Here is a 72089-nt window from a genome sequence, read left to right on the forward strand (position 1 = left end):
GCTGACAACAACTGTGCGGGTGGCTAAACAGAGAGCTAAACAGTCCACAGATACGAGCGACCACAACACACACACACACACACACACACACACACACACACACACACACACACACACACACACACACAGGCACGCGGGAAGGTATTTTGACTGGGGGTGCTGAGGTGCTGTCTATATACGCTACAGGGAAAAAATTTGCCAGGGAAAAAATTATAACGATTTCTCTCCCTCCCTCCCTCTCGCTGATTGCTCGTTCGCTCACACGCACACAGTGGCATAACGACGGGCCCCAATGCACGGGCAATAATAGTTAAGCACGCACGCACCCACACACTACAAAGACGTAACGTTAAATATTTTACCAACAATGTGTTGGAATTTACAGTAATTTCCACTCAGCTCACAGTGTCCCACAATGTCCACAAACATGATGTTGACCATTATTACAGACAGCACTCCATGTCGATTGTTATTGCCTCTTAACGGAAGCCCTTCGCTGCCGAAGAATCGGATGGATCTGAATATCAGTTCTAATACGTTTCTGGCCGTCTGTTGCTCTTTCTCAACAACGTCCGACAGTAGAGCATTAATGGGAGTGTTGTTAAGCTCAGCATCTTCTTCCAACTCCACTTCAATTGTTCTGGCTGATTTAGCATTTTTGCTAAAGAACTCAGAGATTCCCTAGCAAGATATGACCATGTGATCACTAACATTAAAACTAACAAACACATTTTTACATTTATTACAAAAAACACATTTATTTGTATTCCCAAAAGCAACAATAGTTATTATATTGTTTTAAATTATTGTTTGAATAATATTTTTATTTTTTAAATTCAGGCAGGAGGAGCTCCTTCTGCCTGCCGCTAGGGGGTGCTGCAGCACCCTCAGCACCCCCCTTCCCGCGTCCCTGCACACACACTGTATGGAAAGTTTGAGCGGCAGTGACGGCCGCGCGCTGCACTTAGTATTTATTCTTGATTATTTTGAACGTCTCGCTCAGCCCGTCAGTGACGGTGCAGTGTGTGTGTGTTAGCCCGTCAGTGACTGTCTATACCTTAGGTTACTAAATCTAAATCTAAGTGTCTTTGTAGGACAACCTACTCTGTATACTTTTACACCTAGATTTCAGGATGAGAAGTGGCAAACAAGCAACTTCAATATTGATAATCAATCAATAGTAGTGCGTTTGTCGGCTAGCTAGTCCACAGCAATGTCTCACGAATAGAAAATATGATAGCGGAGCTACAAGCTCAACAAAAAAACACAATCATCCCCCAGCAGCTTATACAAAACCTGGATGGGCTGGGAGTGAACACCTTGCTGTGCAATTGGCTGTTGGACTTCCTGACCGACTCTGTGAACCATAGACATTATGGTATTTCATGCAGTTGAAAATCAATCAATCAGTGGTGTTATGATACAGTTGACAGATGACATTTATATAGGCTACTTCATTATTGTCTAATTGTGTATAATGAGTAAACATGTAGCCTACTAACTGTTTATATTTTTTTGCTTTATGTCCTGTTTCATTGCAGACAGTCAGCAGGTGAAAAAAAGAGAGCTTTAGCAAAGGCTAGGCTGACAAAATTCAGAGCCAAAATGTACACTGACCCAGAACTACAGGAAGAGTACAGAAGGTTACAGCAAGATACATTAGCATACAGTAGCCTATGCCCTTGTAGTCAAGTCAATATGGTCTATTATGCTATTTTATTTGTGTTGTGAATTTCCCCAAAATGAGATTGAGATTATTGGTTCCTACCCCGTTAATTACATTGCATACCTTTTTTTGTTTCACTAGGGAGCGCTATTACGGTGACACGCATGGTCCAGCTCAGAACGCGTTTTACTCTGAGCTGGTGACACGGTCTTTTTCTGCTCTCTCCATCGTTATTTGAGATTTTGGGGTTGAATATTTTTGTGACACACACTGTAACAGAATATAATGTGGATGTTTATGTGTTTGCTAAGCTGTGTAGAATAAATTGTCTTCTTATATTTTGTTTTGATTAAGAGTGAGGAGTGAGACTGGCTACTAGGTTGTATGCTAGCAGCTAGCCACCGTGTGAACGTGAGGGGAGAGGCGCGCGCTGGTCTTGAGAATGTACATTGTGCCAGTTGTAATGGCGATGTTGCCTCGTGATACAGTATATCGTGAGCTTAGAATGATAAGGTTCTATCTCCATTTAGGGTAGTTCAAAGATATTGAGCACCAAAGTTTTTACATTCCATTATGTTCTATGAGATGGAACCTTTGTATTTGATTAATTACTAACTGAAAAATGTCAACATTTTAAAGATAACACCACACAGGCATTAATAAACACCTAATGGATCAGATTATGTAGAAAACTAAATGTTGACAAAAATTGAGATAGAACCTTAATAATTCTAACGTCACAATATGTTGGTGTTCATCATTGTATTTATTTTTACAGTATGTGGATGGTGGAAGAGAACTGATGTGACACCTGTTTCTGATGTGTCTATGTTAAAGGGAATAAATCCACTGCTCATCCAACTGGTGTTTCTTCGTGAAAAAGACACAACGCAGAATACTAACCCAGCAGAAAGTAACCTGCTACACCCTCATACAGTGTAGGAAGTCAATACCCTACAGTGTTAGGAAGTCTACACACATTAATACTTTTTACAGTCGCCAAAAGCAAAGCCATATGCAAGCTGTGCGCAGTGGAGGTTACATTTTGTGGAAACACCACACATCTACGGAAACCACTTATTGAGGCATCACCCTGACGTGAAACATGGAAAAGCGGATCCGAAACAAGCCTCAGACATCAGAGCAGTCATACGTCATCTCCCTGTCATCAGGGATTTGGAGTTCTTAATTTCAGGGATTACGTCGCTACGACGGATTTCCGTCAATTTATTCCAAGTTGTGACGGATTTATTCCAAATTGTGACGGATTTTACCTGGTGTAATATGATTTGTAGAGGCATACAATCTATTTTGATGTTGGTATTAGGTATATAAATGATATATAATAGCCTATATAGCCTACATATAGGCCTTTATTGGCTACAACTATGCGACAGTAACAGAGCGGGGTGCACTGACGCTGAACCCCTCATAGTGATAAATAGGTGGACAATGCGTGGTGCTGAAATAGCCGACATGCGGTGTGTGGTTTGAAAAAAGTAACGCCAGCTCAGTAAATCATTCAAACTTAATGTTTACTTATAGGCTATGTGAATGTGACTGCACCACACATGTGAACAGTAACAAAGCAAATGCAGTTTAATTTTATGAAAAACATTGACAACAAAATCGGCGCAAAAAAAAAGAAAGCTGAATCCGCTTAGCCTATATGCTCCTGAAACGACAGAGCAAACACGCTACATTACTAGGGATAATAATTACAATGAGCCATTCATTAAAAATAGAAAAAATTATATTAGGCTATTAAATCTCACTTAATGAGAAAACTGGCATCTCCCATCGGTCACTATTTGTTGGCTATCTGGTGATATGGACGTCTTTGAGTGTCTAGAAAAGCGCTATAAGTCTAATGTATTATTATTATTTATTATTATTATGGACGTCACTTTAATCCGGCAGTTCTCAAGGTTTTTATGCATCAATCGATTCCTCTAGTCCGTCTTTATCGCATTCATTGACGAAAGGACGACTCGCATGTATAGGTGGAAGGGAACATTCATTGTGAGCACGTAAAATGTGAGTCTCACAACGGCTTTGCATTGATGAAACCAGGTAGGATGAACGCATAGTTCGCTGTCCATTCCTCTTTAAATGCCCTGTTTTCACCGTCAACTTTCCTCTTTAGACCTTTGGAGAGTGACATTATGTGTCTCTTGCTAGCTAGCAGGTTAAATGTTTAGCTAACTTCACCCGGCACGCAAACAACCAATCCAATAATAATGTGACCTTGTAAGTCTGGGAGGAGGGGGGAATAATTATCACAATAAAACTATGTTAAATAATTATTAGAATAAGTTAGGCTGCTCTACATCGTCAGTCCACACATTTATTATTCAAAACTATGGAAAAGGGTGAAACTACGTTTCAACGTTGTTGAGAATCACAACACAAACTCGCTAGTCAAGCCAAAATACTGCAGCGAAATGGATTGGACTGCTACCTAGTTAACTAGAACACTACTTTACATTGTTAGCAGGCTCACAAAACAAGCTGTGTTAGTTGACTAGCGATGTGTCATTGATTTTATACAACGCGGAAATGTGTTCACATTTTCCGAAAGAAAAGTCAAAGCATTAGAACATAGAACGGAAAATCGCACGCGCCTTTGCGCACGGAAAGCCACCGGCCCCGATTTGGCCTGAATTTCTTTTTCCGTTAGGCGATTTTTTTTTTTGCTTTAATCCCTGTCATTTGATTTGCCGTGTAAATCCCCAGACTGCCCAAATCCGATGGCCAGTCAGGCAAACAATTATATAGTGTCGTTGCCGATCAATGATCGACGTCGTTATATGGAGAACATTTATGAAATAGGCAATGAATGTGTATCCTTTCAGTCTGCCTCCATCCATGTGGATGAACCACCCGACCTAAAGGCCTGAGGTGTTGTAGGAGGTATGAATATGATTTAGGGGGTATTTAGTATAACAGGCTAATGGGTTTATTGTGAGTTTACTTTGATTGTTTGTTTATTGCCTAGATCACCGTATTGAGAAGTCATATGGTTATGGGGGGTGATATTGCAAGGTAATTTAATCACCTGCGCACCTTGCATGGCGGTAGTGGAGAGAGAGGGGAACGATGTATTTTTGTTGACCGCATTATACGCATATTCTATACGCATAGTTTGTTATTTTTCTGGTTTTGATCGCTTATGGATTATTTTTGTACGTCGCCAAGTTTGATTGTTCTATTCAATAAATGCTCTAAAACGTACTTTTCATCTCAGCGGATTGTTTGGCGCGTCATACAATTACTAGCGACTTTTTTTATTAGCGACTTTTTACTTTTGGCTCTATCTATCTATCTCGCTACAGGTGTCATATAACCCTAACCAATATCCTGTCATATAAAAGTACCTTATTGAATCTCCAGGTAATGTATTTCTGACATCCATCACTTTTGCTGTCGTTAAGATACTTTATTTTTCTGTTTTGGTAGTCTGTCCAATGTGACAATTGCCCTCCTCCACCGGCCCTAGTTTTGGATCTAGCTTGCTGTTCATTATTTTCATGATAAAACGTCATAACATCTTCATATACACCATACAGGATAAATACTGATTAACAGTAGGCTACTTTGGCAAATGCCCATTGAACAGATTTATTTATTATCCTATCTTAAGAAAACTAATGTAACACTCATCTGGGGATTTACACGGCAAATCAACTGAAGAACTACAAATGCCTGATGACAGGGAGATGACGTATGACTGCTCTGATGAATCAACCCTTATTTCATTCATTTTCTCTATATAATGACGTCGATCATTGATCGGCAATGACACTATATAATAGTTTGCCTAACTGGACATCGGATTTGTGCTCCTAATATCTAAAAAGCACTACGGTTTTCTTATTTTATCTGATTAAAGTAGCAAAGAACAGAAATTCCCATTGACCGCCAGTCAAACTTCTACTCTTCTATCACCCAAAAAGGGGCGTGGACATTACGGGAGGGGAAAGTACCCGGATGCGTTGCTCTGATGAATACCTCCATTGAGAAGTTGGTGGAGCTCACACAGGAACACCTCTCAAACTTCTCCAGGCACATTTACAATATCAAGCACCAGTTTGAAAGACTGAGGAGTTTGAGAGAAACCCTGACCCAGAATGACGTAGTTATTCACGTAGACCACATGTGTCAAAGTCAAGGCCCGCGGACCAGATCAGGCCCGTGAATGAGTTCTCTCTCGCCCGCGGGATGATATTTAATTACTATTAAAACCGGCCCGCATTATTCTGTGCCCGCAGCACCATAATACTACAAGTCCCAAGATGCACTGCGAGTGCATTGGCGCGTACCGAGTACCCGCGAGCGAGCGCGACCCCGCGTCTTCTCTTCACGTCAGTACTAGTCATGAGCAGTAGCAGCACAGTCACAGTGGAGGTCTGAACATCGCCGTCAATTCCTGAGTGTTCCCGAGTACACAGTTTGCTGACAAACCGCCGATTTCAGGCGGAGATTTTCCGACTTTGAAGCCCAAAAAAGCAGGCTTCAACTGCTCAGCAATCCATTTGCAGTTGACGTGCAAAGTGCATCAGCAAATCTCCAAATGGAGCTGTAATGACACACTGAAGGCAAAATGGCGTCCGTGGCGCTGCTGAGTTTGCTCGTTTCATCCCCGACACAATGCCTGAGCTGCGCACCCAAGTTGCTCGCACGCTGTCTATGTTTGGCAGCACATACGTGTGTGAACTACTGTTTTCGTTGATGAAACTAAACAAAATATCACATAGCATCTTGGGCATGTGCATCTTACTGATGAACACCTGAACTCAATCCTGAGGATTTCCTCAGCTCAGAGCCTGACCCCAAACATTAATGAACTTGTACTCAAGATGAGACATCAAGTATCGGGCTCAGCCTCAGACAAGTGAGCAGAAAGGACTTGGACTTGATATTTCTTTGAAGGGAATTATTATTTTTTTCTCCAGTTGAATGGACCCAGGGAAATGTTGCCTAAGAAATTAATGCAACTGTTTTGCACGTTTGCACTAACTTTTCTAATTTTATTATAAAAGACAGTCATTGGTGAGGATCAGAGCAGCAAACTGATTTGTTTTTTAATGCATGCTGTTTCATTTTTGCATTTATCTTGCCATTGAGCTTTGAATGAAAATTACATTTTGCTGTTTACCTGTTAAAAAAAAGAAGAGAAAAAAAACGTTTTCAATTTATTACTGAAAGAGCCTTGAGAAAATATTGCAACTGATTTTATTTATGTTTTACTTAATTTAATTTAATGATTAATGTTAAGTGCAATATAGGCTGTGTTATTGGTATTGGTTCAATATGTGCAATAATTGCGAGTTTTAATAAACATTGAACCAGCCCGGCCCTCCACTTGTAACAATTTTTTATTTTGGCCCCCTGTGTATTTGAATTTGACATGACTGACGTAGACTATAGTGAGAACTATTCTTGTAAATATAGCAGAGATTAAAGAAACTCACTTTGGAGGTGGCAACCAGCAGGTAACCCTCCATACTGGACTGGTGTCATCTATCACAGTGGGGGCAGGGTGGAGTCATTTGCATCGCTTTCAGCCTGTCTTCAACACGACGCCACAGCCACATGGGCTCACCTTTACCCATGACCATGAGGCTTTGCGGCTGCTGCACCTAAACTTTGGAACAGCCTCCCCCTCCACGTACGGGCCGCTCAGACCCTGGAGATTTTTAAATCCCTCCTTAAAACACACCTGGCTCAAAACAAAGGGTGGCCGTGCTTTTACTGTTGGAGCTCCAACATTATGGAATCGCCTCCCCCTCACTGTCAGGTTAGCTGGGTCTGTACCACTTTTTAAAAAACGTTTAAAAACCCACTTATATAGGATGGCATTTTTATACGTTGTTTTCTCTTTTTACTTCTGATATTTGCATTGATTTTATCATTCGTTCATTTTATCATTTGTTTTATTGCTTGTGTGAAATGCTTGTTTACTTTTTTATGAATTACACTGGCTGTTTATTGCTGTGTTATGCAATATTCTACCAAATGTACTGTGAAGCACTTTGTGACTGCTGTCTTAATAAGTGCTATACAAATAAATAAAAGTAAAGTAAAGTACGGGATGTCTCTTTCTGGCACCATCATGAGGGACTGCGTTCCATATTGCTTTTGCAATTTGGGGTTTGTTCACTGGGAGAAACACTGTTTTTGAGCAGAGCGCAGGTGGATACCCACAGAGTTCATACTTGGAAGTCTTCAGATAATTTGTTCAGTTTGACTGTGGATTTGTAATCCATGGTGACTGCATGTGCTTTCCTCTTGAAGGTATATTCTGTCACCTTTTTCCCTACCATGTCCTTTAAATGAAGGCTGTTCATAATCGTGGTGTAATCTTTCCAAAGTTAGAACTTACGTGGAGTTTTTCGAAATGTAGAAAGTCCTCCACATTCTCTTTGCAGACCGAAGCTATAAACGCCTCTCGCTTCGACATTGTTATCAAATGCCGTGAGATAGATAGCTATGTTGTGAGATTTAAGACCCTTCTACCAACCTCTTTTGAATGGTCCACATTCACCGTATTATGGGCTGTCACACCAGTAATTAGGTGTTGAAGGTGTTCATACCCGGCAACAGATTTTGTGACTCCAACAATCAAGTATCATCAAGTATTTTGATGTCTGCCTATGTCTGTTTATTTAGTGTCTGCGTTGTCTCTTTCCTGTGTTGATGCAGAACGGTCCTTGTGCTGTTCACTAGTTTCATAGTTTACCCCTGTCACTTCTTTTGTTGCATTGTTGATTTCAGATGTTGCAGGGTTGGAAAGAACCCACATCCACTAGAACCAAACGTTGTGTTTCATACTTCGCATGAGGGCTTGTTCTATTACAAGGTCGGGGGATAGTCCAGCCTAGTATTAATTATTAATTATCAAGGTGCTGATCCCAATTTCCAGTTTTCTCCAATCTGATGAATGCACGGACTAGGTCAATCATCTCCATGTACTGTGGCCAGAGTGCTGCTGTCCGGTCATCTACCAAGGTTGTCTTCTCTGCCTCCAAGCGCTGAGCTATGATCTGGAGTAATTCACTTGCTTTGTCCCGGTTATGGTGGCAGCCATAACACTGTCATACAGATCTGAGGCTTCTGCTAGTTCCTCTGGTACTTTGCCATGGTCTGTGGATTCTCCATCTGGCTGATCAGAAACTGGTTAATCTGGAGCTGTTTTACTTGTGTGTCCTCGCTGTCATCAGCAACGGCACCATCTTCAGTCAACTCTGACACATCCTCTGAGTCTACTCTACACCATCATTTTATAGCCTACATACTTTTTTAGATGAGATTTTAGATTAGATTCAGACAACGAAATGCAGTAAAAAGTGTGTCTGAAGAGGGATTTGAACCATCGTCTTAAAATGATGATTTAATACTATGGCAGCGGTCAAAACCACTATGTCATCGTGACAATATGACTATATGTAGCCTGCTACTGATATCACCACAGTAGTAAATATTCATTCATTAAAATATGAACATTTAACAATAACTGGGGCTAGTATGACCTACGCATTTAATCGGTCAGCAATTTCTTGCCAAACCATTTCCCTCGACTTGTTAATTGCGGCAGTATTGCACTATTTTACATCTTATTTTTCGTCTTCTGTGAACACTGATGACATAAGCCTGATCCTCGTTCGAGGAATCACCTGAGGCTTGAATCCCATTCACGAGTTGCCTGTACGCGGTTTTTATTTTAATCGCTGATATACTAATCAACGTACGTGGAATACCCCCCTGCATTGTTTACTAAGCTGTGTGTATGTACAAGTTTGTATGTTTATTGCCGACACACCGACAGTGAGTTACATGGCATAGCCAAATGTGTTAGTTTGTTAACTATGTAGTAGGTTACATTCCATAGCCAAACATGTTAGTTTGTTAACTATGTAATCACATTCCATAGCCAAACGTGTTAGTTTGTTAACTAGTGTACTGAGTTACATGCTAAGCTGTGTCAGTGTTTACTAGGCTAGCCACACAGGTGTTGGCTTGTTAGCTATCTAGCTTTGTTAGAAGCTTGTTTGTTTGTTTTTTGTTAGTGTGGTTTTGTTTGTTGTGTACGAACGTACACAAGTTATTGTGTGTGTGTCAGGGTTTCCGTTAGAAAAAATTGGTGTCGGTCAACGTGTCCGGGAAGATTTCAATTTACCGGACAAACGTGAGATATTCCGGTCATCATGTTAAAATATAATATAGCTGTTTGTCGCGGTGATTACTGTTGTGTAGCCTATATATGCCGTTTAATGTCTATTTCTCATCCGATACGATTAGATGCGAGCTATATAATAAATATAATAATATAGGCTTTCATGATTCGCATGCGCGCTATGCCATATGTCCAGCGCTGAACGCGCGCCACACTGGGAACTGAACAGACTGCATCGATCAATGAACGGACTCCACATTACGTTAACTGAAGTCTGTTAAATTGTTTGGGTTTAATGTGAGTTTTCTATTTTCTCTTTCCAGTTTTACCCTTTTTTATCAATAAAACAACGTCATTTCTATAACCAGGTCTCGCTGGTTGGGAAGGCATTTAGTTTAGCTGCCTGTCAAATCATACTTAATCGGACTCGGGAGTATGACAATGAGGAGAACATAACTGTTTATTGAGAAACAATTGATAGGCAGGCTGGGATACGTATATAAAGAAATACCACAATGTCTAGATTTATAACATTTTATTGAAAAGTGCAAGAGGTTACATGTAGGCTTCTGGCGTGACACATAGGCTAGCCTAATTTCCGTTCATATGCCTTTTATCAGATAAAATAAAATAAATTTTGAAAACTTTGAAAATAAATAGGCTGTTAGTGAGGTTATGGGAAAGGACTGTATAAGGTGAATAGTTCAATGAGAGTATGCTCCATTCGCCCCCGGGGCGTCGATCAGGACACACATGACAGGAGATTGACTTTGTGTTCAGGTTTCTTTAGTGGGTTCAGGCAGGGTACAGTTCAGGCATGGGTAGGATGATTGCAAACACTACAATGGGTGTATGTGTGGTTCTTGCAAAACCCGTCGTTGACTCATAATTACAGATTCATAAAAATGAAATAACAATTACAACAACATCTGACAACGGAGTTTCATAAAATAACAGTAGTGTTACTGTTGCCTTACTGTTGATGTCACACCGCTGGCTAACTGACTGGAGTTGTAACATGAGAAACTTGTGGTACTTTCAACTTCTTCTCCGATCTGAATCAATGCGGTCCTGAATGCACTGCGCACTTAAGGTGGCAGGTGATATTACGCACAGCTTAGCTCTTAAGGTGGAAATGATAACCAAATATAATAATCATGAACTTAGAATATTGGAACCTTTCTTTTATTTATTTTTATTTTTATTTTTTCCAAAGATTTGTTGATGTTTATTTATTGTAATTGGCAGGAAGAAGTACTAAAAGCATTAGCACTGGCTTTGAGGTTGGAAGGGTTTGAGACTGGCAATCTCAAAAGTGTTTGGTCCCCCTGGTGGATGTGTGAGAGTATGGCACCGGTAGAGAGGAATACATTAAGGGCCAATCCCGATTCCTTTTTCTACCCCTATGGCTCATTTTCGAGTGTGACTCGATTGGAAGCCAAGGCCTTCGAAAGGGATGGTCTGCCGTCTGTAAAGAGTGTTTGTTATGTGTAACAATGCTCTTTATTGACGCAGGTTTATTATGCCTGATAATCCGAATGTTGGTGTGGGTAAATGTTCTTGCTTTGCGTAGGTACGCAAGCCGTTTACGCCAGTTATACGCAAAGCTTTATAAATGAGGCTGGTCCCATAGGCTACATGAAGTCAACAATCAGCTCAGGAACACAAAATTGAGAAATATGTAGAGAAAGATAGCCAGTTTAATGTATACATCTTCCACTGTATCCAACATATCCAAAATATAATGCTTAATATGTCCGGGAGCCATGGGGTTGAACCAGCTTTTCTGCTGTTTCTTGTTGCATCAGCCATGACTGCAGCATCCTCACTCAAATGAGAGGACGTGACAGAGTTAGGACGTGACAGAGTTAGGACGTGACAGAGACAGCCACTGAGACAGCCACTGAGACAGCCACCGAGACAGCCACTGACACGGCAACTGACACAGCCACTGACACAGCCGCTGACACAGCCACTGAGACAGCCACTGAGACAGCCACTGACACAGCCACTGAGACAGCCACTGACTCAGCCACTGAGACAGCCACTGACAGCCACTGAGCTTTTTTTTTCGGAATATTATTCCGGCGTTTCATGACCAGGTTCTCCTCCACACGCCTCAAAGCTTCCTGGGTCATAAACAACGATACCTTCCTCCTGAGGAGAGCTGCTGCTTGATGATAGGCTGGCTGAAGGGAACCTCCCTGATGACCTGGTTGGTGGAGGGAACCTCCCTGATGACCTGGTTGGTGGAGGGAACCTCCCTGATTGGCTGGTTGGTGGAGGGAACCTCCCTGATGACATGGTTGGTGGAGGGAACCTCCCTGATGATCTGGTTGGTGGACGGGACCTCCTTGATTGGCTGGTTGGTGGAGGGTACCTCCCTGATGACATGGTTGGTGGAGGGAACCTCCCTGATTGGCTGGTTGGTGGAGGGAACCTCCTTGATGACATGTTTGGTGGAGGGAACCTCCCTGATGATCTGGTTGGTGGACGGGACCTCCCTGATTGGCTGGTTGGTGGAGGGAACCTCCCTGATGACATGGTTGGTGGAGGGAACCTCCCTGATTGGCTGGTTGGTGGAGGGAACCTCCTTGATGACATGGTTGGTGGAGGGTACCTCCCTGGTTGGCTGGTTCATGGAGGGAATCTCCCTGATTGTGAGACAGTTTGACCTCCAGACACTTCCTCCTCAGGCTCATGTCCAGCCTGGGCTCTTGCTTCTCCTGCAAAGCCCTCTGGGAAGGGTTGGTGTCACCAGTACTAGCCGGCTGGGGCAGGATGACCGTTCTCAGGTTAGGCTTTGTGTTCAGGTTGGGGTTAACCTGTGGTCTGCTCTTGTCCCTCAGCCGGCTGTCCCACAGAGAGAACACAGAGCCGGTCACATGGCCCATGACCCTGCTGTCTCCCGTGGCCAGCGAGGGCACCAGAAGAGGCGTCAGGTCTCCCACGTACCTGGTGACCCGCTGGGGGAAGCCCCAGAGACGATGGCTGAGTTTGCCTCGGACGTGCGACTCCAACTTCTCTCTGGTCTCCTGAGAGATGAAGGGGACGGAGGCGGCCCGCAGGAACATCATGATGGGCTTGCCCTCCGTTGCCGTGGTGACAGGCTGGCACGGAGAGTTGGCCCGTGGGCAGGAGGCACTCGTGCCGGACTCCAGGGGGCGTCTGGGGTGGCACTGGGCCTCCGGGGGTCCACGCCTCCACTGCACGACCAGCCGGCCCGGTCTGGGGGTAGGGCTCTGGTTGAGAGTGGCGTGGGTAGTACTCTGCTCGGGGCTCTGGTTGAGAGTGGCGTGGGGGTTAGTGGTCAGGTCTTGTTTGTGCTGGTTGTGATGGAGGTCCGGGTCAGAGTCTTGAAAATCCAGAGACAGCAGGGGGTCACGGGTCGTGTTCGTAGAGGAACTGTGACAGGCACTGGAGTCTTGCTGGCAGGCTGAACTTTTTGACTGGAAGAAGTCTGGCACGCCTGGACACCTGTCCCCCCCCCCCCTCTTCTGTTCCTATGGCGACACGTTCTACAGGGCCTCTGAGAGCAGCAGCTGGACGACTGAGCCGAGGAGGAGGGCCAATTGGAGCAGGAGGCGGAGTCAGAGGAGGAGTCAGAGCCCAGGTGAGTATCCAGCTTAAACTCCAGGATGTCCAGCATCTTCTCCAATCGCTTTTTTTTAATTTGGTCTGTGAACAACAGCTTTCTGCAGGAGGACAACAAACAGGGCTCTCATTCTGGCTAACACAGCAGGCATTTAGGCTGTTCATGTTATCATCAAACCACTTTAGTTTAACAAAGAATTATGACAAATCATAATTAATGACACTTACATTTTTTGGTCAATTGTTGGTGTCGAGATTTCCTCCTGTTCAAATACAAAATGGGAATGTAATGTAAGTATTAGCCTTTTAAATACACGCAAGCCCTAGCACACAGCCTTAAGACACAGCCCTGACACACAGCATTAAAACACACAGCCCTGACACACAACCCTAATCATATCACACAGCACTAGCCCAACGGTGCTTTACGCTCATTAATATTAATATTGACGCGCAGTTTACCTCGCTTGCCGGGAGCGCGCCGGTGCCACCTTTCCTCCGGTTAATCATCCAGCTCAGGAGCCAGAGCAAGGAGAGGATACACACCATGAGCTGCAATCCAATGACCGCATCGAAACCTTGAAGCTCCGAGCTGGGAACCAACCTTGGAACCGAGCTTGGATCCAAGCTTGCAGACGACTGCAAGGGCACGCGGAAGCGCACGAATTTGGTTGAAGTGGCTGACATGTTAACGGTCCGGTAACATCGCCATGGCTATAGATAAGTAAGCGCAGTCTGTCGCAATACGTGTACTCTCTGATAGATACAGCGTGTCTGAATGTTGTTGATGATTGTTATGGGCTATATATCAATGTATGATGACGTTATGTTATTATACGTCATGGCGTCACCAGGACAACAAAATGTATTGTTGATTGTTGCATCATTGTTTGCCCAAAAGCACTTCATTACGTGTCTTGCATATCTCTTTTCAAAGGTGCTTTTCCCTGGGGCGATGGGGGAGGTGGGGGTGGAGGGGAGGAGGAGGAGGAGGAGGCGGTGTGGAGCAGCCTGGCCGGGTGGAAGAGAAGGAGGAGGAGTGGGGTGGTGGTGGGGGTTCCTCCAGGAGGATGGTGTACTGGCTGTGGCTGGAGGAGAGCCAGGGGTTGTTCTGGTCCTTGTGAGCGTGGGCACAGAAGTCCATGCAGGCGGTGACCCCAGAGAAGGGCCTGGTGGTGCTTTTCCCTGGGGCGATGGGGGAGGTGGGGGTGGAGGGGAGGAGGAGGAGGAGGAGGCGGTGTGGAGCAGCCTGGCCGGGTGGAAGAGAAGGAGGAGGAGTGGGGTGGGGAGGTGGGGGTGGAGGGGAGGAGGAGGAGGAGGAGGAGGCGGTGTGGAGCAGCCACAGACCCGGAGGCTTCTGCTGCTGCTGCGGTAGCCCCACCAGGGGGGCCTCCGTCTCCGTGCGCCGACCCAGGGAGAGAGAGGGCGAACGGGCCAAGCTGTCCTGGGGGGCACCCTGAGGGGAGGTGGCGGAGGAGGAGGTGGAGGGGGAGAAGTAGGGCTCGTCCCCGGCCCCGGGCCCCCCGCTACCCCAGACGCCGCCCACCGCCATATTGGTTATGAAATCAAACATACTGTATTTACATATGGTTTTCCCATTTCAGGCATGCAAGTTGTTTTTTGATGCATAAATTGTCGTTGATTGTCTGCCCCAATTATTTCAGGGGATCATCCGAGTGCCTGCACCCTGCCAGTATGCCTACAAGCTTGCTTTCCTGGTGGGACAGAGCATCCACAGAGAGCCCAACATGAACCTGGATGACTTCCTCTACTACCTGTGAGAGGGGAGCAGCTACCTGAAGAGCACTTTGGAGTGAACTTGCCTGCCCTGGCAGTGGTGGTGGTGGGGGTGGTGGTGCTTTTCCCTGGGGCGATGGGGGAGGTGGGGGTGGAGGGGAGGAGGAGGAGGAGGAGGCGGTGTGGAGCAGCCTGGCCGGGTGGAAGAGAAGGAGGAGGAGTGGGGTGGTGGTGGGGGTTCCTCCAGGAGGATGGTGTACTGGCTGTGGCTGGAGGAGAGTGACCCGCCCAGACCCGGAGGCTTCTGCTGCTGCTGCGGTAGCCCCACCAGGGGGGCCTCCGTCTCCGTGCGCCGACCCAGGGAGAGAGAGGACGCACGGGCCAAGCTGTCCTGGTCCATAGTGTAGGCCTATGTCTTCACTGGTCCATAGTGTAGGCCTATGTCTCCTACTGAATCACTGGTCCATAGTGTAGGCCTATGTCTTGGTCTCACCATCACTTCCTAACGATTGTCGGAAGAGAAAAAAAACACACAAGTTAAATGCCAAATGACAATGACATGATTGACACCAACCAGTCTTCAATCATGTCTTCATCTACTCTCCACCAGTCCTGTAGCTCCCTCTACTGGCCAGACGCTGCATGCTCCCCACAGGGGGCCCAAGTGTTTACACAATTTAGTCTGGCAGTATTGTTGTTATGTTAATAGGACCACAGTTATAGTCTGGCAGTATTGTTGTTAATAGGACCACCGTTATAGTCTGGTAGTATTGTTGTTAATAGGACCACAGTTATAGTCTGGTAGTATTGTTGTGAACAGGTCTACACAGTATAAATCCTGATTTTATGACATTATAATTGTACTGTGACCGTCATATTTTTTCTCCGCCAACTTGGAATGGATCTCTTATCCTTTAAAACCATAAGAAGAGACATGCACCATGCATGTCCATATGCAATTTTGGACCAATCAGACTTACAGGTGATTTTTAAGTTAATTTTTATAAGTTTGGCCAGATTTTGCACCTTCAGAAAAATCCATCATGGCGGACCTTATCGGTTCTTGAGGCAAATATGTTCCCCATGAGGAAAGACACATACGTACCAAGTTTCATACATCCGGGGTGGAAATGCCAGCATTCTGAAGTTAATTATTTACTTTTGGTTATTATAGCGCCACCTATGGTTTAATCATGGTCATTCTTTCTGCCATAGTTACTGATGCTCTCTAGTTGTGGCATGCAAATTTATAGCATTTCCGGTCAGGGACTTTTTGAGCTATTTGACCAAAGCGGGGAAAAAGAATAATAAGGAGTATACCACCAATAACAATACTGTTCCTACGTAGTAGTAGTAGTAGGAACACTAATTAAGACAAGTATCCCAGTTCTAGTGGCAGCCGTCATGTGAAAAAGATAGGATACTACATGAAAACCATTGTCTTTTTCAACATATTTAAACATATGGACATTTGATTTTCATTTGAACAATATTGATGGATGGAGGTAATATAACTAATCAAATGAAACAGAAATTATTATTTTCTTAAATATTTAATCTATTTGTAAAATGGAATTAATGGAAATGCAATTTTCTTGTGAGCAAAAACAAGACCCCCCCCACATGTATTGCTACTTTGTGTATTGCTACTCTGTGTGTAAATGATTAGAACATTGTTAGAGAGGATTTTGGAGGAGCCTGTCTTATTTAAACCTCAGACATTTAGTTTGGTTTGCTCTTGATTGTTGAAGTGAGTGGTGTCACCATGGAGAGAGAAATCGAGCTCTCTGAGGCCTGCAGAAAGAGGGTTGTAGATGTGTATGAGTCTGGGAAGGGATTTTATAAAATAAAAATAAAATGAAATGAAAAATGAAAAAAAAGCTCAAAAAAGCGTATCAATTAATCGATAATTGATCGTTAATTCTTGCGATTATCGAAAAAGAAATGTTGATTGTTTGCCCAGCCCTAGTTGTGGAGTACCCTAGTGGTAAATGTCTCCACAACCCCCTGCCCTCGAATGGTTAATTGCTTTTCTACAAAAGCTACCACATATTATAAAAAATACACAGATGTAACATTATTAAAAAATACACAGTTGTAAGTTGTAACATTAAATTCATTTATTTACAATCATTAATCATTTCTTGACTTACTTGACTTAGGTCCTTTTTCTTCGGGTGTGAAGAGTAGGGCCTCCAACGAGTTGACGCCGCCGGTCTCTGTCCCTCGCCACAGCGGCCGCAGCCTCCCGGGGTCTCAGACCCGGCATGTCCCGCTACCTCTCGACGGTTCTCCTCCAGGTTTCTTTGGGGCGTCCCCCTTGTTCTTCGTCCATCAGGGGTCCATCTGAGGGCTGTGCGTTGATGGTCATCCGGGCTTTTCCTCAACACGTGGCCGATGTACTTCCATCTTCTCTTTCTGACCTGCGTGCTTACTTACCATCTCTATACCAGCACGTTCTCTCACTTCTTCGTTTGACGAAGACTGACTGCTGTTCCACAACTTCTATCATTTCAGAATACATATATCCTTCCGCCACAGAATATAGTCCCATAAAACAACATTAACGATTGCATTGTAGGCTTGGCCACATTCACTTGGCTTTGAGCCAACTTGTTCGTGATTGGTGCCTTGGAATGACACTCCAGATTTGTCGACCGCTATTGGCTAAACAGTGGGCGGAGTCAGCACAGGTGTTCTTAATCAGATTGATTGGGAGGCGCATTGATACTGGAAATGCGGTCGGAGCTGAACTGAAGGGAGTTGGGGGTGTTTACCACTGTTGCTAGCCAATCAGAATCCAGTATCCAAACATGAATTCTATATTGTATCACAGGGTGCTTGAGGAAAATGTGAGACCATGCAAAACTGAAGCTAAAGCAGATGTGGACCATGCAACATGACAATGACCCAAAACATGCCAGTAAATCCACCAACGAACGGCTCAAAAGAAAGAAATGGAGAGTTCTGGAAAGGCCAAGTGAAAGCCCGGATCTGAATCCTATTGAGATGCTGTGGGGTGATTTGAAACGGGCTGTGCATGCAAGACAAGACACCCCTCAAACACCACACATCTGGAATAATTCTGCACGGAGGAATGGGAAAAACTGTGTCAGAGATTTAATTGAGGTTATTTCAGCCCAAAAGTGCAATACCAGCTATGAGGGCAAGTTAGTTTTCTTTTTTTTTTTGAACACATTTCACTTACTTTCAGAATGTCCTTTTGGCCATTTATTTGTTATTTATAGCTCATGGACCTCAATATATCCTGTGTATCAACAGCCAGTCCAGGTGCGTCCCAATGATCTAAAGCAGCAGCGTCCTCCTCTCTCTATCTACATATCCTAAATACAAAGGTTCCATCTCACAAAACATAATGGAATGTAACAACTTTGACGCTCAATATCTCTGAACGACCCTAAACGGAGATAGAACCTTATAATTCTAAGCTCACGATACTGACCTGGAAACACAGGACAGAAGAAGACAAGAGGGAGGACGACTTTCAGCTGATGGTTTTAATCTGTTCAGGTCTATAAGGTCAGTGCAGAAGAACAGTAGGAGACAAAGAGAGAAGGAAAGGCAGCACTCAAGTTGAGGGGGGGGTGGCATGGCCCCCCTGAAATAAAAACAGTCAAAATCATCCCCCTTCTAAAACTGCCCTCCCCCATTTCCATCCCTTATGTCATTTTATCAATGAACGTGGCATTACTGCTATTTCAACATCAAGTCACTGACACTGTGGGGATGCTAAAATTGTCCCCATATGATCAAATCCACCATCCCCCCTGATTGTCTTTTCCAACTTGAGTACTGAGTAAAGGAATGGAGCTTCTAGATCATTCCAGCCAGCCAAGGAGGCAGGAAGAGGCCGACGGTCCCCAGGATGCACACCAGGATGAACACACAGAGGAAGATGCGGTCGATCACCATGGCGACATACTTCCACTCCTGCTTGACCTGTAAGGCAATGGACACAACAATACATCCGTGTCTCAGTCCAGTCAGAGAATAAGACAATGTTGATTATTAGTTCTGTTATTATGATCATAATGTTTCCTTATTATGTGAACTGGGTTTAACTCTGTTGTAGTGTGTTGTTGTGTAGTGGTCATGTGACCTTGAAAAAGGTAGCCACATCATGAACTCACTGGCATCATTTATGGTATTTGTGTGTGTGTGTGTGTGTGTGTGTGTGTGTGTGTGTGTGTGTGAGTGTGTGTGTGTGTGTGTGTGTGACATAGATGGTCAATCATTAAATACACATTTTATACAGACAGTAAAAATTATTGGGCTCTATATTATTTTCAGCCGGCATATAACGGAAGCAGGACGCAGGTGTATTGTTTAGTTTGCGTCGGCAAGTAACAGGTGAAATTACCACAGTGCTATGCTAGGGGGCGCTGTCTCGCATGCACTCAGATGGGCTGAATAGCGGTCAGGTGCACTGAACAATTCTGGCCTTAACATTAAAAGCACTAATATTACAGACACGCCCCCCCCCTAACACCAGCTCCCACGTTCGCACTAGAACTTGTTTTTTTTACGTAGAACAGCACAGAACCCATAAGGTTGTGAAATAATTTATTTCTCTTCCAAAGCATGTAGTGTCGGTGCAACACAAAACATTACACCATACTGTATTCTTATTCAGTCACTCATCCACCTAATGTAAAAAGGGTAGGCGCATTAATATAGTTTTTTGTTTGGTACTTTTGAGTTTTCTGTTAAGATGCGTAAGTGAAATTTTGTTTATAAAAGTTGCAATGTTTTGATTATGTACTCATGGGGAAAAACCATACATGTAAAAAGGGTAGGCGCAATAAGCCATGGCTTCAGCCTACACCTTTTTGGTCCTGGTGTTACGCATTGTGACTGTGTACATTTGTTATGTTTTTAATGTTTTTAATGTTTAATATCTGTATTATGAATTGACCAAAATAAACATTCTCAATCAATCAATCAATCAATCAAAACCTACAGAGAAGTCCATGTCCTCGGCTCGGAGGTGGTCAGCGATGTACTGCACCCCCTCCACAGCCTTCCACAGGGAGGGGGACAGGGAGAGGAGACCCTGGGCGTCCCCGGAGTTGCTGGAGCCTCCAGCCTTGGTGACGTCTGCCCGGTATGGACCCCCGCCTCCACCTGTGTGAAGCCGACACAGGACAGGACAGCTCTGCCTCCTCTCCTCCCCCAGGGGGTGGGGCTGGTTCTGGGAGAGAGGCTGTGGCTTACTGAGGCTTTTACCATTCAAGCTCTGCGATGAAATACAATGAAAATAGAATAGAATAGAATAGAATGAGCATTTTCGATGTTTGGGGGGACAAGCTGATATTTGTCTTCTGCCTTTGCTGACCCTCCAACACATACGCACACACACTCATACACACACACACACACACACACACACACACAGCACAGGGGTCCTGAACCAGCATCCATGCGTTACCTTGGAGGCCTCCTCGTGCAGGCTGCAGTACTGGATGCTGCGAGAGCGACCGCGGACAGAGCTCTGGGGCCTCTCTCTCTCTCTCTCTCCCAGGCCATACTGCACACTGAGGGAACAGAGCTTCGGCCTGGCCTGGCAGTGGTGGTGGTGGTGGTGGTGGTGGTGCTTCTCCCTGGGCCGATGGAGGTGGAGGGGAGGAGGAGGAGGAGGAGGCGGTGTGGAGCAGCCTGGCCGGGTGGAAGAGAAGGAGGAGGAGGAGGAGGAGTGGGGTGGTGGTGGGGTTTCCTCCCGGAGGATGGTGTACTGGCTGTGTCTGGAGGAGAGTGACCCGCCCAGACCCAGAGGCTTCTGCTGCTGCGGTAGCCCCCCCACCAGGGGGGCCTCCGTCTCCGTGCGCCGACCCAGGGAGAGAGAGGACGAACGGGCCAAGCTGTCCTGGGGGGCACCCTGAGGGGAGGTGGCGGAGGAGGAGGTGGAGGGGGAGAAGTAGGGCTCGTCCCCGGCCCCGTCCCCGGGCCCAGAACACACACCACCGCCCCAGACGCCGTCCCGTCCCCCGCCGCCGCCGCGTCCGACCCTGGTGCGCATCATCTCCATGAGCTTCCCGCCGTTGACCTCTTTGACCACGGCCGGAGGAGGACGCCGTATGCACAGGACGCCGGGCACGACGTCCAGGAAGACAGTGCGCACCCAGCGCGGCATGGTGTGCGTGCGCGGTGAGCGGTGGTGCACGTTGAGCACGAAGATGGTGATGATGATGGAGAGGGTGACGAAGATCATGGTGAAGAGGAGGTACTCGCCGATCAGCGGGATGACCAGCGAGGTGGAGGGGATGATCTCGGTGATGAGGAGGAGGAAGACGGTCAGGGAGAGGAGGACGGAGATGCACAGGGTGATCTTCTCCCCGCAGTCGGAGGGCAGGTAGAAGACCAGGACGGTCAGGCAGGAGATGAGGAGGCAGGGGACGATGAGGTTGATGGTGTAGAAGAGAGGGAGCCTCCGGATGAGGAAGGAGTAGGTGATGTCGGAGTAGACCTCGTGGCAACACTCGTACTTTTTGATGTTGTAGTTGGCCACGGCGCTGACGAGCACCCACTCTCCGCTCTCCCAGTAGTTCATCTGCAGGTCCGGAAAGAGGGCGGGGAGAGGGAGAGAGAGGAAGGGAGGGAGGGAAAGAGAGAGAGAGAACAAAAGAGAAAGAAAGCAAGAGAGAGAGAGAGATGAGAAATGAGAAAGGCATTCCGTTCATATTTACCCATAACAGACGATGTGTCCTCAACGTCACAGCCTGGTGTAGGCCCACTCACCTGGTCCACAGTGCTGGTCACTCACCTGGTCCACGATGCAGGCCCACTCACCTGGAACATGTTGCCTGGCCACTCACCTGGTCCACAGTGCAGGCCCACTCTCCTGGTACACATTGACTGGCCACTCACCTGGTCCACATTGCTGGCCATGCTGACCAGGTCGATCTTGGCTCTGTCGTAGGTCCACGAGCCGAACTTCATGGTGCAGTTCTGCTGGTCGAAGGGGAAGAAGGTGACGTCGATGCTGCAGGAGGACTTGTGGATAGCCGGGGGGACCCACTTGATCCAGCCGTCGTGGAAGAGGTGGGCCTTGGTCAGGTGGGTGACAGTGAAGTCACCGTCGGCACTGAAGAGGAGAGAGAGGGGAGGAGCCAAACGAATCACACATTGTGACGTTAGAATTATAAGGTTCTATCTCCATTTTTGTCAAAATTGAGTTATTTTACATTATCTGATCCATTAGGTGTTTATTAATGCCTGTGTGGTGTTATTTTTAAAATGTTGACATTTTTGAGTTAGTAATTCATAAAATACAAAGGTACCATCTCACAGAACATAATGGAATGTAAAAACTTTGACGCTCAATATCTCTGAACTACCCTAAACGGAGATAGAACCTTATAATTCTAAGCTCACGACATGTACTGTACATTCAAGCTACAAGCACGATTCGATTGGAGTGAGATTGTATGCAGATGGAGAGGTAGAGTATCTTAACTCCATGGTTAGTATGTGGATGGAATGTATATGTACAGCATTCTGTATTTAGGGTATTTGGATGGAGTTAATGTCTATTAGGGGAAGCTGGTTGAGGCATCAGCTACCTCCACCAGCCTTCCCTGATATGTATATACTATCATGTATTTGAGGGTGGTGGGTAGCCTGGAAGTCGGGGGCTATAGTGGATCAATAATGACACTTTGGGGTGAAAACCTAAACGTACTTGTTGTACAGAACGATGTCCGGTCTCCAGATGAGCTGTGAGGGGATCCTCATGGACGTGATGTTTTCATATTCTCTAGGGTTCCACCTCAGTTTGTAGTCGTACCACTCCTGAAAGAGCAGAACCAACAGAAACAGTATGGCAACAAACAGACCCCTCGACACCAAATCGCTGCCCAAAAACTGCTATTGTCGACAGTATCCATAATGATCCAATGGAGAGATACTCACTTGTTTCACCCAGACATTTGTGGTCATCATTTGATTTTTCTCGTCCTTGGAGAAAAAGAACAATGAGACAGAGTTCGTGACGTTAGAATTATAAGGTTCTATCTCCATTTTTGTCCAAATTTAGTTTTTTACATAATCTGATCCATTAGGTGTTTATTAATGCCTGTGTGGTGTTATTTTTAAAATGTTGACATTTTTGAGTTAGTAATTCATAAAATACAAAGGTTCCATCTCACAAAACATAATGGAATGTAAAAACATTGACGCTCAGTATCTCTGAACTACCCTAAACGGAGATAGAACCTTATAATTCTAAGCTCACAAGTTGGCTGTTGGAAGGGGATATGTACTGTATGATCACGGTCTTAAATGACTGATAAAGTGCAAATTCATGGTACCCCTCGAAAAGAAAGGTCACATGTTTCAACTGTCATACTATACTATTAGCACCACACCAATTCATTATAGTAAGGGAACGTAGGATCCCTGAAGCAGGGGAGGCTGGTGGAGGTAGAAGTCGGAGGACGGGCTCATTGGAATGCATGGAACGGATTCAGGAACAGTATCAACACATGTTTCATGCATTACACTCACTGAGCACGTCCACCGATTTCTACCTCCACCAGTCTCCCCCTGTCTTAAAGTCATCTGTATCTCTAGTATGATGATCATGCATCATATCACATATCAATAAAAATAAAAATAAATAATAATAATATATATATATACTGTATATAACCGCAAACGGCAATGGGGCGTGTTCCTACAGATATGCCCCCATAACCATATATGGGGTGAGATTGACAGACAGGGGGGTAGACCACTCACCTAATATGGGCCAAGTTGAACACATGATATACTAAGCTATGATATTACGAAGTACCCTAGGACCACGGGCCTGGAAGGTACCACCTAATTATAGCCTGATATACATAGGCTACTATGCTATGATGATAATATACACTAAGTGTGAATACGAAAATGCATTGTGGATTAACCTTCCCCAGTTATTGACCCTGTTGTATAGTTTATGTCAAGCATTTCATTACTTATAATGCGGTTACACTATATTCTGCAAGCCTAGCATAGTATGCCACCCCCATCTGACTGAATCAGATAGAGTGTGAGACAGAAAACATAGCTAGCTAATTGCGACCTGCGACCTCTGTCCTCGCATAGATTACTGTTTCTTGTGATGACTGATAGACGTTTCACTTACTTAGACAAATATATTTGTTGTAAGTTGCTTTGAATAAAGGTGTCTGTCAAAAAAGTGTAAATGTCAATATCACAGGAGTGAAATCAAAGGGTCATTGTCCCTCACCACGTCGATGAGCTGAGCGATGGACAGGCCGAAGCGTACGCTGACCACGTCAGTGGTGTTAGCCACGGGCCGCGCTAGCTTGTTGTAGTGGCTGAAGAGAGTGTTCAGCAGCCTGTCCTCCGCCTGAGCCCTGGCCCCGGGGTGGGAACACTCTGGAGGAGGGGAGGGGGGGGGAGGGGAGGGGGGAGAGGGGAGAGAGGGTAGGAGGGGGAGTAGGGGGAGTAGGGGAGAGGTGGGAGAGGGGAGGAGAGCAGTAGGGGAGGGGGGAGAGGTGGGAGAGGGGAGGAGGTGAGAAGGGGGAGTAGGGGGGGGGGAGAGGGGAGGAGGGGAGGAGGGTAGAAGGATGTTGTTTAGGATGAGTAGGATAATGATGAGAATTAGGGGGAGAAACAAAGGGGAGGAAGAGAGACAGAGAGACAGAGAGACAGAGAGACAGAGAGACAGTCGGAAATGAGAGGAAGATGGAAGATGGAGGGATGTGAAGAGGGGAAGGAGAAAGGAGTGATTTTAGAGGGAGGGGGGAAGAGGGAGAGAAGGAAGAAAAAACAACATTATTTTACATACAATTACACATTCCACGTAAACATACATTATTCACTGTAAAGTGTATATGCACCTGCTTTGATTGTTTTACTAACAACACAGTACACGCTTCATGGTTCAATCCCATTTTATGTCCCCCATTGATCAACCTCCAACCATCCAATCTCCATCTGCTTCATATTCCTCTCTTACTAAAATATAATGGATCAATACCAGCACAATGGAGCTCTTCATCTTTGGAGTTTGCATGCAGGGAGCATACACTACCTTCTCATCTATCCTTCTCTGGCCTTCAATGTAATCCCTGTGTTCTCTACTAGAGTAATCCCATAATGGTAATACCAAGATGCCTTTCCCGTCAGTAATATCTGTACATGAACTTGAATGACCTACAAAAACGAAGTCATATAACCATAGCAGTGGAGGCTGGTGGAGGTAGACATCGGAGGATGGGGCTCATTGAAATGCATGGAACGGAATAGGGAATGGTTCCTTATTCCATCCCATACGTTACAATGAACCCGTCCTCTGATGTCTACCTCCACCAGCCTCCCTGACCCATACATTCAATTGCATGATGCAAGATGTTCTGTTCTTTTGGCTACATCATGTGGCTTATACATTTGATCATGTGTGTATCATGACTTGGTTGTTTGAAAAAGTTCATTCACAACTGAGACTACCTCTTCCCACTAGAGGGAACTGTTACAACATAGAGTCCAACAGTTTCTATTAACCTATGTGCGTTCTGCAATGTAAGAGTAGAGTCCCTTTACAAAAAAAACATTAAAGACACTTGACCGAAAGGCCAATAGCTACCACCATTGCCATATAGCACAAAAGTACAATTTATTTAATTTTGTTAGTTTTAAACGTTTTGCAGATGCTTGTCTAATGTGTAAGGTTCTACATGGGCTTGCACCTCCTCCACTGAGTCAGTTTATAACTCAGAAGGATAGTAACAGCAGGGCAACAAGGGCAACTACCAGAGGAGACTGTGATGTTCCATTTAGACGTAGTAAGTTTGGGCAAACAGTCTTCTCAGTCAGAGCCATCCATTACTGGAATACCCTTCCTGCTGGTCTAAGACAGTGCAATAGCTTTCTAACTTTTAAACTTAAACTTAAGGGGTGGCTTAAACTAAACCAAATTTGTGATCATGAGTAATCATACTCATTTCAGGCATTCCTCGTAAACACTGTTTTTAATTATATTCGTCACTTTGTCATGTATCTGTGTATTATCTCTTTTTGTACTGTATTGCAATGTAATGCATTTTGCTGTGCCTGCTTATCTTGTATTGTCTTGCTTTGTCTTGTATTGTCATGTAGTGTATTGCCTGTTGTGTCGCTTTGTTGTGCTTGCTGATGTTTTTAATGACACTACACCATTCATTTTGTAATAGCCTGCTCAGGGACTACAGATGGAAATTAGCTCATGAGCTAACTCTGCCGCATTTACATTGATGTGGAAACTCATTTGTTGATTAATGTGCACTGTCCCTGGTAAATAAATAAATAAATAAAATAAAATAAGATTAGATTAGATTAAACTTTATTGTCATTGCATTGTACAGAGTACTGAGACAACGAAGTGTAGTTTGGCATCTAACCAGATAGATAGTAAATAGTGTGCAAATAGTGGCATAGTGCAAAAGACATGATATTATAGACAGTGCATGATATTACAGTGTAAGGTATTCCAGTGAGTATAAATAAATTAGTATAACACATACATGAGATGAATATCAATATGATATGTACAGCTGAACAAGGGCAATAGGTATTGAGGTATGTTACATGTCATGTAAGTTGTATAATTGGAGACCAATAATTATAACCATAATAAATATGGTATGTGTAAACAAGCAGTAGTGCAACAAAAAGTTCAATTGAAGTCCTGAGTGTGCAGCCAGTAGAGGTATGGGGGGGGAGGGGGTACACTGATACTGGGAGATCATGTTCCTCTTGTTGGGGGGTGGAGGGAGGGTGGTGGGGGGTTCAGCAGAGGAACAGTTGCAGGGAAGAAGCTGTTCCTGAGCCTGCTAGTGTGGGAACGGAGACTCCCTGTTACGGTCAGATAGGGAACCCAAGCGCAGACACAGACAGAGACAGGTTAAAGTAAAATAAAGTATGATTTATTTTAGGGAGTAGGCAGAGAATGGTCGTAGGGCAAGCGGGGGGGTCAGGCAGGGGGCGTAGTCAGCAGGCAGGCAGGGGGTTTAGGCAGGAGGGGTTGTCGGCAGGCAGGCAGGGGGGTTAGGCAGGAGGGGTAGTCGGCAGGCAGGCAGGGGCTAGGCAGGAAGAGTAGTCGTTAGGCAGGCAGGGGTCAGGCCGGTAGGGCAGGCAGGCAAGAGGGCAGGTAGGTAAGGCAGGCAGGAGGGCAGGTAGGTAAGGCAGGCAGGAGGGCAGGTAGCAGGAGTCCGGTAGGGGTACTGGGGAGGTAAAGGCAAAACAGGGAGGAGGCAGGTACAGGCAGGGTAGTAAATAGGTAGGGGAGCTGGAAGCGTATCTTTACGGTAAGCTGAAGCTACGATCTGGCACACATTAACTGCTCCTCCTGAGACATCTTCTGCCCCTCAGCACTGCGTCTCCTGAAGACACCCGCTTTTCCCCTCTACTGTGTCCCTAAGAACTTCTATTGCCCCCCTTGTACTGTTTCTCTGTTTCTCCAATGGCCCCGGGCCTGAGCTGGATTCTCTTCCTGCTACGACTGGTGGATTGATGATTCACTTGCTTAGTATTCAAATGTACAAATGTATCAGTGTAAGTCACTTTGGAATAAGGCGTCTGCTAAATGCCAAAAATGTAAATGTAAAAATGTAAATGTAAGCCTCACTTTAACACATGTTCATATCAATGAGAGAATTGAGCTTTGGAACCCGGATCGTCAGTAGATACTGAGGTAAAGTATGATCATGTTAAACACATAACAATGTTATGTCGTGTAAAGGAATAGAATTAATTTGTAAAGTCAAGGTGAAGATAAAAAAATTACTGAGTTTCCCCCACTGCAATCACTATCATTGCACACAGTTTTTCAGAAGTAGAATTTTCCTCGGCTACGCTGTGGCTTATCTGTCAGCTGCTGAACTCTTGAATGTGTATCTATCTATGTACTCCCTCTTCACACTCCACAATACCTTTTTGCCTTTATGTGCAAGAAAGAGGGTCATAGCCAGGACATAATAAAACATATCTATGTATAGCTGCTATTTACTGTACCTTGGAGAGGGAGAAAACACATCAGAATTCCCACGAGATGATAGGAGTCGATAGGAGACATATTCCTGACGTTCCCAACTTCTCTTGTTGCCCATAACATGGAAAACAATCAAAGTCTTCTCCTTTCGTTGAGCTGAACCACCATCTGTCTTTCACTCCTTGTTTCCTTTGATTGCCTTCCTCTGTGTCATCCTTCTTCATTTGTTTTGATACGCGTTTACTGATTACCCAATCTTTACCTGATATTTTTTTTTACAAAGTTGGCCGAAAATCAACATTTAGAAAGTCTGTCACTCCTGTCTCTCCTCTGTCTGTCCCTCCTGTCTCTCCTCCTCCGTCCCTGAGTGACATTGACTCCGGTCAGTCTGAGGCTGACTACTTTCCTGTTCAATCCAAATGAAAGACATCAAAATGATATCCTTGGGTGCAGGTCAAACATAAATGAATCCCCCCCCGCCCGCCCTCTCTCCCCATCCCCCTCTCTCTGTTTTCTCTCTCTCTCTCTCCCTCTCTCTCTCTCCATCTCTCTCTCCCTCTCTTGTTTTAGTGTCTCCCTCTGTTGTCCTGTCTCTCTCCATCCCTTCGGTGTACTAGAGGGACCTGCTTTTCACTCACTCCCCTTTCATCTGTCTTTCACTCCATCACAAGACAAACAGCCATTCTCTCACTCTCTCTCTCTCTCTCTCTCTCTCTCTCTCTCTCTCTCTCTCTCTCTCTCTCTCTCTCTCTCTCTCTCTCTCTCTCTCTCTCTCTCTCTCTCTCTCTCTCTCTCTCTCTCTCTCTCTCTCTCTCTCTCTCTCTCTCTCTCTCTCTCTCTCTCTCTCTCTCTCTCTCTCTCTCTCTCTCTCTCTCTCTCTCTCTCCCCCCTCTTCAGACCCAGGGAGAAACATTCCCCGCCTCAGGCACCTGCGTACTCTCACTCAGAATGGGTAGCATGTCACATTCTTATTGTGTGCTTGCCACTATCCATTAAATGAGCTTCAACCCTCCTATCCATAGAAATGTCACAACAATATACTTCTTTTGTTGGTTGGCAGACTTTCTTCTTACCGTTGCTATACAGTATGCACAGTACTCAAGTTGTAAAAGAAAATCAGGGGGGGATGGTGGATTTTATCATAATGGGGACAATTCTAGCATCCCCACAGCATCAGTGACTTCAGTGTTCAGTGACTTGATAAAAATGTCATTGCATGTGTGCGTGCCCCTCCTCGCCCACAAGCTTGCTTTCCTGGTGGGACAGAGCATCCACAGAGAGCCCAACATGAACCTGGATGACTTCCTCTACTACCTGTGAGAGGGGAGCAGCTACCTGAAGAGCACTTTGGAGTGAACTTGCCTGCCCTCTCTGCCTGCACTGCCCTGCCCTGCCTGCCCTCTCTACCTGCCTGCCCTGCTTGCTGACCCTCCTGATCTGCCTGCTTCATAGAAGCTCTGCCCCTATTCCCCGGAATCAATAAATACACCCAGCTTTGGGTTTTACTCTCCATCTGCCTCTTGTGTTCTGCACTAGTCTGGTTGTCACAAATAAAGAGAGTTGACTCAGTAGTAAGAGGGCATTGGCTGGCAACCATAGGTAACATACTGTATATGTAGTTTTACTGTCTAAACTTCCTTCCATTATCCTTATCAGCCAACATAGTGAATTCAAATCATATCTTTCATACAAGCACAACATTGACTTCAGAACATCAATTTCTGGGGAAAAGTAATCACACATTTCACTTTCCCCTTTGAACATCCAGAGGAAATTAGATGCAGTATGTCCATCCAGAATCCATGTTCAGCTCTGTTATGTGCTTTTCCACAAAAACAGGCATTTCCCATTGATCTTGGCTACATCAAAACAAATGATGTTGATGAGACGGACCAGAGAGGGACTACGGAATGCAATCATAAGCAGCATCAAAACATGTCTTCTAGTTTAATGCTACTGTACATCTTAATATATATAACAAGATTAAAAAAAAAATACATTCCACATAATTTGATTATTACTTTCATTTCTTAATTCGGGTAGCACAAGAAAACATTAAATTAAATATTGAGTGACAATTACTGTAATGAATACAGTATGTAATTCATCTTATCAACTATGATGTTGTGTATGGTATCATTGTAATCCTTGACCTTCAAAACATGGGGGTAGACATCATTTGTTCAGTGTTAAGTTATCATGTTTGGTTCAGGAGATATGAAGCAAAATACATTATTCGGCTATGGCGGAAAGGAAAATGCCCGCCATGGCCACCTGAACACTTCATGATGTTGTGTATGGTATCATTTTAATCATTGACCTTCAAAACATAGGGGTAGACATCATTTGTTCTGTGTTATCATGTTTGGTTCAGGAGATATGAAGCAAAATACACAATTGGGCTATGGCGGAAAGGAAAATGCCCGCCATGGCCACTAGGAGGAGTTTTTGCGAGGGCTCCACGTCTAAAAAAGGTTCAGCACCCCAAACTGTACAAGTGTACCAAGTTTTGTGCTTTTATGAAAAAGTTAACTATTTTTTCACATATTAACCGGACTATACCAACTAGTGGACATATTTTAGATTGGAGCAAATCGCATGTGACTTGATTACGAAAAGGGGAGGTAGAGCTCTCCCCGAAATGTCCGTGGTCGTAGTGATTACTGCGCCGTTATACTACCAAAAAGTAGTTCTCTCTCCTACCCAACTGTATAGCCTACTATATAACTATACAATGAGTATGTGTACAGTGTATAGTAAGACATTTGTTTTACTTCCTTTGAGTCGAAAATGCTGCCCGTGTATTCAATAAATAACATATTTATAGAATTCAGTATTCTGTGAACCAATGAATGACACGAGAATTGTATGACGTGCGCAGTGATACTCAGGGGTGAGAAGCCCTACAAATGACCTGATACAATTCGTATCGCAGACAGTTGATCAGATTTGAAAGAAGTCACTTCTATGTAAGTACATCTAAGGCGTTCTGTGAGGAAATAGAGCTAGCTACACGATGTTTATGACCTTACATGCTGCCAGATAATCACTGTCAAAGTAATTAAAGAATATAAGCTTTTAATTGAGCCACATGAGATGGTTTCAAGTCCAGTTGCCACCAGTTGTGATTTTAGCTAGTTTAGACAGGCCGCCTGTTCTAACGCGATGTTTAAATGTTCAATAATATTAGCCAGTTAGTAATTAATACATCTAAAGCAATGCATTTTAACTGTAGACTACAGAAGCAACGATGACTCTATTAGCTAATGTATGAAGTACAAAGTGGTTGTTAGTTAGCTAGCTAAGGCTGGTCTCTTGCCTCGTGCAGCACTTTGCGCCAGTATGTGGTCACGACTGTGTAAGTAAGTAAAGTAAGTAAAGCTTTATTTATATAGCGCCTTTCGTACATGAAATGCAACTCAAAGCGCTGTGGTCACATAGACATGTGCTCGTGACTGTCTTTAACCATCTATGGCACCTTGTTGCCTCTAGCCATTATTGGCCTTTTACATTCACACAATGCATCCCCAGTTATGATGCAATACTTAGAAAAAGAGGCAGGGCCATAAGGAACCAATAGCAGTGTTTGAATTTGTCACATGTCTCTCTGGAGGCCATGCAGCATCCCTTTCTTCCAGACCTTCCCACAAGAATTAGCTTAGACATTTCTGTCCACAAAAATCGATTAAAAACATATTTTCCTGGCCTTTTTCAACTTTGAAAAAAATATATTCACAATAATAGGTAAGTAAAGCTTACTTTCTAATAGTTTAATTTACTTTATTTGCTAATTAAGTAATGGAAACAATCCTAGTCCCTAAAATTAACTACTCTGTCCATTTACCTCATAACCATAAAACCAGACTCAACAACCTAAACAACTCCATTGAGAAACTTAGCCACATCCCCCAAACCCCCCCACAGGACTTTCACACCTACCAAGATCTGATTCATTGGACACCCCTTACAGGAACTAACATTTGGACTCTCTGGCAGAAGTCTTTAAACTAGTGACCCTCTCTAGCACAGACCAGCGGGAGAGCGGTACTAATCCCCATCACCTAGAAACGAGTGTCAAAAGCATCTTCAACCTCTCTAAGTCCTTCCGACCTACCCCAGCCCAAATTTCCCTACTCAAAAGGGGCCTCTCCTTTATCCCCACCCTCGACTTAACCAAGAGGTCTCGCACGCGATTACAAACGGAGGCTCTCTCCTACCACAGGCGTCTAGAATTAATAGCCTTCTTTGATAAAGACCCCGAAAACACAGTAGAGATCCCCCGGTTCCTACCCAAATCCACCCGGGAACCTTCCTACACCCAACTCCCCCATTTACTATCCTGTCTGAGGCAAGCGGATGACGAAGCCATCTCCTACATGCCCCTTCTCCGGGAAACCCCCAACCTACTACCAGAAGAAGTCTCAGCCCTCAAATTACTCCAAAATGACCCACACATAATCATCAAACCGGCAGATAAAGGCTCAGTGGTCGTCGTTTTGGACAGAGACCAATACATCACTGAAGCCGAAAGACAATTAAATTTACCACAATATTACACAAAACTAGCGGCACCTATCTTCCCCAACACTGCCTTAGAAATCTTTGACATACTGTCAGAATTACACGGCACAGGCCACATTAATGACAAACAAATACGCTACCTGGCCGGTGAGGTAGATCCACAAGCCAGATGCTTTTACCTCCTCCCTAAAATCCATAAACCCCCTTCCTCGTGGCCTAAGCCCCTTGAGATACCAGCGGGCAGACCCATAGTCTCAGACTGCGGCAGCGAGACCTATGGTATTTCAGAATATATTGATCATTTCCTTAACCCCCCTAGCTACTCTTCACTCTAGCTATGTTAAAGACACTTACGACTTCATAGCCAAAGTTAAATCAGCCCAGTTGGGCCCCAATGACCTACTCTTTTCAATGGACGTAGACAGCCTATATACTAACATCGAAACTGCACCAGGGTTAGCGGCAGTCCGCAAATGCCTATTGGAGAATCCGGTAGTGGGTCGACCGGACTTTCAAATTATGAGACTCCTGGAAATAGCACTTACCAAAAATGATTTCAACTTCAATGGCCAAACCTACTTGCAGATCAAGGGAGTAGCCATGGGCAAAAAATTTGCCCCAGCCCTGGCAGACATCTATATGGCAGAATGGGAAAGGACCATCCTCCCCCTCTGCCCCCTCAAACCATCTTACTACCTCCGGTACTTAGACGACATCTGGGGCATTTGGCCTTACTCCAGGGAAGAATTCAAGGAATTCGCTAATATACTAAATTCCCACCACAAATCCATTACCCTCAAACATAGCCTTGATTTTAACTCCATTGATTTCCTAGACACCACAACCTTCAAAGGAAATAATTTCCCCCTAACAGGTAAACTGGATATTAAAGTGTTTTTTAAGGACACTGATACCCATTCCCTCCTCCACCGAACTAGTTTCCATCCTCCCCCTTCAGAGGCCTAGTAAAGTCCCAATTACTTAGATTCCACCGATTCCAGACCTTCCCACAAGAATTAGCTTAGACATTTCTGTCCACAAAAATCAATTAAAAACATATTTTCCTGGCCTTTTTCAACCTTTAAAAAAATATATTCACAATAATAAGTAAGTAAAGCTTACTTTCTAATAGTTTAATTTACTTTATTTGCTAATTAAGTAATGGAAACAATCCTAGTCCCTAAAATTAACTACTCTGTCCATTTACCTCATAACCATAAAACCAGACTCAACAACCTAAACAACTCCATTGAGAAACTTAGCCACATCCCCCAAATCCCCCCACAGGACTTTCACACCTACCAAGATCTGATTCATTGGACACCCCTTACAGGAACTAACATTTGGACTCTCTGGCAGAAGTCTTTAAACTAGTGACCCTCTCTAGCGCAGACCAGCGGGAGAGCGGTACTAATCCCCATCACCTAGAAACGAGTGTCAAAAGCATCTTCAACCTCTCTAAGTCCTTCTGACCTACCCCAGCCCAAATTTAGAAACAGAAAACATCAAAACACAGACATGCGTGATAGAAGCCTCTCCATGGTAGAGCAAGCAACCATACTTTGATTAGAGTCAGTTTGAGGATAAATGTCGATATATTCTGACAGATTACATCTCCATGGTAACGCCATCGAGGTAACATCAACAGATGATAAGGTAGTGGTGGGCGTGGTCTCAGGGGGGCACAGGAAGTGCTCAGGGCATGGTGACATCACATCCTCTCTCCTCCGATAAACATTGGCTGTGTTCGGAATAGCGTACTAGCATACTCAATGAGTATATACTGCATACTACCTACTAAATTCATAATAATACTGTAGTATAGTAGTATCCGAAAACCAGCCGACCATTATGCATCCGCCGGGAGCGGCGAATTTAAACCTCCATTTTAAACCTCCATTAGCTAAAATATGTAATTTTGGCTTTACAAGTGTTAACATGTCATTTTATGAAGTTTTAATATGTTTTCAGGCGAGAAAGTAACCACATATATTCCCAAAATGTGTCCAGTTTACCAAAATAACACGTTTATATATCTGATCTGACGATTTTTTGCGCCTTCTGTTCGCTAGCTGCGTTCGTAAATTCGCCCTGGAAATATGATCAGCACTCATGGAATGCCTCTTGTCCAATCAAATTACCTGGTCCCTTTATGACGTTGCACCCAGTGTGCGCTCCGGCGCTCTCAGAGCGATTTTAACTTCTCCCTTCATCCAGGACACCTTGTGCATAGTCTACCCACAAATAGAGTGCTTATATAATAAAGTTCCATGAACAAGAGTGCTCCAGGCACAGGCATATGGAGGCTTAGGGTCATGGTCCTGTTGCTCACGGCCATACTAGCCTGAATACGACCTGTCGTAGAGCGGGATAGCAGCGGGAGCGTTTTGAAAATTATTGTGTGCATGAGAGTTTGGTGTTTGAATATTTGCGTAGTTTGTGTGAGTGAAAGGAGAGTCAGTGTGTAAGAGTTTATTCCCCCAGCAGCTTGCTGTTAGGGGGGATATTTTTGTTTTTTCGTTTTGTTTGTACACGGACGGCTCAAACATGGTAAAAGAACTCGGAACGACAGACGACACGACTAAGAAAACGGACACCGGCATGGCGAAAGAAGGAGAGAGAGAGAGAGAGGAGATGGAGAGACAGAGAGGGAGAGATGGAGAGAGAGAGGAGAGAGAGATAATAGCGAGGAAGAAGCAGGCGGCGGAAGCGAGGGCGAATGCGGAGAGAGAGGAGAGAGAGGGAGAGAGGAGAGAGGAGAGAGGAGAGAGAGGAGCCGGCCTACAGCAAGGAGTTGACGGTGGCGGTGGAGCTGGTCGGTGAGGAGAAGGTGACGATGATGGCGCTGCTCTGGGCGACGAAGGAGGTGTGCGGGCTCGTCGTGGGCTGTCGCTACATCAGATTAAACAAATACGAAGTCACGATGAGCCATCCGAAGGGGAAAGAGAGGCTGCTCGACGGCTTCAAGATCAAGGAGACGAGGGTCATGGCGAGGGAGCTGTGCGGGGACGAGATGGTGGTTTCCTTCATCGGGCTGCCGGTCTACACCAAAGACGGGGACATTTTACGGAAACTATCGGACTGGGGGGTGCAAGCGGTCTCCCCGATAAAGAGGAGGATGTGGCCGGGGACCAGCATTTGCGAAGGTACACGTTTTGTTAAGGTGAAATTCAATGATGTTGTTAAGTCACTGCCGTACTCGACCAAGTTCGAGACGGACAATGGGTCTGATTTCTTTCGGGTGATTCATGACAGACAGGTGAAGGTGTGTAGGATGTGTCTGCAGCCAGGGCACATCCTACGGGAATGTCCCGAGTTCAGGTGCAGAAGGTGTGGGCTCAGCGGGCATTATGCGAGGGAATGCGCGACTTTTGAAAACAAGTGCAGGGGGTGTGGGGACCTGGAATCCCAATGTAAGTGTAGGGAGGAAGAGGAAGTAGTGACGAGTCCATCCACTGTTTTTAGACAGAGGGAGGAAGAAGGGAAGGGGGGAAAGGGGGAAGAGGAAGAGAAGGGAGAGGGAGAGAAGGGAGAGGGAGAAGAGGAAGAGAAGAGCGAGGGAGAGGAGGAAGAGGGGATGGAGGAGGGAGTATCGTTGACAGCTCAGACTGTGTCAGAAACTCAGAGTACGAGGTGGTCGGGACTGACAGGAGAGAGTGGGGGGGGGGGCATGGGGTCGAGCCTCGACAGCTTTATGGGGGTAACCCAGGCATCAGAGTTGCAAGGGAGCGCACAGACGACCGGGGGGAGAGGTTCCCAACAAGAGCCTTTGCCCCCGAGAGTCGTGCGCCCGAAAGAAGAACAAGAGGCAGGCAACAAATCAAAGGAGGGAACCCCCATGAACAACGAGTCGGAATGGCGAGGGGCCGTATCCGTAAGCCCCCCCCCGAAAACATCTGAAAAGATGTTAACAAGTGTCAGTGACGATGGGTGCGGGGAGCAAGACGAGTCTGAGCTGTTGACGATAGTGGGAGGGAGGAAGAGGGCGCTGTTAGAGGGGAAACTAAAGCGCAAGTCAAAGCAGCAGAAAGCTGAGGGAAACAAGAAATAAAAGTAAAATGGTAGTAAACATGTTTATCCTCCTACACTTGTTTTCAATGGTCACGCTTTCCTCCATAAACATCAATGGGCTCAACAATATGGAGAAGCTGGAGGAGGTGCTGGTGACTTTCACATCTGATTTTCTGATACTGCAGGAGACAAAGTGGACAGACACCAAAATGACAGAAATCAAGGGGAAATGGAGGGGTATGCTGTTTGCAAATAATGGGACAAACAAATCATGTGGGGTAGCAATATTAATTAAAGAGAATAGGGTAGAGAATGTAAGAGAGGTTTTGAATGACGGGAAGGGTAGAGTAATAGGGATAGAATTTAATATAAATAATGTTATGTTTAGATTAATCAATGTGTATGCACCAAATAGAGAGGTTGAAAAGAGGGATTTTTTTGTAGAACTGGGTTTGCACTGCACAGGGAATTGTATTTTGGTGGGTGACTTTAATGTATTTTGCACTAAGATGGATGTTTATAGAGTAGATAGTTTTAAGACAGATTCAGCTAGGAGGGGGTTATTAGAAATGGTAGAGCAGAGAAATGTAATAGATGTGTGGAGAGTTAGGAACACAAGTAAGAGAGAGTTTTCGAGAAGACAGGTAGTTAGTGGGGTTTTGAAGCAGAGTAGAATTGATTTATGTTTAGTGTCACAGAGGATAGAAAAGGAAATAGGGGATATACAACACAAATTCACGGGGTACAGCGATCTTGGGTTTTGGAGACAGTGCAGGAGTATTATGAGAATTTTTTCAAAAAAGGTAGTGTAGACAATGACAGTGTAGGAGAAGTTTTGGGGACAGTTGAGCATAGGTTAGCGGATAGTGACAGGGAAGGGTGTGATAGGGATTTATCAGAGGGGGAGGTCACCTTAGCCATTCAGAGCTCAAATAATGGCAAAAGCCCGGGCTCTGATGGCTTACCAGGTGAATTCTACAAGTGTTTTAGTGCAGTGCTAAGTAAGATTTTGTTGAGGGTTTATAAGGAAATGGAAAGGGTAGAGAAGGTTAGTGAGTCGATGGCAACAGGGTTAATTACTTTATTATACAAGAAGGGTAGTAAGTTACAGTTAGGGAATTACAGAGGGATTAGTTTATTGAATACAGATTACAAAGTGTTAGCGAAGATTTTAGCCAATAGGATTAAGTCAGTAGTAGGGTCCATAGTGTCATCGACTCAGGCGTATAGCATACCAGGGAGAGATATAGCGGATACAATAGGGTCAGTCAGGGATACAGTGAAACACATGAAGGAAGAGGGAGGGATAGTGTTGAGTGTAGATTTCAATAAAGCTTTTGATAGAGTAGAGCATGAGTTTATGTTTAGGACGTTAGAGAAGTTTGGTTTTGGGGAGAGGATAGTTCAGTTGATTAGGTTACTGTATAGTTGTGCAAAGAGTAGGGTAAAGTGTAGTGGAGTTTTGACAGATAGTTTTAGTTTAGAAAGATCAGTTAGGCAGGGTTGTCCGTTGTCCAGTCTGCTGTATAGCATTACAGCAGAGCCACTGGCGACGATGTTAAAATCAGACAGACACATTCAGGGTATACATATTCCAGGGGGTGGGAGGAGTTTAATACATCAGTATGCAGACGACACAAACATAACAGTTAGGGACGTAGATAGTGTGAAGAGAGTAGTCAAGTTATTAGAAGTATATGGGAAAGCATCAGGGGCCAAAATGAATGTAGAGAAGTCAGAAATACTGTGTGTAGGGAGTGTAGACATGAGTGAATGCGATTTACCTTTGAAAGTGGCAAAAGGAATGATAAAAGTGCTAGGAGTGAATGTGGGTGTGAATGAAAAAGAAGCAAGGGATGTAACATGGACAGGGATTTTGAACAGGGTGAAACAAACACTGAATTCATGGAGAAGGAGAAAACTGAAACTAAGGGGGAAGGTGACGGTAATAAACTGCCTGATCCTATCAAAGGTGAACCATGTTTTAAGTGCACTAGCTTTACCTTTGTGGGTCACGAAAGAATTGAATGGGATGATAAATAGTTTTTTGTGGGATAGCAAGCAGGCACTAATTAGGCACAGGGTGTTAATAAATAGTTATAAGAATGGGGGGTTAAAATTGATAGATATAGAGGTGAAGAAAAGGGCACTTAGGGTCAAAATTGTGAAAAAGTTTTTGTATGGTAGGGATGAATATTGTTGGATGGGTTTCTTTGAGGATTATTTGCACAGGTATGGGGGGTGTGGTGTGAATGGTCTTTTAATGGTTTTTAATAAACCACGGTATGAGGGAATGTCACTGTTTTATAGAGAGGTGTTTGAGGCATGGGGGAAATATTTAGAGCAGGTAAGGTACAAGTGTGTAGGGAAAGATGAGGTTTTAAATCAGCCCATCTTTTTTAACCCGAAGATAAAGTATAATAGCAAGATGATAGTTAGTAAGCACTTTGAACAGGCAGGGTTTAGACAGGTAAAACATTTAGTGTCAGAGAACAATTTCAAAACAGAGCAGGAGATAGGGCAGTGAATAGGGATATAAGAATAGGTGGGATTGCAGGAGTGTATAATAGAATTAGGGACAGTATAAGTAGGGAATGGAAAACTTTAATGTTAGGACAGGGAGAGGCAGGTGAGGAAAAAAGGATGGTAGAATAAGGGTAGAAAGGAAAGGTTTAGAGGTCAAGTTTGAGGATGTGAAAACAAAAGGGATATACATGGATTTACTGGGTGATGGGTTGGTGAGGCCAGCGTCAGAGAAGGTGTCGGAAAGGGTTTTTGAAGGTTTTGATGTGGGAAAGGTATGGGCAAATTTGGGTGTGAAATATAATAGCGTAGAATGTGAGCACAATGATTTTAAGATTAGGCACAATAGGGTTTACACAAATGTCGTATTGCACCAAATGGATAGGAATGTAGGTAGGGTATGTGATGTATGTAAAGGGAGGGATGAACATTTTGACCACTTTTTTGTTGAATGTCCAAGTTTGTCTGTCTTATTTGTGAAAGTAAAGGGGTTGTTAAGTGTACACTGTGGGGTTACCGTCATGAATGAGATTGAATGGAAGGAATTGTTATTGTTTGGGGTGGTGGGAAAAAAGAAAGAAGTGAACGTAGATTTGGTTAATTTTTTGTTGAGTCACGTAAGGTATGCAATTGTATGTAGGAGGAATGTAGCACATTATGAGGGGAAAGTTACCAGGGTGTGGGATTTGTTTGTGTCACTATTTAAAAAGGATGTTAGGTTAGTGCACACACTGGGGAAAGCAGATTTTTGTAAACACTTTGTCAATAATAGCACTTTGGTGACTATTACGGGATCAGGGATGTTAGGTTTTAATATATATTTGGTTTTGAGTCAGTGTTTATGTTTGTTTTATGATTTTTCTGAGTTGACCAAGGGCTGCCAGGCATAGATAAGACCTGGTATGCTACTTGGTCTCATGTTGGTTTTGTCTATTCTGGTTTAGGTTTAGGGTTTAGGGTTAGGGTTAGGGTTGTGTTTGTCCCACTTTTTGCGCTGTCTGTCATGAATCACCGTGTTTTTTATGTGTCGTATCTTTTGCTTTATCATTCTTTATTGTTTTATCATTTCTTTATTTGTTGCAGCATTCTTTATTGTTTCTTTGTTTGGATTATTTTGCGTATGGTTTATTTGTTATGTTGATTTTATGATTTTTATGATTTTACCAAGGGCTGCCAGGCATAGATAAGACCTGGTATGCTACTTGGTCTTTTTTGTTGTCGTCTTTTGTCTATTCTATGTCTGTCCCACATTTTGTGTTGTGCTGTCTGTCATGTCTCACTGTGTTATTTACGTATCGTATCTGTATGTGTTTTGTGAATAATGTAAATAACCAACTGAAAAAATTATCTGTGAAATGTATTTTTGATAATAAAAGAAAAATAAATAAATAAATACGCCCGATCTCGTCCGACCTCGGAAGCTAAGCAGGGTTGGGCCGTGTTAGTACCTGGATGGGAGACCGCCTGGGAATACACGGTGCTGTAAGCTTTTCGTTCCTCCGCGTTACCGAGGAGAGGCGCGTGCAGCGGCCGAGGAGAGTGTACTCTTTCCGGATAGACATTTATGCATGCTCTCGGGGTTCGAAACATAACTTCCCGGGGTGCCAGCGGGGTGGTTGATGGCTCAAAATGACCGTATGGTGAAGTTAGCAAAGTAGTATTGTGTTTTTACCACCTTCCTAGCCGGTGTTATTCACGGACAAATACGGTGCCCGGGGCACACTCTTTGCGGGTTAATAACGTCGCTTTACCGGGGCTTACGTTGAAAATTCAAATGTGTCCGGACAGGAGAGAGGGGCGGGATCGTAAATCACTTTGAATGGAGTCGATTGGAGACCCCCATCGATGTCGACACTGCTCGGCATACTGCTACTAGCTTACTAGCTTACTATATTGTTGTCTTAACAGTTGGTAAAATAACATGATTAAAATAAATATATATGAGCAATAACATATCGTGGGCAAGTGTAACGGAGTAGAAAGTACAGTTCAATTATAGCTAAAATAGAGCTAAACTGCGCCCTCTAGGGGTTTAATGTAAATACAGCTGTACAGTGCATAGCGCGGGACGCAACATGATCCTGCTCAGTTCATCTGAAAACATTGACTGGGTAGGTCACGTTTTCTACAGGGTCTGAGATCGAATATCGTTTGAGAGATTATCAATGTACCTATGTTTTATTTGAATGTTTGATAAGTAAGATAGCTGTTTTGAGTTTCCCCATTTATAGTATTTTAGTTTGGAACATATCACAAGTTTGTTAATGTGAGTTTTCTGTTGTTAACAATGATGGCGCTAACGTGAATGTCCGTGTGTAACATCATTTTAGAATCTAGCCTGATGACTAGAGATGCTCCGATCAGGGTTTTTGGTGCCGATCACCGATCACCGATCACTGGAATCAGTGATCTGCCGATCCGATATCACCGATCACCGATCACAGCGTCGAAAATGGCAATTGAAGCATTCTATTTATTGTGTAGCATTATTTATGTTTTAAATTATTCTTAACACCATTGACATTGTATATTAAGTATTTAAATGAAATTAGGAGATGAGAAAGTATCATGAATTGACGACCATCTGTTTTATTGAATTCACAACCACCTGTAGCTTACTTCAGGAAAAACAAATAAAATGTGAAAATAAAAATCATAATAAATAAAATGTACACTGTCACATCAAATGTGCAACATTCCACTCGAATGAGAGGAACTAGGGGCTCTTAGAGAACTTGGAGCTTATACTGTAACTGTAGCTTTCCTGAGGAACAATAAACATACCCAAACTAAACTGCAACATAAACAGGCTATAGCCAAATATAAAATACTGTTTCAAGTCAGTCAGTTTCAAGTCATATTTAGGAGGAGATAAGACAGCAAGTCAGCAATAATCAATAAAACAAAAAAACAAAACATTGCACCTAAGGAGATTTCAGACTCAAACCTTACTTCTGATTAAGCAGCATCACTGGCAGATTAGCCTTGAGAAATACAAGCATCTCAGCGTTTTTGGCACTCAGCCTGTTCCTCTTATCATCTAAAATATGTCCTGCTGCTGAAAAGTCGCTCGCTATCTACACTTGTGCAAGGTGCACAGAGGAAGACCTAAAACTCACGCGCTAATAGTTGTTGTTGCTATGGGCCAAGTGTCTTCCTGCTCGCGGGGTCACATGACGTCGGTGAACACTACCTACACTACGCTCGTGAAGTCGCGCTGGAACTCTGACCAGCACTCGTGGAACGCCTCTCGTCCAATCAAAGCACTCGGTCCCTTTATGACGTCGAGCCCAGTGTGCGCTTCGGCGCTCTCTGAGCGAATCGACGAACGCAGCAAATGCCGTATGATATTCGTGGTATTGAAAGACCTTGCGTGCGTTCCTCCCCGAGGTATTTCTTTTGAGCAGACATTACAAACGGCATATTTGTTGTCTCTTTCCGACACTGTGTAATATTTCCAGACTGGCGACGCCATTTTGTAAACTGATCGGTCATGTTTGATCGGCCGTTTTGAGAACTCCGATCAAAACCGATCAAGGCCATATCGGCCGATACCGATCGGCGCCGATCAGATCGGAGCATCACTACTGATGACCCTGCAACCGTGTCCACAAATTGATGCACTGTATGTTTTCTACAGGTAATATTATTATTGTTGTGCTATTGTATGTCTGTTGTTCTGCCAAAGTTAGTAGACCGTATTGTAGGAGGTTGGGTTTTCCATCTCGCTAGTTTGCACCACGCTCGCAGCTAACCTAGCAGTCAGGTTGCAGCCATGTGTTGCACGTGGTGTGCATGCGTGTATTCCAGTTGCACTGTTTTTCTATGCATTGTATTGTTATTGTTAATATATATATAATTGATTGTTTGACTGTTCAAATACCACTATACGATCACACAAGTGAGGATTTATGTAGTCTACACATTTTGTATTTTTGTTTCATATTATTGTTATAATTTGTGTAGTATGAGTGACTACTGTATGCTCAGTTCATCTGAAAACACTGACTGGAATCTAGCCTGATGACCCTGCAACCGTGTCCACAAATTGATGCACTGTATGTTTTCTACAGAATAAATGAACGTGAGCCATCCAGCTGAGAGTGATTCATGCACAGATACACCCCGTCACACAAGCACTACAACCAACTTGTCCGTCTGAAGCTACAATACTGGGATCATTCGTGATTGGGCTACAAACAGTCAAATACTAGGCGAACATGTGTGTAAGACACAAATAAACTTGGATTTCATGCATTTCAAGTGGCATATTTGTAATCATGACGATGTAGTCATGTCTAAGAATGCATTTCATCATGTTAATTCCAAGTATAGTGAAAATACCACCGCTCATCCGTGATCAGTTTTAGCTGGGGTGCTGCAGCTAAGAGTATCAAATAGAGTGCAAAAAAGCAGCATCTGCACACTCAAATATGTGCAAAAAACAATGTTTATTGCAAGCTTTCGGTCCCCAGGCTATCGGACGATGTAAACAATAGCTGTATGACAAGTTTGTATGACGCAGTTTGACGAGGCTGAAAGCGCACAGGGTTGCCAGATGGGATTGACAATTTACAGCCTAAACTTTCTATAACCTCAAAATCAAGTAGCCCATTCGGCGGTGACCCGCCCCATCTGGCAACCCTGGACGCAACTCTGCAATTCTGGACGCGAAATGCATTTAGGGAGATAGGAGACGAGATAGTGTCCATCAAAACCGACTTCAAATTTCCCGGAAATAACTGCTCGCCTACTAAATTTCTCGCATACTCAAATCTCGCATACTGTACGTTCGGAACGTACTACATACTCAAAATCTACGTCATATCTAGTATGAGTAGTATGCTAGTATGCTATTCCGAACACAGCCATTTATTTAATCACAGGAGCCACATGCAGACAGGTTCAACACTGTCACCAGTAGATGGCGCTCTACAGCAACGAACTTCAATCGATGTCAGAGAGGGACATGAAATAACAAGCAGACACAGTTAACTGTATAATTCTCAGCATTTTATTGTGCAAAGTACCAGACTCCACTGTTACCAAGACAAACTCATTTCTAGAAAGAAAAACTGAAGCTTCGCCAGGTAACTCAAGCCCAACACTTATGGTGGTACCCTACTGGTGTGGGGTGGTACTACAGGTAGTCTAACACAGGATATCAGTTTTCAAAGCAAAAAGAAAGAAATATTCAAGTATTAAAAAGTAATTCAGTGAAATTAAATGAATAATAATAAGAAAAAGAGTACAAACAGATAGAACTGTTATAATATTATAATGTATGAACATTGTAAAATAGAGAGGAGGGGGGAGGAAGGAGGGAGAGGAAGGGAGGGTAGGAGGAGAGGACGGGAGACATTGAGAGAAAATAATCTAGAAAAGGCTCATGTCATGACACAACCTTCTCCCTGATCCGATCAACAAGTACATATCCATACAGTATATGATGGTGCAGCCAGCAGACCCCCCCCTTCTTCTTTAGGGCTCCTGTCTCCTTTAAACTCCTCCCACACTGGGAGCAGTCGTGTTAACTAGTGTGTGTGTTCTCTGGTGTTTCTTTAGGGATCCTGCCTGACTGAAACCCTGCCCACACTGGGAGCAGCAGAACGGCTTCTCTCCTGTGTGTATTCTCTGATGGCTCTTTAGTTCATCTGCCCGACTGAAACTCTTCCCACACTGGGAGCAGCAGAATGGCTTCTCTCCTGTGTGTATTCTCTGGTGACTCTTTAGGTTTCCTGCCTTACTGAAACCCTTCCCACACTGGGAGCAGTAGAATGGCTTCTCTCCTGTGTGTATTCTCTGGTGACTCTTTAGGTTTCCTGCCTCACTGAAACCCTTCCCACACTGGGAGCAGTAGAATGGCTTCTCTCCTGTGTGTATTCTCTGGTGTGTCTTTAGGGATCCTGCCTGACTGAAGCCCTTCCCACACTGGGAGCAGCAGAACGGCTTCTCTCCTGTGTGTGTTCTCTGGTGACTCTTTAGGGATCCTGCCTGACTGAAACCCTTCCCACACTGGGAGCAGCAGAACGGCTTCTCTCCTGTGTGTATTCTCTGATGGCTCTTTAAGTGTCCTGCCTGACTGAAACTCTGCCCACACTGGGAGCAGTGATATGGCTTCTCTCCTGTGTGTATTCTCTGATGGCTCTTTAGTTCATCTGCCCGACTGAAACTCTTCCCACACTGGGAGCAGCAGAATGGCTTCTCTCCTGTGTGTATTCTCTGGTGTTTCTTAAGGGATCCTGCCTCACTGAAACTCTTCCCACACTGGGAGCAGCAGAATGGCTTCTCTCCTGTGTGTATTCTCTGGTGTCTCTTTAGGGATCCTGCCTCACTGAAACTCTGCCCACACTGGGAGCAGCAGAATGGCTTCTCTCCTGTGTGTATTCTCTGGTGTTTCTTTAGGGATCCTGCATGACTGAAACTCTGCCCACACTGGGAGCAGCAGAATGGCTTCTCTCCTGTGTGTGTTCTCTGGTGACTCTTTAGGTTTTCTGCCTTACTGAAACTCTGCCCACACTGGGAGCAGCAGAATGGCTTCTCTCCTGTGTGTATTCTCTGGTGTCTCTTTAGTTTGCTCATATAACCAAATCTCTTTCCACACTGAAGACAAGAGTGAGTCTTCTGTCCTCCTTGAGTCTGTGGTTGTGATTTAAGGTGAGTTGGACAAATGAAACTCTCACTGCAATCTAAACAGTGGTGATTCTTCTGTCTTGAGCTCCTCCTCCTCCGTCTGTGTTGTTTATGGCTTCCTGATGCGGAGGAGCTGGGCTCCATGTCTGAGTCTGGGTTGGAGCTCTCTCCTGTAAGAATAGGAACATATACAGGATTAGAAACAACATGAGAACAAGTGCTGCTTCCATAGACTCAGCAGTGCCAGAAGTAACACCACATCTCTGGAGTCTGCGCACGCTGTGGGAACATGAAGTGTTCAGAGTGTTAGGATACCTGTAATGGAAAACTGTAATATTCCATCCTTGATAGAACTGTGTCATTTAAATTAGGGATGCACCCAATAGAAATTTCTTGGCCGAAGCTGAATTTAAGGAAACATTTGTCCGAATACGGAATGCGTACCGGCAGTTTTTCATTTCACTATTGATCACTGATTACTTTTATTGAACACTCCAGCAGACATTAGGCTATACCAACAGCACAATAAGCACAATAACTGGAAATAAATAAATAAATAAGAACAGCATTGCACTGTTTGATCGCGTCATCAAAAATAATTGCAAATTGCAAATAAGAATTTGTTCTTACATGTTTGCCTGGTTAAATAAAGGTTAAATCTTTTAATAAAAAAAAAAAAAAACTATTGTTGACTGTCTGATTAATACACATTTTCAGCAATTGAAACCCCTGACAGACTTCAAAACTGATCATTTTGCAAATAATACATTAAAAGGAGCACTGACTAACGCTAGTATAGGCTCAACTTGTCATTCTGGATAATGGAACAGCAAGCCAACTAATGTGACTTTCAGGATTTTTGATATGAAATAACGTTTCGACCTAAAGGGCTCTGCACACAGCGTGCGATTTCTGTTGCACGTCAACGTTCCATTTTGAAGTTTGAATGGAAGTCTATGAGAACATCGCATTTACCCACACACGGCCCCGATTTTAATCGCACGGCGAACATTCGATTCCATTCATTTTGAATGGGACAAAGCACACGGCGTGCGAGTTTTGTCGCACTGCTTTGTCCCATTCAAAATGAATGGAATCGAATGTTCGCCGTGCGATTAAAATCGGGGCCGTGTGCGGGTAAATGCGATGCTCTCATAGACTTCCATTCAAACTTCAAAATGGAACGTTGACGTGCAACAGAAATCGCACGCTGTGTGCAGAGCCCTTAAGACTATTCTGACAGTTGACAAAGTGACGAGTGTGCAAGCCCAGGGCTCCACATGTTGCTGGCTGGTTCCTTGTTTTGTCTTCGCTAGCAAACACCAAAGCTAAGCTTATTTGCAGCACAGCGCCACCAGGGTTAAGGTTAAATAGCGTCCCTGCCACCACATGGGCGCAGTGCCGCAATTGCAGTTAGAAATGACAGAAATCCACCGAGTGCAACGCTTGTCGAAAATACGACCGTCAGAGTTTTGACGAGAGCTGGAGGCGGCAAGAAATATGACGGAGGCGGCTGCCTCATAATTCTCTATGCAGGAAAAACCCTGAAACCCTGCTACTATTCACCTGTTGATAGGATGTGTTTTTCCATTGTGCATAGGTAAATTCTAAATACTGTATCATTGGTAATTATAATCAAGTTGTAATATCTAAACTGTTGAGATTGAGCAAACCTCTCTCTGTCTCTGTCATGCACAAACTGACCATGCTTTTCTCTGTAACTGGACCGGAGCCAGATTTAGACCACGGCTAGTGGGGCCAGTATACCTTGCAGCAGGGAAACCTGACTAAGGGGCCAGGGGAGAGACTGGGTCAATAGGTCAGTATATTTAGGACCGGCCAGTCAGCTGACCAGAGTCAGGTAACTGAATTGCCATGACGACCAACCCGTTATGGGATGTAATCATGAATAATGATTTGCAAGGTACAGCTGATTCCTGTGTCAGCAGGAATCTAGATTATAAGGAGGCACTGTGAATGTCATTCTGTGTGCTTTCTCTGTCTGTGCCTGCGACTGAACACACCCGGCGCCGTGAATAAACTTGTATCTTAATTGTCTACTTTGAGCAAGCTTTAATTAATTACTTTGGGGAATCAACAAATCTCGGCCTCCGCCCATCATCAGAGAATCATCTATTATCACCTGTATAACCAGGGGTGCACATAACTTTTTGGGGCCAGTGCTCAGAGGAGCACCTAGTGATGCTGCTTGGTGCTCCCCGAGCTCGCGAGTCACGACCCGTCCCACAGGATGGATAAAAAAGGGATACATGGATAACTTATATTAGCAAAACGACATGTAGTCATAAATAAAGATGAACAAACAAATGATTGTGTGCAAAACAAAAGAAACAAATGCAAATTCAAATGACTGCTCTTTAAGCATGAAAGTCTGTCAGACTCCTTTAAATACAATGAAATCAACTGACATCACTTTAAGCACTAACTGAATGTCTGTTCTTTAAACACACTGAAATAAACGGACATCTCTTAAAGCACTGCTCTGTAAACACTGAAATCAACTTTTCAACAAAAAGTTACAGCCTAAGCATTTATTTATGCTACAAGCTTAATCATCATCACTGCTCTCTTGACTGCTGTTATCACTGTCCTCAATTTCAACCATGGTAGAGGATGTTATAGGCTATCACTTTAAATAGCTCATTATTTTGATTGTGCAACAAAGTCTTTTTTTTTCTTTTTTCTAATAGAATTCCCAACCATATTCCCTGGGTCAGGGGTCAAAGTGCGATAATGAAGCTGTAAAACAAACGTCTGAACGTTTGAAAGCTTCAGAGAAAAGAAACGTGAAGTCCCTTGGTGTTGTTTTTCCTTTTAGCGACGAGTCGTTCGGGACTGAATTTTCACGTGGCGGCGTGATAACCGTGCGATACGCGATACGCGGAATGAAAGTACGAGTTACGATACTTTCCGAATGTTTTCGTGAGGGGAGTCGCCGTGGTCGTCATCGGTCGACTGTTGTGATGGATTACTCGTCAGGCCTTCGGCTGAGGTGACGGCAAATAGTTACTTAGTGGGGCTGGCTTCTTGGACATTTTGACGGCTCGTCGGGTGCCTCAGTGATGCAGCAGTCAGCAGTTGGATTTTGAGGAAGTAAATTCCTCTCCCAGCGGTTCCAGCTGTTGGTGCGCAAGAGCGCCTTCGTGCGGCTGATCTGCCTCGCAGCATGCATTTTGGCGACGCATGCGCACTGGCGCACCAGTTGTGTGCACCCCTGTGTATAACCCTGCTACTATTCACCTGTATAACCCTGCTACTATTCACCTGTATAACCCTGCTACTATTCACCTGTATAACCCTAACTCTTTGACTTCAATAAATGGAATGATCATTTAAAAACTGCATTTTCGATTTACTCAGGTTATCTTTGTGTAATAGTAAAATTGGTTTGATGATCTGAAACATTTAAGTGTGACAAACATGCAAAAACACACGGAATTAGGAACAGGGCAAATACTTTTTCACAGCACTGTATATGCGACCTGCCTGCTGAGACCGCAGTAGACATGACACATATCAGATTCATATCTGATAGAGGCCGGCATGAGATTGAGGCCTGAATGGGATCTGAGAATATCAGAGTCAATGTGCTTGTTTACTGCTTACACCTGCATGTTACATAACCCATCTGTGCCACATGAGAAAAAACATGAGAAAAAAATCTGAATTGTGTCACTTGGACCTGCGGTGTAAATGCAGCCTAAATATCTGCCAGCGCCCTTTGATCTACTCATTAACCTGGCCTTCGCCAAATACATAGCATGAACTCACCATCTTCATCATCCTCACCAACTTCACCATCCTTGTCCTCTTCATCCTCCTCTTCCATCACCACATCTTCCTCCTCTACTTCCTCTTCTTTCACCATCACATCTTTCTTCTCTTCTTCCTCTCCTCCTTCGTCCTGTTCTTCTTTCACCATCACATCTTTCTTCTTTTCTTCCTCTCCCCTTTCTTCCTGTTCTTCTTTCACCATCACATCTTTCTTCTCTTCGTCCTCTCCTCCTTCTTCCTGTTCTTCTTTCACCATCACATCTTTCTTCTCTTCTCCTCCTTCCTCCTCCTCCTCCTCTTTAATTGCCACATTGAGTTTGAGTGTTTTCCTGCAGTCTTCCAGCTTCACTGCCACCATCCATCGGCCGTGTGTGCTTTCCAGGGCTGGAGAACCACAGCCAGAACCAGGGGACTGTGTGGACCTGGGGTCAGACATGGTAGCTGGGCTGTGAGGTGGATCTGTGCAGTGGAAACAAAGGAAGCATAAACAGTGAAGAGTATATTTCTCAAACAATACCAACAACAATACCCCTAACCAGACACTTAACTCTCTACTCCCTCCACCTGTCATTCTAACCAGACACTTAACCCTTCTAACCAGACACAACCCTTCTAACCAGACACTTAACCCTTCTAACCAGACACTTAACCCTTCTAACCAGACACTTAACCCTTCTAACCAGACACCTAACCCTAACCAGACACTTAACACTTCTAACCAGACACTTAACCCTTCTAACCAGACACCTAACCCTTCTAACCAGACACTTAACCCTTCTAACCAGACACTTAACCCTTCTAACCAGACACCTAACCCTTCTAACCAGACACCTAACCCTTCTAACCAGACACTTAACCCTTCTAAGGGGGTGTTCACACTTGACGTCTTTTTTTAGAAAAAAGCGCCGCCTTCAGCGCCTTTTTACATACAACCCTATGGGAAAAAGGTAAAACACTGCCGCTTTTTAAAAAAAGCAGCCGTCTTTTAAAAAGCGTGAGAAAAGCGCAGCTGCCGCCGCCTTTTTCAGTTGAACTGAACTTGACTTCAAAAAGCACAGCCTTCACCGTCTTTTTACATACAACCCTATGGGAAAAGGAAAAAACGTCCGCCTTTTAAAAAGCGTGAGAAAAGCGCAGCTGCCGCCGCCTTTTTCAGTTGAATTTATTTAACTTTTCAGAAAGGCGCTGTGTGTCGTCAAGCTCCTTTCTGACAGCTGACCAATCAGGACGAGGAGAGTAGGTACGCGTGTACCTTCCCTAGTAACCAACTTCCTAGCAACCGGTGCTCCAAGGCGTCAGACCCATCAAGATGGAGAAAAACAATGTATCAGTTGAGCAACTCGTGATTGCTGTTTCACATTACACCGAGTTGTATGACATGAGTCACAAGAGATACAGCAACATTCACATCAAAGACTCAATCTGGGAACAGATCGGTAGATCTTTGGGTTTTTCTGGTAAGTAATGACAATGGACTCATTCACTGACAGCTAGGTAGTTAACTGCTAAATTAACGCTAGATAGGAAAGGTATGCAGCAGCAAATGGAAATATCTCCGAGATAAAAATAAGAGGGGGAAGAGAGAAGAGCAGGAGAAGGCCAGGAGTGGTGCTGAGGGTGGTGTCAAGGAGAGGAAGTGGAAGTACATGGACATCCTAGCATTCCTCGAGCCTTACAATCAGGATAGGGAGAGCACCTCCAACTTTGAATCTCCAACAGAGATAGGAGAAGTAGTTAAGTAGGCTATTAGTAATGTGTCTTGCAGAAAAACTGTGTATGTGGGCTATGGACCAATGAAAAGACAAAGACCAGGGGCCTCATTTATAGAAAGTACTTTGAATCAAATTTGATCTTACCCGTGTCGTACGTGGAAACGATCATAGCTCTACGTCAGGTATTGACTTGACGAACGCACATTACCTACTGGTTACGCGGAGTTATTACAGGCATGTGAGCTGCACTGCCTACTGTAATTCATGCGACGGCTCGTAATAAAATTAACGATGTTTTTATCAGCCGAGAAAATTAGTTTAATTCAAGATTTAAAGGGAACTGATGTTTATGATTGTATTTCAGTCTTCCTTTATATGCCAATAGGTTATTGTATGATGTAATCATTCTAGATTGAGGCGTGATAAAGGCGGTCGGGTATATCCCAGCCCTCCTTCATCCGCATGATGTGATCTGGGGAATTCGGGGGCGAGCGTTTGCGACCGCGCGTCTATTTCTGATAAAAGACTGTCGATCTCCTCCTCAGTAAAGTTTTTCTTCTTTCGTTTGTCTACCAACATGTGAACTCGTCAAAGGTGCTGCACAACACCTCAATTAAGCCTATTTATAGCACTTGGCTTAATTGAGCCGCTATAATTGAGCCGCTATCACAGGGCGTAAATACAAGGCTCATTCACATGCGTTCAATTTCAAGTATATTTGTTATTTATAGAAGGAAGTACGTACGCAATTTTAAACAAGCGCGGTTTTATCAATAATGCAGGGCTCGACAGTGTGACTGTTTTGGTCGCATTTGCGAGTGAATATATTTCTGTACGACTTGGAAATACATTCAATCGCACCAGTGCGACTACTGCTGAACTACTGTCATGCGCAGTCAAACTTATGTGTATAAGCGATGAGGGAATGAAAACAGTGAACAGAAACGCGTGTCGCAGAAATGCTTCACGCGAGTCCTCTCGTAGCGCTGTGTGCTTCCGGTTTCATTACAAAGAGGTTAACCCTATATGTGCCTGACGTCTAACAACATTCAAATGACTAACTTCATATTTTTTCGGATTTCAATGTATGACACATCATTTGAAAGCTTATGATCCGTAGTTCCAATCCACAACACGTCACATTTGAAAGTGAATTTTTTTACATTTGAAAGTGTTTTTTGTTTATATATATTTATATTATACAATTTACCAGTCATATTATGGAATGTGTCTAAATGTTAAAGTTCCATAAGTATAAGCAAAATAAAGTAACAGTTTGTAAATAAATAGTAGCATTTAAAAAAATAAAAAACACGAACCGTGAACCGTGACCCAAAAACCGAGGTTCATACCGAACCGTGGGCCAACTGAAATTAATATTCTTACTTCCCCTTTACATTGTGTGAGTCTCCATTTTTATTACGGCCAAGAGCCGGTTATGATCATTTTGATATGTTATGATTATGATAATTTGTTGTCGTTGACGAAAATTGCACAATTTTCATTGTGCTACTGAAATTATTGGTGTGCTACTAAATTTTTCAACATGGTAGCACAGTGCTACCTGGGGAAAAGGTAAGCGTCAAGCCCTGCAATAATGCTTACGACCATTTAGAAAAATGTGCTTACGTGCAAGTCAAAGATGACGTCCAAGTACATTTTTATAAATGAGGCCCCAGCCACTGACAGATAAACGTTCAGATTCACCAGCCACTCAATAGTAAATCATTATTTTGTGTCTGAAATAAATCTACCAGCCACTCTCATATTTTATCAGCATTTGGCCCTGTTATGGACGTATGATTAGGCGGGTGTTTAAGAAATGTATAAACTTGGAAAACGTAAATGTTCAAGTTCTGTGTTGGGTTTTTCCGTACAGGATCAAACTGAGGACTCCCTAGGCCTAGAGGATAGTCTACTTTCCACAGACCACATGCCTCCCTCAGTGACATCTACACATGCCTCCCTCAGTGACACCAGTCCTTGCCTGTAGGGCTGTCCCAAACGACTATTTTTCTAACGATTAATCTAGCGATTATTTTTTCGGTTAGTCGATTAGTCTACCGACTAATTTAACGATTAGTCTAACGATTAAAAAAAAAATGTTCGGTTAATCATTAACCGAACAATTTTAACAAACGTTAATGTATCACTTAATTTCCCCAAAAATAATGGCTGTATTGTCTCTCTCTGTTTAACAGTGTATTTATAAAGCACTCTGGGTAATAGCTGCTGCTCTTATAAAACAAAGCAGCGTGTGACATGTACATTACTCAGACGGCCGCCCCTTTAAATGATCAGCTGATGTATGGGGGCTGTCTGTGGGCCCGCAATTAAACACAGACACCTTTAATTCGGCAACCTGCTACTACTACTACTACTACTACTACTGTAACTGCCCCTGTCAAACAGCCCCAGACACAGGGCAGACTCACTGCTATGTTTAGCCAACTTGAATGCCAACATGGCCATCAGGGTTTTTCCTGGCTCAAAATGAGGCGGAGGTGGTACCAGTGGTGTTTGACATCGGGGGGGACCCATGAAGCAGGGCTGTCTGGGGGTCCTTAAACATCAAACACTTAATTTCTTGCATTCTGGGGAATTGATATGCACCAATTTGTGCCCTTTCTGCATCAATTTATGGTGGAAATGTCATTATTTATGTAAAGGAAAACACAATATTCAGGCACCAGATGACCATTCAAAATATAATGTAATATAATGCAATATAAGGCTCTGTATGTATTAATATAAGGCATTCTGTACTTTCAAATATGTATTCTCCTTGAGCAGTCAACATACTATCAGCTATTTCGGTAGCAAAAACGAAAGCTAACTTATTTGCGAAACAGCGCCCCCGCCACCACGTCGGTGCAGTGCCGCAATTGCAGCTAGATTTTTTTTTTGCAACGCACCAACGCACATTACGCAAGTCGACGTATTGACGTAGTCGATTACGTCGACTATGTCGACGCGTCGTCCCAGCCCTACTTGCCTGGTTCCTACAGACCCTACTACTAAGTCTAGTGGCTGGGGGAAAAGGAAGGCCTCTCCTCCAGAACCTCCAAGAGAGCTGACCCCATACCAGGCTCAAATTATACACAGATTAGACCAAGCACAGACCAAATACACCGAAAATGAACACTACCTCCTCAGTTTGGCACCCACATTAGATCGTCTTGACCCCCGAAAGCAAGCCATGGTGAGGCTTCGCTTCAAACAAGCCTTATTTGATATTGAATTTGGAGAGTAGTGAGTTCACTGATCAGGTAGTGTTCATTTTTGGTGTATGTTGGTGTGTGTGTGCTTGGTCTGATTTGTGTATAATTTGTTATTATACTGTACATTTGTATAGAATAGAATAGAATATAATAGACTTTATTGTCCTTGTACAGTTGCCTATACATATGTATATAGTACATTTGCCATGTTTTGTATATATTTTGTAGATTTGTATGTAGTCCTCTTCTTCCTGCTTCTGAGTAGATTAGACGTGTTTCTCCCTCGCTCCTCTCATACCACTGCTTTCCAGCTTTTTTCTTGCTTCTTTTTTATAGTTGTAACATTTTTTTAATATAGCTGTTATTCCTACCATGCCTGCTATCTGTCAAAGTTGTGTGGATCTTTCAAAGAGAGTAGACTTATTGGAATATACTCTCCAGGGGCGACTCGAGAATCTCGCACTCGAGAATCGCTACGCTAATGGTTCTCCACCGACGCAAGCCTTTGAAGAGGATTTAAATCAAAATTCACACTTCCCAAAGCTAACGAGGCAGGTGACAGCTGCAAAATTCACTGGACAGATGAATTATCCCCCGAAACTACTGAAAAGCAGCCAACTGAAGTCCTCGTTAGCACCGTTAGCATCATTAGCAACAGGTAGGCCCGAGCCATGGGCTTGCATGACTAAACAGAGCCGAGATAGGAGTCTGAGACACCGGCCCGCGGAGCAGCGAGCTGGCATGACTCCCAAGGCCCGAGATAAGAACATCAGAGTCACGCCAAGATTTCCCAGGCCTGGGAATCACGCGACTCCCCGGCCCCCCCCGGTGACTCCCCGGCCCGCAGACACGAGCTCAAGGTCACCCCCTCCTTCTTCTACTTCTCTGTGTGACATGCAGCGGATGAAACAGACTTCACCTCCAAAAGATACTTTGTTGATTGGAGACTCGGCGATCAGAAACGTAAGAGGTAAAAAATTACATATCCACTGTCTTCCTAACCTAACGGTCTCAGAAATAACAAAAGATTTGGAAGAAACACTGTCTAAAAACCCAGACACAAAGCGTCTTGTATTACATGTGGGACAAACCGATTCACGTAAAATGGGCTCAGTAGACTTGAGACGTGATTTCATGGAACTTTTCAATAGACTTGACAAGCTTAAGATTGAGACATTCATCTGTGGACCGCTACCCACTGTTGACAGAGGTAACCTGGAATTCAGCCGGCTCCTAAGCCTTAACACGTGGCTCTCTGGTGCGTGCCAACTTAAAAGGCTGAAATTCATTGACCACTGGAACATATTCTGGAGGCAGAGAGACCTATTCAAAAGAGATGGCCTCCACTTAAACAGATCGGGAGAATACCATTTGATGAACAACATACTCTTCAACCTCATAAACTCTGCTCCCCCTTCCCTCGCTCTTGAACCAACTGAAAGGCCTACAGCGCAGGATTCTTCAGACTCAGCACAGGCAGCTGAACTGCTCACAGTGGATAAACTCTCCCCACAGTCCTGCGACTCATCACAGCCTACAGTAAAGGGCCTTCCAAACTCATCACAGCTGGCTGAAGTGCGTGCTGCAGATGACTTATCAATCTCCCCATCGCAACTGCCTAAACTGCGCTCCACAGTCGCCAGGGCAAAACTAATCATTAGCCAACTCGTTGAACCCCCACTAAGGCGACGGTCCAGCCCCTTTCCTCTCCCCCCACCCTCCCTCCATTTACATTTACATTTTTGGCATTTAGCAGACGCCTTATTCCAAAGCGACTTACAATCAATACATTTGAATACTAAGTAGGGATGTCCCGATCCGATACTGAGATCGGATATCGACCCGATATTGGTCCTGAATGCTGGATCGGAGATCGGACCAGAAAAAAAAAAGGCTCCGATCCGCGTGCCCGATCCGCGTGCCCGTTCCGGCGTGTCGCTCAAGTGACGACAACAGTAGTCGCCAGTGGTCACGTGCATGACAGTTGGCTAGTAGCTTTGTGAGAGTCATGTCAGCAGTGTGGGAATACTTCAGTCTTAAAGACGAAAAAAGTCCATCAGCGGAATGCAAGATTTGCAAAATAACAGTTTCGAGGGGCGGCAGCGATGCTAATCGGTATACCACTAATGTAATTAAACATTTAAAAAAATACCATGTGGAACAGCACCAGGCCTACCTGCAAGCGTCTGCTACAAAGAAAAAGCCCCTGAAACAGCAGACATTGCTACAGTCAATGCAGAGGCGAGAGAAACTCCCCCCAGACAGCAAAATTGCAAAAGCAATAACGGAGAAATTGGTTCGGTTTATTGTGCTCGACGACCAACCACTTTCGGTGGTAGAGAATGTGGGGTTTCGGAGTTTAATTGAACACCTAGAGCCGCGTTATACTTTGCCCAGTCGGCATTATATAACCGAAAATGCCATCCCGAAAATGCACAATGAAGTGTGTGAGTTCCTCGCCAAACTATTGGAGAATGTCGATGCTATTAGCTTCACAACGGACATTTGGAGCTCAGACGTGTGTCCAATGTCGTTGTTGAGTCTCACAGCACACTGGATAGACTCTGATTTTACTTTCAAGAAAGCGGTGCTGCATGCCCGTGAGTTCCGTGGCTCACACACTGGGGATTCCATTAAGGCAGCCATGGAGGAGATGCTGCTCGAATGGAAAATTAACAAAAGCAAAGTCCATGTCGTTTTAAGAGACAATGCTAAAAATATGAAGAAGGGCATGGACCAACTTGGAGTGGCGAGTCTGGGATGCTTTGCGCACACTATGCAGCTTATTGTGCATGAGGGACTGTTGTCGCAGCGCAGCGTGAGTGACGCACTGGCTAACGGGCGGAAAATGGTAGGCCATTTCAAGCACTCGCCTTTGGCATATTCACGGCTGCAGGACATACAACTAGAACTTCATATGCCGCCTAAGCGTCTGCAGCAGGACGTTCAGACTCGGTGGAACAGCACCCACTACATGATTGAAAGCCTCATCGCGCAGAAACGGTCACTCTCGGCGTATGTGGCTGAACATGACCTGCCAGCGACGCTAACAGCAAACCAGTGGGGGCTGTTGGAGCGGACTGTCACGGTGTTGGCCCCTTTCGAGGAGATGACAAGAGAGGTGAGTGTAGGGATGGGACGATTATCGTTTTTATCGTTAATCGCGATAAAAACAGCCGCGATAACTTTATCGTGGAGAATTTTAATTATTTGAATAATCGTCATAATCGTATGTTATGAATAAACTGTGTTTAACAAATGTCTGGCGCTATTTTTTCAGCCTAGTCTACATTACTTTTGCAGTCAAGTTAGCGACTGTTACTGTAATATAATTGCAATTCCTCACATGAGCGCGCGCGAATATCCTCACAGAACTTGTCTCGCGCTATTGTTCATGACATTTTCTAATCGTCCCACCCCTAGGTGAGTGCCTCATCGGCATCACTAGCTGATGTCATCCCCATCGTGTGTGTCCTGAGACGTGTCCTCAGTCGGGAAAACGACACTGACCAGGGGATTAAAACGATGAAAAGCACCCTCCTCGACGCACTCAACAGGCGTTTTGACAACTTGGAGTCTGAACCGTTATACTCGGTTGCAACCCTGCTTGATCCACGGTACAAAGACAGGTAAGGGAATTTCTGTTAACTTTATTTAGCCTAATCTGATTCAACGTTGTGTGTGTGTGTGTGTGTGTGTGTGTGTGTGTCTGTGTGTCTGTGTGTCTGTGTGTCTGTGTGTGTGTGTGTGTGTGTGTGTGTGTGTGTGTGTGTGTGTGTGACAAGTAACTTGATTACGGAAATTATTTGACTAATATTAGCTATTTTATTATACAGGTACTTCACAAATGCAGACAGTGTGAGGCTTGCAAAGACAGCACTAATGGCAGAGGTAGGGAAGATGGAGGAAGTGTTGGAGGAGGGAACTACAGCCTCTGAGCCAGCAGACAAGACTCCACGGTTGGAGGCGACAGGCACTAGTACCAGCAGCAGCAGCCTTGCCAACATCTTTGATGAAATCCTGGAGGAACGCACAGTAGGCCTACCTGATCCTGGGATAACCACAAGCGTACAAGTTCAAGTGCATACCTACCTCAGTGAGGCACCTATTCCACGGTCAGACAATCCCTTGCTTTTCTGGAAAGTCAACCAACCTCGACTGCCCTCCCTGGCAGCCACAGCAGCTAAATTTCTCTGTGCTCCTTGTACAAGTGTAGAGAGTGAGAGGCTCTTTAGCACAGCCTCAATTATTATTGATGACAGAAGGAACAGGTTGACTGCACAGAATGCTGAAAAGCTAATCTTCCTGAAGAAGAATCTCTCCCTCATGCTTGAGTGAACAATGTTCAAGAGCTTTGTTACAAAGAAACGGCACATAAGAAACGTGTGTGCGTGTTGTTGTTGTTGTTTTTTGTTGTTGTTTTGTTTACAATTGTCAAAGCAGCTGTTATTCTTATTTATTTGGAATACTTTACATATTTCTTTGGGAAGTTATATTTAACTTGTGTTTTACAGCCATTTTGTTTTTACTGTTAGTTGGCTACACTTGAAAAAAGACTTATCAGACATAACTATTTTTTCTACAATGCTGAATGCTGCTGTTTAAATAGTTTTAACTTTAAACCAGTTACTGAGTACTGGTCACTGAGTACTGCAGAGTACTATTTTTGTTGCTTTAATAAAGGCTGGCAGTCTTTAATTTAACTGTTGTTGGTGTGGACTATATACTGGGGAGGTATTTGAATGAATGAATGAATGGTCTTTATTGTCATTGCTACAGTACAGGTACCAAACAACGACATTTAGGAGGGGTGGCTCCCCTGGTGTTAGGAAAATAAAAAATAAAAAATATTCAGGGGTCAAAAAATTTATACAAATATCGGATCGGTATCGGTATCGCCGATACCCGAAGCCCAGGTATCGGTATCGGTATCGGTAGTGAAAAAGTGGGATCGGGACATCCCTAATACTAAGCATGTGAATCAGCAGTCCACCATTCGTTGCAGGAAGAGTACTCTAGCTCGGGCCCGGGGCCACTGATAGAAGGAAAAACCTTCTCCCTATTATCGCTTTCTACTATTTTTTATTTATTTTTTTATATTACTGGAGAAACTGAGAAACAGTACAAGGGGGGCAATAGAAGTTCTTAGGGACACAGAAGAGGGGAAAGCGGGTGTCTTTAGGAGACGTAGTTGTGAGGGTCAGAAGATGTCCCAGGAGGAGCAGTTAAGATGTAACTTGAAGAGATGGGTCTTCAGTCTACGACGGAAGATGGGTAGTGACTCTGCCGTTCTGACAGCCGTGGGGAGCTCATTCCACCAGCGGGGAGCCAGTGTTGTGAAGAGACGTGATCGGGCAGCCCGACTGCTGTGTAGAGGAGGTGGGGCCAGTCGGCCAGCCGAGGTGGAGGAGCGGAGTGAGCGGGCAGGAGTTTGGGGGGTTACCATTTCCTTCAGGTAGGCAGGGGCTGTCCCTTTAGCTGCCTGGTATGCAAGCACCCTCCCTGCCTCCGACCCCCCAAACCACTCTGCCCCCGACCCCCCAAACCACTCTACCCCCAACTCCCAGAGACACTCATCCACTGAGTCCACTGAGCTCTCCTTCCTCCAACTCACGCCGTTCCTGCCTTTCTCAGCTAAGTTAGAGAAAATGGTGAAGACAGGAGTAGAGCTCACCCCGAAAGCTGCTCCATCTCAGGCAACTCTCCATTCTACAACACCTGGCCCCACACTCCCTGTGACGCCAGCCTCATCAACAATGCCAGCCTCATCAACAATACCCATCGCCCTACCCCGCCACAGGATGCTATCTACACAACACCCATCCCCATCCCCCGGATGACACCCAGAATCAGTTGATGCTCTAACAGTCCCTGCTTCCATAGAGTTGATACCATTGACATTCCTGATATAAAGCTGGGACTCTCAACTCTTGCTATCCCTGTTCATATCAGTAACAGAACAGTTAATTGCAAGTCTGAATGCTTTATACACCCCTCAAATTTAATTTCTGTACCCTGCCACACACAGCCCACACAGAGACCAAACACAAAACCACTCAAGCTAGCACTTTTCAATGCCCGATCCTTAGCTAATAATTCTCTCTTAATCAACGACTTGATTAGCTCCTATGAACTAGATTTCTTATTTATCACTGAGACCTGGTTAGATAAAGATAACAAGACACCAATTCTTATTGAGTCAGCACCCCCCAATTTTAGAACCTTAGATGTCGTTAGATCCCACAAAAAAGGTGGTGGAATCGCCTCTTTCTTCCGAGACAGTTTTAACTGCAAACAGAAATCCTTCGGGGAATTGTTATCATTTGAATATCTTTCAGTTGTTTTTAAATGTTCCACTCAAATTATTTTTATAATTGTATACAGACTAGGGCTGTTACGATTAGTCGACGTCATCGACGTCATCGACTACGTCAATACGTCGGTTTGCGTAATATGAGTCGGTTAGTCGTAAATAAACAAAATGGCTGCGACCAGTGCAAACACGGAGGCAGAGCCGGCGGCTAAAAGACTTCGCCCACGATCGTCCAAAGTATGGGAGTACTTTACAAAAAAAGAAACCAATGGCAATGTGGTGGTCTGTAAACTGTGCAAAAATGAAATGGCCTATCACAGCAGTACGACTGCAATGAACGAGCACCTCAAGCGAAAGCATCCTGGAGCTCTTTGTGAAGACAGCCGCAAGATAGCACCGTAAGTCACCGTTGTATTTCTGTTCACTTTTCCGGCCGTGTATCAGTGAAAAATGGATAGCTACTAGCTAATGTTACACAAGCAATGTAGCTCACCACAGTTTGTATGTCTTGTCTTCTGGTGTTAGTAACGTTAGCTATGTAGCTGGCTAGCTACGGTAGCCTTACTAGCCTATTGTTATTGTGGTGCTCGCAACTACTGTACGTTATCTAGCTCGTAACTCGCATGCTACGTTAGCATCAATTTAGCTAATCATAACATAGCAGCGAGAGTAACGTTAGCTAGCCATGTAGCTACTAGCTAGCTATGTGTTGTGGTGATGGACAGACTTCTAAATGGCCATGTTGGCTAAACATAGCAGTGAGGTGGAAATTAAGGGGCCTACACATGATAAGAAATGTGTGCTTTTTTTATTTTCAGGAGGCAAAGCAGTGTGGAGGACTTTTTCCACAAAAAGAACACAACTCCATGCACACCCCAGATGGCTGCTCAGCTTTCTAACTGCATCTTACAGATGATCGTCAAGGACATGAGACCTGTTGCTATTGTGGAGGGTCAAGGCTTCCGTGAGATGATCAAAGTGTACTTTGATACTAGCATTTTGTAGCACATTGATAGCAGCTTGCCTCCCCGAGTCTGACCCAACCTGTCACTGACAGCGCAGACCTGCAGTAGCCAGCTAACTATGTGTCAATACAAGTCATAACATTAACAGCTATTATATGTTTTGAAAGTAGATGTTGTTAGAGACGTGGATCAAGCAGCATTTATTTGATGTGTTTATGTTCAAGAAGGCCTGCCATCGGGCTGTAGTGGCACCAGACTTCACTGTTAGGCCATTTATCTCACACATATAGAGATTATATTTAGCAAAAATAATTTGTCATGTCAATCATTTGATTTGATTTGAATTCATACTGCGATATTTGTTTGTTCTATTTGGAGTGGGAGAGAGAATGGTTTTGTTGGAGTGTTGCAGAAAGAGCTGAGCTACAGCATTTGTTGGAAAACGGGTCCCCTCATAATACAAGGACTTGAAGTTAACTTTTATATTTTATAATATTATATTTTATGTTGGACTGTAAGAAAGAGAGGATATTTTTTGTTGTGTGGAATATTGCCCTGCAGTGCAAGAATAGTTGAATAAAATACTGAAATGTTGATAAGAGAAGTTTTTGACATTTATTTGTGGAAAATTAAGTGATCCATTAATCGAACAGCAAAAAAATAATCGCTAGACTAATCGTTAAATTAGTCGTTAGACTAACCGAAAAAATAATCGATAGATTAATCGTTAGAAAAATAGTTGTTTGGGACAGCCCTAATACAGACCACCCCAATACTCTACTAGCTTCTTTAATGAACTTAGAGCTTCTCTCCATCATTACTACTGAATTTAATGGTCTGATCATTGCTGGTGATTTCAATATTCATGTAGATAACTCAGAGGACAACAAAGCCAAAGAACTCTCTGTTCTGTTAGATGTTTTTGAACTTCAACAACATGTGAACCTCCCTACTCATAATCGAGGTCACACTCTGGACCTTATCATCACCAAAGGCCTAGATATTTCAAATGTTGTTGTAACTGACATTGCCCTGTCTGACCACTGTTGCATATTCTTTGACGTATCTATCTTTCCTGTTATTCAAACTATGTCTAAAACTATTTCAAAACGATATATCAATGAAAAGACCAGTGCACTGTTCACACAGGCCTTTTCCCTAGCCCCCCCCCCCCCCAAAAAAAAACTTCTATTCCAACCTCAGTAAATGACCTTCTACACGATTTCAACTTAAAAATCACAAAAACCATTGATGATATTGCACCCATTAGATCCAAATGCATCTCTGGTAAGCAAAAAGCTCCCTGGAGAACTGCCCCATCCGTAAAGACCCAAAAAAGAGAATGTCGTAAAGCAGAGCGCAGATGGAGAAAAACAAACCTTCAAGTCCACTATGATATCTATAAAGAGAATCTTCAGAACTATAACTTAGAAATAAGAAGTGCCAGGCAATCATTTTTCTCTAAGATCATAAACAATAACATCAATAATGCCCGCATCCTGTTGACAGACTAACAAATCCCCCAACACCCATTGCTCAGGAATTTCACTCAACTAGTAAATGCAATGAGCTTGCATCCTTTTTTAACAATAAAATAGAAACCATTAGACAAGGCATTAGGTCTTCTGTGTCAGGCATGAAAAACATGTCCCCATTAACAACCCCAAATAGGGCGGACATAACAACCATGTCACAATTTAACACCATTGATTACAAGACCCTAGATAAAATCATGTCACGTCTTAAACCATCCACCTGTGCCCTTGATGTCCTGCCAACAAGCTTTTTTAAAAACATATTTAGCTGCATGGCAGGCGAACTAATACAAATAATTAACACCTCCCTTTCATCAGGAATCTTCCCTGAAGCCCTGAAAACTGCAGTTATTAAGCCTCTACTAAAAAAGAACGGCCTAGACCCATTTGTACTAAACAACTACAGACCCATATCAAACCTTCCCTGTACAGGAAAAATTATTGAAATGGTTGCCCACGAACAACTTAGCAATTATTTGACCCTAAATGATCTCTTTGATGACTTTCAATCAGGCTTTCGCCCCCTACATAGCACTGAAACGGCCCTTATTAAGGTCCTTAATGACATTCGCGTAAACACAGACTCCGGAAAAATCTCAGTTTTGGTACTACTAGATCTTAGTGCTGCCTTTGACACTGTAGCCCATGACATTCTAATAGATAGACTAAAAACCTGGGTAGGACTTTCGGGCACTGCCCTAAACTGGTTTAGATCCTACCTACAGGACAGAAGCTACTATGTCTCCATTGGCAACTTTGTATCTGACCAAATTAAAATGACATGTGGGGTTCCCCAAGGGTCAATCCTTGGCCCCCTTCTATTCAATCTCTACATGCTTCCATTGGGACACATCATAAAAAAGAACAAAATTGCCTACCACAACTATGCGGATGACACTCAAATCTACATAGCCCTCTCACCGAACGACTATAGTCTAGTGATGCTCCGATCTGATCGGCGCCGATCGGTATCGGCCGATATGGCCTTTATCGGTTTTGATCGGAGTTCTCAAAACGGCCGATCAAACACGACCGATCAGTTTACAAAATGGCGTCGCCAGTCTGGAAATATTACACAGTGTCGGAAAGAGACAACAAATATGCCGTTTGTAATGTCTGCTCAAAAGAAATAACTCGGGGAGGAACGCACGCAAGGTCTTTCAATACCACGAATATCATACGGCATTTGCTGCGTTCGTCGATTCGCTCAGAGAGCGCCGAAGCGCACACTGGGCTCGACGTCATAAAGGGACCGAGTGCTTTGATTGGACGAGAGGCGTTCCACGAGTGCTGGTCAGAGTTCCAGCGCGACTTCACGAGCGTAGTGTAGGTAGTGTGCAGCGACGTCATGTGACCCCGCGAGCAGGAAGTCACTTGGCCCATAGCAACAACTATTAGCGCGTGAGTTTTAGGTCTTCCTCTGTGCACCTTGCACAAGTGTAGATAGCGAGCAACTTTTCAGCAGCAGGACATATTTGAGATGATAAGAGGAACAGGCTGAGTGCCAAAAACGCTGAGATACTTGTATTTCTCAAGGCTAATCTGCCAGTGATGCTGCTTAATCAGAAGTAAGGTTTGAGTCTGAAATCTCCTTAGGTGCAATGTTTTGTTTTTTTGTTTTATTGATTATTGCTGACTTGCTGTCTTATCTCCTCCTAAATATGACTTGAAACTGACTTGACTTGAAACAGTATTTTATATTTGGCTATAGCCTGTTTATGTTGCAGTTTAGTTTGGGTATGTTTATTGTTCCTCAGGAAAGCTACAGTATAAGCTCCAAGTTCTCTAAGAGCCCCTAGTTCCTCTCATTCGAGTGGAATGTTGCACATTTGATGTGACAGTGTACATTTTATTTATTATGATTTTTATTTTCACATTTTATTTGTTTTTCCTGAAGTAAGCTACAGGTGGTTGTGAATTCAATAAAACAGATGGTCGTCAATTCATGATACTTTCTCATCTCCTAATTTCATTTAAATACTTAATATACAATATCAATGGTGTTAAGAATAATTAAAAACATAAATAATGCTACACAATAAATAGAATGCTTCAATTGCCATTTTCGACGCTGTGATCGGTGATCGGTGATATCGGATCGGCAGATCACTGATTCCAGTGATCGGTGATCGGCACCAAAAACCCTGATCGGAGCATCTCTACTATAGTCCCATTGACAATCTCTGTAATTGCATTGAGCAAATAAACGCCTGGATGACACAAAACTTCCTCCAACTAAACAAGGACAAAACAGAGATAATTGTATTCGGTGCACCTGACAAAAGATCGAAAGTCAGTGCAAAACTTGATTCTCTCTCTCTTCACAGTAAAAAACAGGTCAGAAATCTTGGTGTAATTCTAGACTCCGATCTAAACTTCAACAGCCACATAAACTCAATAACTAAATCAGCCTACTATCACCTGAAAAACATGACAAGAATGAGAGGTTTCATGTCCAAGCAAGACCTTGAAAAACTCATCCATGCATTTGTTTCGAGTAGACTTGATTATTGTAATGGTCTACTAACAGGCCTATCTAAAGGAGCTGTTCGTAAATTGGAGCTCATCCAAAACGCCGCTGCTAGGGTCCTAACAAAAACAAAGACATTTGAACACATTACACCAATCCTGAGATCCCTGCACTGGCTACCAGTCTCTCAGAGAATTGAATTCAAAATCCTCCTAATTACATACGAATCACAAAATGGTCTTGGACCAAAATACATATCAGATCTCCTCCCACCCTATATTCCCGCAAGGTCCCTAAGGTCAGCTGAGACAAATCAGCTAATAATTCCAAGAGTAAAAACAAAACACGGTGCAGCAGCTTTCAGTCACGCTTAGGGGTGGGACGATTAGAAAATGTCATGTCACGATTATCGTGGGCAAAATAATCGCGATCCACGATATTATCGCGAGAATTTAAAAAAAAAAAAAGCCAATAAAACACACTGTAATCACTTTAACTTAGATTTTGTTGTATTTTTATTGAATCATGTTAATAACATTAACATCATTTTAAAAACATCTTGACAAAAATCCAAATCTTGAATAAAATCTTAAATAAGGTAATGATAAATTATAAGGTATCACTGCATAAATAAAGGAAAAAAATACTGTCAAACAAAACTTGAACACTGACACTTTTCTGTCATCAAACTGAGTGCTAGCCTTGTGGCTTAGAGACTTGAAAGCTTCAAGATAGGTTAAAGTGCAAAAATGTCAACACAGAGGTGTGCTCGGAGAGGTGTGAGTATGTGCCCACTGGCACTAAAATGTGCCCACTGGCACTAAACACTCTCTCTGAAGGAACACTAGTTGCAGGTATGCATAGAAGCCTGCGGGCAACTCTGGAAAGGTGAGGCAATGGACACGGGGCCGATGCAGCCATGGTGAGAAGGCTAGCATACGTTAGTGACTGACTGACAAGGCTGACTTGACAGTCACGTTACCCATGCAGGCTGAACAATCGCGCGAGACACATTTCTGTGAGGATATTCGCGCGCGGCTCATGTGAGAAATCTCAATTATATTACTATTTATTTATAACATACGATTATGACATCCTCCCTCTCGCCAGTTTGGGGCAACATAGACTTCTCCCCTGGTGCCACGGATAGGGGTTTCAAGCGGTGGGACAGCAAAGGGATGGTTACTATCGGACATTTATATGATACGGAAATACTACTTTCATTTGACCAATTATGTAAGAAATATGACCTACCACGAAATGAGTTTTTCAGATACCTTCAGATACAAAGTTTTTTTAATAGCCAAAAAGACACTGGCCTCTGTCACCAACCCTCTCCGCTGGAGGAGATAGTCTCTGCTGGAAAGACGAGAGGCATTCTGGGGCTTGGGTATAGAGCACTTTCAAAATATGATAAAGGCAAACCTGCATTTACGCCCAAAGACTGGAATAATGACCTGAACATTAATACTGATGAAGCAACTTGGTCACTAATATGGCAATCGGCAAACGACATCTCAATCTGTAATAGGACGAAGGAAACGCAATTTAGACTACTACAACGTTTGCAGATTACTCCCCAACTTAGACATAAAATGGATCATAACAAATCGGAAATGTGTACAAAGTGTATTACCGAGGTTGGGAGCTTTGTTCATTGTGTTTGGACTTGTAGATATATAGATGATTACTGGAAAGGTATAGTGGATAAAATTCATCTAATTCTAGATGTTACATTGGATAAGGACCCCATGTGTCTATTGTTTGGGTTGCCAGACAAACAACTTAAAAGTATGCATTCCAAAAGACTTCTGTGTATCTTCACTTTTTGTGCAAGGAAAAATATATTGCTGAAATGGATAGACTGCAAACCGCCTACAATAGCTGGATGGCACAAGGTAATTTTTGATATGATTCCTATGGAATATCTGACAGTCTAAGTGTAAGATAAAGACATTCTATAAGATTTGGTCTCCGTTCTTAGATTATATTGGTACCAGACTGGCTGCCATTGTAATGAAAGGTTTGGTGGATTACACTCAAGAAAGTACACAAGACTAATGTGTAACAGATCTACAATGTATGGGTCACAATATTATTTACTGTGCTGGTGTTGTGCTGCCGCTGTGTTTAGGACTGTAAGACATGGATGCTGTCTCCGATGGGGGTGATCCCCCCATATATTATGGCATTTGTTGTGTCATTTTCTTTTCTGTTAATTTCTGATATGTGACATTGCCTCCTCCCCCACTGTTTTTTTGTTTTTGTTTCGTTTTTAAACATTTTCTGTTTATGGACAATGTACTGCATAACAAAGTGCAAAACTAGTTTTCTACTATTAATGGGACAATAACCTCCCCCACGGATACTAGTTGTTGTTGTTATGTCCTGTTGTGTACATGTCTCTGTGAAACTCAATAAAAATATTAACCCAAAAAAAAAAAAACACACATAGGTCACATACATTAATACATACAATAAAAACAGACAGACAAAGCAGTGTTTATAAAATGTAGTGCCTATTTAAAAAGTCCAGTCATTTAAAAATAATAATAAAAAAAAAAAACGATTATGACGATTATTCAACTAATTAAAATTCTCCACGATAAAGTTATCGCGGGTGTTTTTATCGCGATTAACGATAAACACGATAATCGTCCCATCCCTAGTCACGCTGCTGCATGCTCCTGGAACAAACTCCCTGAAGAAATCAAACAGGCCCAAACCCTTAAAATATTTAAATCTAAGCTAAAAACCTTCATGTTTTGCACCAGTTATGATTAAACACAAACACTTCAATGTCTTTTTTCCATTAACTATTGTCTTTTTAAATGTTTTATCTATTTACTTCTTATATTTGCTTTTATTCATTGTAATTTTTATTTTCTTATGCTCCTCTTGCTGTATTTTTAAATAATGCATGTAAAGCACTTTGAATTGCCCCTGTTGTATGAAATGTGCTATACAAATAAACTTGCCTTGCCTTGCCTTTTGTATATGTTTTGTATGTATACATGTTTTGTATGTTAATTTGTTAATTGTTAATTTTATTTATAAAATAACAATAAACATAATATTATATGTATTGTACATTTGTTCTTTAAATAATAACTCACAAGACCACACCTCAACTGAATTAGTTGGGAATGTGGGATGTAAATGTATTGGATACAGATCCAGTGACTGCGAAGAACACAAGAACTAAGAAGAACTCCAAGACGCCAGACCCATCAAGATGTAGCACAATGTAGCACATGTTGTAGAATGTTGTAGAATGAACTCGTGATTGCTACTGGTGTTTCATAACGTGGTTCCAGTGTTAGCAGCATTCGGCAGAAATCTTCATTTTCCGCAACACTGTTGCAAATATACCCAGTTCAACACAACACACCTTGTAAATATACCCAGCGATAGACTTGGTAATAGTCGTAGCCTCTGGGAGTAAAAGGGAAGCCTGGTCTGCCTCTTAGACATGACTACATCGTAATGATTACAAAGATGCCACTTGAAATGCATGAAATCGAAGTTTATTACATATCCGTAAAAAAAGTGCAACTTCTCTGCTTTCAGAAACTGTTTGATTTTTTTAGATTGGGCATATAGTTCATGAATTACGATAGTTTGAAGGAACGCTGTAAAATCCTTTCTAGACACGAATCTATCGGCATTAGTCAAATACATGCTCACATCCAGTCATCCGCTCACTGCTCTCCATCAAAAATGGCACATCCATCAATAATATTACATAATAACAACTGCTCTGATTAGATTGCTTAGATTGTTTAATACATCAACGGGGGGAAAGCGAGATGAACTCGCGAGTATCATGCTTCCTCCATTGAACGGAAAGTCCTATCTATTCCATGCAAAGTGTTTTAGCCTTCCCCCTTTCCACTGGTAATAAGGAATTGACAAGAATAGATCGATATAAATAGATCAACATAATGCAGCACTATCATGCACAGATCAGCCTTAAAACATGTAACGTTATATATATAACGGAGCGATGTAATAGTATTACAAGTATTACAATGTTCATTGATAAAATGACATAAGGGATGGAAAGGGGTTTTAGAAGGGGGATGACGAAGCGCGCTCGACTGAGGAACAGCATAGGCACAGGACATAGCATAGTCGTAGCCTCGGGGAGTTAAAGGGAAGCCTTGTCTGCCTCTTAGACATGACTACATCGTAATGATTACAAAGATGCCACTTGAAATGCATGAAATCCAAGTTTATTACATATTCACCTAGTATTTGACTGACTGTCAGTCACGAATGGTCCCAGTATTGTGGCTTCAGTTGGGTTGTAATTGTGCTTGCTGCAGAGCACAATGTTATTGCTGATATTTTTGTTTTAATCCTGTTCTTTTACCAACTGTTAAGACAACAATAAAGTAAACTAGTTACTTTAGCTAGCTAAAGATATTGGCCCCCCAAATAATTTTACAACTTATAATTATGTTTAGGGATGCACGATATTATCGGCACCGATATTTATCGGCCCGATAATGGGAAATTAATGTTTATCGGTATTTATCGGTTTTATAACATTTTAGCCGATATTTAACGGATAATATGAAGCCGGAAATATAAACATGCCTTCCCCGGTGGTGAATTTGCGGAACCTAGGATGGTAGGGGAAGGTAGGGCAATACCGCTACCTGATTGGTTGGCGAAGCAGGGAAGGCGAGTCGGCAGCCAATGAGGGGGCTCTTCACGAGTGCTTCGCCAACCAATCAGGTAGCGGTATTGCCCTACCTTCCCCTACCATCCTAGGTTCCGCAAATTCGCTCCCCGGTGTGGACATTCTTCACAGTTTCTGAGGCAGATAGTGCGTTTGCAATTTGCAATACATGTTCGACAAAAGTTCGGAGAGGAGGGCAAAGGTCTACGAGTTACAACACAACGAATCTCATAAGTCACCTTAAGATTCACCATTGCAAGCACGCTGTATGGAAGGAATATCAACACTAGTAGCCTAGTAGCCTAGCCGCGAAAAAAAGCTGCTGTGCCTATTGAACACGCATTTGAAAACTGCAGGAAGTTCACTCGAGAGACAGCTCAAAGGCTCAAGCAATCAATGAAAAAATAATGGAGTTGATGGCCCTCGACGACCAGCCTTTCTCTGTAGTAGAAGATAAAGGATTTCGCCAGCTAATTTCACATTTAGAGCCCCGGTATACACTCCCAAGTCGCCGCTATTTTGCAGACGTGTGCCTGCCTGCTCTGTATGATACAGTCGCCACACACATCCATAGTCTGATCGATACTAGGGTAAGCCAGATAAGTTTTACCACGGACATATGGACTTCTGACGTTAGTCCAGTCAGTATGCTTAGTTTGACGGCCCAGTGGCTGGATGAGGACTTCAATATGAAGAAGACACTGCTGCATGCGCAGGAGTTCTCCGGTTCGCATACTGCGACAGCCATCCGCGGGGCTTTTGAAACCATGTTTGGAGAAGGCTTAGGTGAGCCTTTTTTGTTTTCATAAAAGGAGGCCAGATCTTGGCTAAAAAAAGCATTGTGCACTGTCTATAACAGATTCTGTTTGTTAGAGGAAATAATAAATGAACATTTGAAGAGTCAGAAGTGTTCTCTTTGTTGTGTTAACAATAGTGATGTAAGTTAGATTTGGTGAGATCACTATGGAATATTAAATCATCAATCTTTGCTCACTACATAGCCTTTCTTACCTTCAGGTGTGCATGAACTACAGGTTATGAACTGTGAAATTATATCTGAATGGTCTTTATTGTCATTGATATAGTACCAAACAACGAAATTTGGGAGGGGGGGCTCCCCTGGTGCTAGGAAAGATTTTAAAATAAATAAATATCGGTTATCATATCGGTTATCGGCCACGAGAAGCGGGTAAATATCGGTATCGGTATCGGTTGGGAAAAATGCATATCGTGCATCCCTAATTATGTTACGAAGTTTCTCCGCATTGAAGGTATATAAGCAACGCAGGGTGCGCTCGTAAATTCGCTCTGAGAGCGCCGGAGCGCACACTGGGTTCAACGTCATAAAGGGACCAGGTAATTTGATTGGACAAGAGGCATTCCATGAGTGCTGATCAGATTTCCAGGGCGAATTTACGAACGCAGCTAGCGAACAGAAGACGAAAAAAACGTCAGATCAGATATATAAACAGGTTATTTTGATAAACTGGACACATTTTGGGAATGTATATGGTTACTTTCACACCTGAAAAC

The 72089-nt window shown here is 43.6% G+C and overlaps 1 protein-coding gene across 1 annotated transcript; it reads right to left on the reverse strand.

Moving 5' to 3' along the window:
• Positions 1 to 19007: 19007 nt before the first annotated feature.
• Positions 19008 to 24555, reverse strand: LOC308171160 (neuronal acetylcholine receptor subunit alpha-4-like; the record flags this gene model as incomplete). Its single annotated transcript, XM_080546016.1, has 8 exons — positions 24427 to 24555; positions 23103 to 23147; positions 22873 to 22982; positions 22059 to 22275; positions 21116 to 21741; positions 20623 to 20794; positions 20155 to 20385; positions 19008 to 19133 (listed from the first exon to the last, which is right to left on the reverse strand). Exons 2-8 carry the CDS (start codon positions 23130 to 23132, stop codon positions 19008 to 19010), a joined length of 1512 nt encoding a protein of 503 aa, XP_080402142.1. The 5' UTR covers positions 23133 to 23147; positions 24427 to 24555.
• Between the last annotated feature and the right edge of the window lie 47534 nt (positions 24556 to 72089).

Source organism: Nansenia antarctica, assembly GCF_963989245.1.
Source record: "Nansenia antarctica genome assembly, chromosome: 15".
Lineage (NCBI taxonomy): Eukaryota > Metazoa > Chordata > Actinopteri > Argentiniformes > Microstomatidae > Nansenia > Nansenia antarctica.